Source organism: Dipodomys merriami, unplaced genomic scaffold (genome assembly GCF_024711535.1).
Source record: "Dipodomys merriami isolate MVZ:Mamm:240054 unplaced genomic scaffold, mDipMer1.0.p SCAF_22, whole genome shotgun sequence".
Classification (NCBI taxonomy): Eukaryota; Metazoa; Chordata; class Mammalia; order Rodentia; family Heteromyidae; genus Dipodomys; species Dipodomys merriami.
In genome coordinates this window covers 14,638,392-14,699,339 of record NW_027203604.1, presented here as the reverse complement: position 1 = coordinate 14,699,339, position 60,948 = coordinate 14,638,392, and the positions used below count along the sequence as shown (strand labels likewise).

Below are 60,948 nucleotides of genomic sequence, written 5' to 3'. Positions count from 1 at the left end.
GAACCCTGGCCCATCTCCCAGTAGGTTCCCCCCCACCCCCATACTATGTGCGCCCCTGTCCCACGCACTGGGTTTTTCCCTTCCTCATCAGCTTGGCTAGTTCTGACCATCAGAGTCAGGAACACCTGACTTTGGCTCTATGTTACTGCCGCCTTGCCTCCCGGCAGGCCGTCCTCCCTCAACTCTCCGGACACCTGAGTTCGGGTGCTGATCCCACCTCATGAGGTGCTTCCTGACCAGCATCTCCCTGCTGGCGTGGTGCCTGGGATGACGGGACTCGCTGGCACTGCTGGTCAGCAGGCTGCCCACCCCGGCACTTCCTCAGGCAGCGCCCCCTGTCTCTGCTGCGTGCTTATGCCCTGGGCAGAGATGCTGCCTGGATCCCTGCCAGGGGCCACTACCAGGAAACGTCGTCTTTCCTCAGAAGCTTGCTGGGCAGGCTCAGGGCCTGGCTGCGAAAGGTCAGCTAAGACTTCCGGCGCCTTAGTTGAGTCCAGGTGGCACAGACAGGCTTCCCCCTGGGGCAATGTAATTCCACACATTGCTCCAAGTGGGAAAGGAGAAAGCAGGTGTCCAAGAATCGCAGTTCCTGCACACACTCCCAGGGGGTGGGGGGGGGACACACCCGAAGAAGAGGACGCCCTGGGAGTTTCCCCACTCTGTCCCCCTGTAGCTCACTATTTCCCTCTAGGCCCGCAGCCCAGGCCGCATCCCCGCCTGCCTGGCACCTCCGCACCAGGCTTGCGAAAACCAAGGGCTCCTGCAGGCCCAGGAGGCTGGGTCTGCCCCAGCCTCAGTTTCCTCATTTGTCAGCAAGGCCCTTCCCTTTCTCTTTCCCATGCTTCGAAGAGACAGAAAACCCCGACGCCTCTGCAGGGAACCGCCCTGCGTCCAGGCCCCGCCCCCCCCCCCCCGCTCCTCTTCCCGGGATCCGGACGGCGGGAGGCGGGGCCTCCCAGAGGGCGGGATTTTTTGGTGGGCGTGTCCCGGACAGAGGGGCGGGTCGCAGGAGCAGGAGCCTATGCCGAGCGTCGGTGGCACGGGGCGTGGCCTCCTGGAGGCGTGGCCGGAGGGGAGCGTGTGTGGTGTGGGCGGGGCCTGCGGTCGCTCCGCGGCTTCTGGGTCCCGCGGCCGCAGGCACCGATTGTCCTCCGCGCCGGGCCCTGCGCGCGCGCGCGCGGCGGCGGGTCGTCGCGTCCGTCTTGGCGTCCGTCCGTGGTCGTCCGTCCGGGCAGGCCGAGCCGGGCCGGCGTCGAGGGCCGTCGGGAGCAGCCCGTCCGTCCCGCCGCCCGCATGGCGGCCATCAAAGCCCTGCAGGAGTGGTGCCGGCAGCAGTGCGAGGGCTACCGGGACGTGAGCATCACCAACATGACCACGTCGTTCCGCGACGGCCTGGCCTTCTGCGCCATCCTGCACCGCCACCGGCCCGACCTCATGTGAGTGCCGCCGCGCCCGCCCCCGGGGCCGCAGACCGGGAAACTGAGGCCCGGCCCGCGGGCGGACACGCCCCCCACCCCGCTGGCTGTGCGGAGGGAGCGGGGCCTGCCACGCACGGCCCACCCTGCAGCCTCCAGGCTGCGGCCAGTGACCCCCCCCCCCCTCTGGGCCGTCCCCCTGGGCCCTGCGCCAGGATCCTGGCCGTCCCGGGTCCGCTTAGTCAGGGGTGACTCAAGATGGTGCCTTGAGCCAAGAGCGTTGCTCCCTTGGGCTCCACATTGTCCTAGGGTCTGGTGGAAAAAAGGGTCACTCAAGGCTGCCAGTGTGGGTATGGCCTCCCCCCACACCCCCCCCCCCCCAGCCTGTCCAGGCCCCTCTGAGAATGCAGACTAGAGACACCTCCAAGACAGACAGAGCAGGAACTCCTGAACCGTCACCCTTTCTCTTCTCTCTCTGTACCTTAGGGTGACATGGAGACTGAGTCCTGTCCCTGGGAGGTGGACAAGGGACAGGCCCCAGCTTGACTCAGTTCCAAAACTTAATCACTCAGCAAACACTCTGGGGTTTCAGGAAGAGGCTCACAAAGCCACCTGCAGCCCAGGCCCCTCTGGGAAAAGCATCGTCCTGAGAAATGGCTGGGGCCAGGGCCTGGCTGGGATGGGGAGGGGGTGTCTGCCAGGGACGAAGCCTCGAGGGTGGGTGAAGCCAGAGGCAGTTTAGCTACCACCCTGACTGTGCACACAGGGAGGTGGAGGTCCAGAGCCCACGGGCTCCTGTTGACATCACACAGCGGTGTCAGAGTCAGGCAGGTCTGACACAGCTCTTCCCCAAACCCAGCTCCCTCTGCCTGGGATGCCGGAGTGTTGAGCAAGAGGCTGGGCTCCTGCCCTGGGGTTGTGAAATGCATCTCTTAAGCTGCCCAAGTCTCTCGGTGGCACTTGGGCAGCGATCTCTGCTCCTCACCCAGGCACATGTCACCCCGCACCCCCTCTCCCCCCAATTTTGGTCTTTTTGTGCTGGTACTGAGGCTTGAACTCAGGGTCTGTGCATTGTCCCAGAGGAGTTTCTTCATTCAAGGAAGGTTGGCATTCTACCACGTGAGCCACCACGTGAGACACACCTTCACTTCCAGCTTTTTGCTGGTGAATTGGGGCCAAGAGTCTCATGGACTAGCTAGCTTTGAACTGTAGGTCTCAGCTCTCAGCTTTCTGAGGAACTAGGATATCAGGTGAGCCACCAGCGCCTGGCTCAAGCTGAGCTTTGGTGGTTGCTGGGCTGAGGACATGGTGACAAAGATTAGGACCTAAACATGGAGAGGCCCTTGGCCAGGCTCCATCAGGGGTCAGGGGGAGGCTGGCTGGTGGCCTGGCCCAGGCAGTCCAAAAAGGATGAGCATGACAAGTCTTTAAGTGGACCTGGGCGGGTGACACTGTCTGCTGGCCCCATGGCTGTGGCTGGACATTTGGGGCCTTTCCGGCTCTGGAGGGTTTCCATCTGCTCCCAGCTTGTTAAGGGCAGAGGTCATGGGTTCATGTATGCCTGGCCCACAGGGAGGCAGAAGTGTGTGCACACACACACACGTGTGTGTGTGTGTGTGTGTATGTATGTGTGTATGTGTGTGTGTGTGTGCTAGCACAGTCACTGGGTACTGACTGTACAAGGTCATTTTAGCCTCCAAATATCCTATCCCCTGAGACAGAAGCTGACCCCATAAGAGATTAACTTGTAGAGGGCAGAGAAGCTATGACAGGATCGAGGCTGGAGGCACATGGGGTGGAGTTATCTTGCCAACTTGCTGGAATGTCACCTCCAGAGAGTTGGGACTCTTTTTATTCATGGTGTCTTCCATGTGCCTGGAACTTCACCAGATTGATACCTGCATGCAACTGGCGTTCCACAGATCAGGGCACACAGGTGGAGCTCAGTCGTTGGCCTAGGAGCTCAGTCCTTGCTTGTGTGCTGTAGTGAAGAGGAGGCCCGGGAACCAAGGTGGCAAAGAGGGAGGGATGGGGCCACAAGCCAAGGGATGCCTGAAACTTCCTGGAAGAGGCAGGAAAAAGCTTCTGGAGCTCCTGAGAGAGCCCAGTTCTGAATACCTTGGACTTGTGGCCTACAGGACCGTGGGGGCACAGGTTGCTGTGTGCAAAGTCTGCAACCATGTGGTTATGACAGGCTTCAGAGTCAGGGTATGGAAGGGGCTGGATGAGCTGATGGGATGTCAGACTGAGACCCACGTCCCATGTCCCGTGTCCTGTGTCATGTTCCCCCCCCCCCCCCAGTGTGGAGCTCTGGTGGTGGCTGGCAGGGTTTCCTCATTAAGAAGCCTTGATCTGCTTCTCCTGCCTAAGGCTTGAACTCAGGCCATGGAGGGACTGAAGTCAGACCTTGGCCGGGTGCAACGCAGCCCTTGGCAACCCTGTCCTCTTCTTCCTGTGGTGGAGACCCTTTGGTAGCAGCAGGAAGATGGACTTCCTGTCTCCTATCCCCAGCTTTGCCACCAGGAAGTCCTTCCTTTGGTCTGACCTCAGACTTTCCTGATGCATTTTGAAGGTATTTCCTCTGGCCCTCAAAGGAGAGCAGCTGTGAGTGAGCAGGTCTGGGCTGGGAGCCAGCCAGGTGGGGGCCGGGCTTCATCTGTATCTGTACCCCTGATTTCCCCCAATGGTTGACCTTACTGTCCCCCCTACCCCCCCAGGAGGTTTGTGGGAGTCTCTAACTTGGGGCTTAGGGATCAGCCCCACAGCTACACCTGCCTAGAGGTGGCTAGTCTGCCCACTCAGGGCTGTGGGTTTGCCAGCTGAACTTCTCCCAGGTGCTGCCCCAGGGGTGGTTTCTGTGATGAGGTCATTGGCTGCCAGGTGTGTGGGACCCGCCCAACACAAGCAGCCCTGCCCACAGACCTACCCTTCTCCTCTGGACCTCAGGCAGGCTGGGCTGGACTGGGCTGTGGCAGGGGTGGAGCCGGGCTGGAGGCAGAAGCCCTTCCGGCAGGCAGAGAGGGGGGCCTTGCCCGCCTCCCTCTCTGCAGACCAAAGTAGGGGCCATTTGCAAGACTTGTGGGGGGTCTCCCTCCCCCTCTCCCCATGGGGGAGGCTGTCAAGTGAAGTCGGTGTTGTGTGGATTCTGGTGGGGTCCTTCATCTTGTGAGGCCTGTGCGGGGACTACAGGCAGAAGTGGCAGAAGGCGGTGGTGACTGTGGAGATGATGGGCTTTGATCGCCAGGGCCACCCCCCCCCCCACTCCGGGATGCTCCAGGTCCGTGACTCGGCTTGCTGTTGGACATCACATGGGGAGCCCCTCATCTGGAACCCCAGAAGCAGCAGCCTCGTCTCTCTTCTGACCTCCCATCCTACTCAGGCTGCGGTCAGCAGGAAGCTGCCTGGGGACAGAAGCCTTCTGTTCCCTTGCCCGAGGGCCTGCTGCCCAGACCTCTGCTGTCGCCTTCCAGGATGGCAGGGTGGCCAGTCTGGGCATTAGTTCCCCCACCCCCACCCCGGGAGCCAGCCCTGCCGGGTCTGGTACCCCCCCATCTCCCCCCACCCGCCTGTCCCTCCTCATTACTGTGCCATTTGTCTTGCTGTCTCTGCCCTCTTTTCCTAGCGGGGTTAACTCTCCATGTGCTGGGGATTTCCCTGCCCAGTGCTCCCCCCCCCCCTGCTTCTATATTCCAGGAAATAAGCCAGCCAGCTGGAGGTTTGGCCTGGGCCCAGGGTCACTGCCTCCCTCCCCAGCTGAAGTTCACATTCCATGGTGGATAGTGGGTGGGAGGCAGGCAGAGAGGGGCCTGTGGCGGCCGGGCTGGACATGCATCGCCAGGCAGCTGGCCAGTGAACTATGGCACCGCTCACCTCTAGACCCCACCAATTTATTTATTAAGCTACTATTAAAAGCATAAGCCAGACGGACGTTGGTGACTGATGCCTATAATTCCAGCTATTTAGGAGGCTAAGGTCTGAGGACTGAGGCTCAAGACTAGCCAGGGCAGAAAAGTCTTTGAGATTCCAACTCTTGAGTGTGGCTCAAGCATTCGGGTGCCAACCATGAGCAAAAAAGGGAGGCAAGGCCTAAATTCAGTTCCCAGTCACACACACACACACACACACACACACACACACACACACACACACACACACACACACACACACACACACACACACACACACACACACACACACACACACACACACACACACACACACACACACACACACACACACTGAATGAATGATTTCAACAAGCGTAAATGGAATGCTAACTGTATACCTAGCCATGTTGTGCTGGGAGCCCTGGAGTAGTAGGTAAACACATCTTATTTTATTTTTGTGCCACTACCGGGGCTTGAACTCAAGGCGTGAGCATTGCTTCCTAGCTTTTTTGCTCAAAGTTGGTGCTCTACCACTTCAGCCACAGCTCCACTTCTGTTTTTTTGCTGGTTAATTGGAGATAGGAGTCTCTAAAGCTGGATGCCAATGGCTCATGCCTGTATTCTTAGCTATTCAGGAGGCTGTGGACTGAGGACTGAGGTTCAAAGCTAGCTGTGGCTGGAAAGTCCTTGAGACTCTTATCTGCAATTAATCACACAAAAGGCCAGAATTGGAGCTGTGGCTTAAGTGGTGTGCTAGCCTTGAGCAAAAGGAGCTCAGGGACAGTGCCCAGGGCCAGACTTAAAGCCCCAAGACAGACTTTTCCTGCTTGGGCAGGCTCCCGTGATCCTCAGGTCTCAGAGTTGTTAGGATCACAGATGGGAGCCACTGGTGCCCAGCATCCTCAGCTCTTTTTCCTTTAATTGTTTTCCACATTGAACCACAATCCTTTTCTTTATGATTTCTATGTAGCCTGGATGTCAGGTGCACCCTACAGCACTTAGTTTTTATTGGTTGGAATGAGATCTCATGAACTTTTTGGCTGGACTAGCCTCAAACTTACGAGGGCCTTACTTCTCCCGTTGGAGTGGCTGACACTAAAGACATGTGCTCCTATGCCTGACCACACATGATTTCTTTCCTAATGCTTCACATTCAAATCAAATGGCCCAACTTGAGAGAACACCTTGAGTTCCTGTCCTGAGGGCAGGACGTGGCCAGAGAGTCCGGCTGAGCACGGCTGAGTCCGGCACGGAGTGTGCAGGTCACAGGGGACAGCTTGAGGCCAGGGCCAGGTCCTGAGTCTGGGCCGGGTGCAGGAGTGGTGTGGCTGAGGATGGGCCGGGGTGGTCCTGCCCCGCGGTGGAGGCTCAGAGGCCAGGGGAGCAGCTTGGACTTGTTCTGATGGCTGGTGTGAGCCTGGAACGTTCATCCCCAGCCTGAGTACCAGCGCCCTGCTCAGTGTGCTGCTGTGGGGGAGGGAACTCCAGAAGGTTCTGGGGCACCCCCTCTGGGGTGGGGTGTCTTCCAGGCCCCCCAGGGAGGATGGAGGCAGATGGAACAGGCTCAGGCCCCCTTTTGCTTTGTTTAGATACAAAACAGAACTTGTTTTCCTGCCTGCCCAGCCGGCCACCGAGGCCAGGGAGAGGGCGGGCGGTGGGGAGGGGGAGAGCTGGTGTTTTTGGAGGGGGGGAGGGGGTGTCCCAACACCCCTAGCTGAGCTTAGAGGGACCATGGGGGGGGTATTGGACTCGGGCTGGCCACCGCGGGCCCTTGGCTGTGCTTGGGCCACCCTGCCTCTGGACAGAGGCCATGGGGCTCTCCTACGTGCGGCCGTGCAGACGCCTGGCTCCGGGGTGGTCCGCACATCTGGTACGCGTTACCTGGGAGGTGGTCATGGCGGCCGGAAGTGCTGAGTCCCCTTGGCACGCAGAGCTGATGGATGGCCAGGCCGGATGGCGGCGGACATTCCTAAGGAGGGAGGTGGCCGACTGCCCCACAGATGCCCCCGGCTGCCGGCCTCAGTTTGCTTACCTGGAAAGTGGGCTTCTGGCTCTGCCTCTGGGGGGCCTCGTGGGGCACGGGCCCAGTGAGGCCTAGCCTCTGCTGGTGGTGTGGACTCAGAGCTAGCTCGTGCCAGGCTGCGCGGACGCAGATAGGTAGCACCTTTGCCCTTGTTGGTTGAGACATGCCCAGCCTGGTTCTAGAATGCAGCACTAGGTTGGGGCGTGGCTCAGGGTTACAACACTTGCCTAGCATGCTGGAGGCCCTAGTACCACCAAAGAGAGCGAGACAGAGAGACAGTGTGGAGGAGGGAGGGAGGAAGCAAGGAAGGAAGGAGAGGAAGAGAGAGAGAAAGGACAGAGAAAAGGAGGGGTGGTGGCTCATGCCTGTAACCCTAGCTGCTCAGGATGCTGCGATCTGGAAGATTACAATTTGGAGCCAGCCTGGGCAGAAAAAGTCCAAGACTCCCATCTCCAATCAGCCAGCAAAATGCTGAACTGGAGGCATGGTTCAAACCGTTGAGCACCGACCAGAGCAAGAAAGCTAAGCAAGAGCATGGGGCCCTGAGTTCAAGCCCCAGTACAGAAGGAAGGAATGGAAGGCAGGCAGGCTTGTAGAGAAGGAAACTGAGGCTATCGGGAGGGAAGCGGAGCTTAGTGCCTGCCACACGCTGGAGTTGGGTGAGGAGGACACAGCCCAGGATTGCAACCCCACTCCTCTGTGCCAGGAAGCTTCCAGAACAATCCAGTCCACTGACAGGGCAGAGCTCCCTGGCTGTGGGAGCAGGGCTCTGCTGGAGGCTTTATCACTGTGGGGCCAGGGTGGCACCCATGTGTGCCATGGCTGTGGGTGGCCGGGGTCTGGGGCAGGCCATGCTGGGCCTGTGTCTGGCATGTTCCGTATCCTGGGGCTCAGGGCCCAGCTGGGGAAGAGATACACCCATGGCCTCTCAGGAAGACCCCACTACCCAGGCTGGTTGGGGGTGGGGGGTGGGTAGGGGCGGTGGGGAGGCTTCCTGGACTCCTGTACCCATATATGGGGAGCTCTAATGGATTCAACACTGAGGATCCTGGAAGGGTACCCCCTCCCCCAGTAGGTACTGAGTCGCCCTAGCCCATGGGCAGGAAACAAGGAGGCTGACGGACCTTCACCTCAAGGTAGCTGTGTGCTGGCTGGGCCACCCAGGGCTGGTGGCTCTACCTTTCTGGGCCTGTCTCCTGCCACTTCTGGTGGGAAACAGCTCAGCCTTCCCTGAGCCTGGAGGTAAAGGTTGAGCTACAAAAGCCATGATGGCTGCCTGTCTGTGCCAGGGGAGGCGGTGGGGGCCTGGGCTCTAGACTGCATCACTATTCGGTGCCAATGTGCCCTCTTCAAACTGGCTCAAGATCTCATTCCCAGTACCCCTCCTGGTGGCAGGGGGCAGCGCTGGGGCAAGATGTCCCTGGGGACCCCGAGTCCCTGCCTTCTCTGCTTTGGATACATAGATTTTGCTGTTGATGATTTTGCTGGTACTGGGGCTTGAACTCAGGGCCTGGGCGCCGTCCCTGAGCTTTTGTGCTCAAGGCTGATGCTCTACCACTTGAGCCACAGTTCTACTTCCAGCTTTTTGCTGGTTCATCGGAAATAAGAGTCTCACAGACTTTCCTGCCTAGGTTGGCTTTGAACTGGCGATCTCAGCCTCCTGAGTAGCTGGGATGACAGGTGTGAGCCACCAGCACCTGCTGACTCTCGTGTTTTATCTTCCAGAAATTTCAGTGCCCTCCGGAAGGAAAACATTTATGACAACAACAAGTTGGTGAGTCTCCCTTTCTTGTCACCCACAGTGTCCTGCCCTCCCAGCCCTGCCAACAAAGCTGGCCTGCAGCCACATCCAAGGGGCTGCACCAAGCCCTGTGTGGGTCATCTCAGTCCTGCCCTGGAACCCAGTCCTACCTCCAGGCCTCAGCTGGCTAACTCTAGAAGAATTCTCCTCCTGCTCCTCCTGCTCCTCTTTCCTTCTTCCTTCTTTCTGTACTGGAATTTGAACCCAGGACCTTGTGTTTGGTAGGCAGGTACCTTACTGCTTGAGCCACATCCCAGTCCTTTTTTTTGTTGGTCATGGGGCTTGAACTCTGGGCCTGGGCACTGTCCCTCAGCTCTTCAGCTCAAGGAGAACGCTCTACTGCTTGAGCTACAACACCACCTCCGTTTTTCTGGTGGTTAATTAGAGATAAGAGTCTCACGGACTTTCCTGCCCAGGTTGGCTTTCAACAGCGATCCTCAGATCTCAGCCTACTGAGTAGCTAGGATTACAGGCGTGAGCCACCAGCACCAGGCTATCCCCAGTCCTTTTTGCTTTGTTTTTAGCCTGCCCTTCCCTTCCCTCCCCTCCCCTCCCCTCCCCTCCCCTCCTCTCCCCTCCCCTCTGCTCCCCTCCCCTTCCCTGCTTGCCTTCCTTCCTTCCTTCCTCTCTTTTTCCTTTCTTTTTTTTTTTAAATTTTTTGTTGTTTCTGGAGCTTGAACTCAGGGCCTTGGTGCTGTTCCTGGGCTTTTTCTTTTTTGGGGGGGGTCTGGTCGTGGGGCTTGAACTCTGGGCCTGGGTGCTGTCCCCCAGCTCTTCAGCTCAAGGCTAGTGCTCTACCACTTGAGCCACAGCGCCACTTCTGGCTTTTTTCTTTTCTTTTCTTTTCTTTTTTTTTTTGGGTCCGGTCGTGGGGCCTGAACTCTGGGCCTGGGCGCTGTCCCTCAGCTCTTCAGCTCAAGGCTAGCGCTCTACCACTTGAGCCACAGCGCCACTTCCGGCTTTTTTCTTTTTGCTTATGTGGTGCTGAGGAATCGAACCCAGGGCCTCATGCATGCAAGGCAAGCGCTCTACCACTGAGCCACCTTCCCAGACCCTCCTGGGCTTTTTCACCCAAGGCTACTGCTCTACTACTTTGAGCACCACTTCCATTTTTCTGGTGGTTAATTGGAGTCTCACAGACTTTCCTGCCTGGGCTGACTTTGAACCATGATCCTCAGCTCTCAGCCTCCTGAGTAGCAAGGATTCTAGGCGTGAACCATCCAGCGCCTGGCTAGTGTTTGTTTTTCACACAGGATCTCATCCTTTTGCCCTGGCCAGCCTTGGTCTGTGATCTTTCCATCTTCATCTCCCTTGTAGCTGGAATTGCAGGTGTGAACTGCCATAGTTATTTTTTGAGATTGGGGTCTCACTATTTTTTTTTTTTTGTCCAGACTGGCCTTGAACCATAATCGCTGCCTTCTGAGTAGCTGGTATGGAAGGCATGAGCCACCACACGTGGCAGGCTTGGAGCTCCAGGTCCCCTCTGTCTGTGGGGCAGTGAGGGTTGGGCTGGGGAGCCTCTTGCCCTGAGTGGCCTGGCTAAGCCCATCCTCAGGAGGGGGTAGGACATGCAGCACTGGGCAGGCTGCTGCTCTGCTCCCTGAGGACCAGTACCTCTGGCCCTGTGGATTCCAACTTCTTTCTTTGTGCCCCAGCTGTGAGAACCTCTTCCATGCCCACCTCAGTTTTTCTGGAGCTCCCACCTTCCCTCATGGTCCAAGCACAGGAGGAAAAGCCCGTGTGCTAGTTCACAGGTCGGGGGGCACGCAGACCCTCCCATGGCCTGCCAGGATAGGGCCGAGACAGTGGGTATCTGTCAAACCTCCCTGGCCAGGGCTTGCTCCACAACTTAATAACAGCAAACTCCTATTAAAAATTGAATTCTGAGCCGGGCGCTGGTGGCTCACGCCTGTAATCCTAGCTACTCAGGAGGCTGAGATCTGAGGATCGCGGTTCAAAGCCAACCCGGGCAGGAGAGACCGTGAGACTCCTATCTCCAATAAACCACCAGAAAACCGGAAGTGGCGCTGTAGCTCAAGTGGTAGAGTGCTCGCCTTGAGCTGAAGAGATGAGGGACAGCGCCCAGGCCCAGAGTTCGAGCCCCACGGCCGACCAAAAAAAAAAAAAAAAAAAAAAAATTGAGTTCTGGAAGCTGGGCACCGGTGGCTCATGCCTGTACCTAGCTACTCAGGAGGCTGAGATCTGAGGATAACGGTTCAGAGCTAGCCCTGGCAGGCTGAGAGACTCTTATCTCCAATTAAGCACCAGAAAACCGGAAGTGGCGCTGTGGCTCAAGTGGTAGTGTGCTAGCCTTGAGCTAAAGAGCTGAGGGACAGTGCCCAGGCCCAGAGTTCAGGCCCCATGACCGACCCAAAAAAAAAAAAAAAAAAAATTGCGTTCCAGAGGCTGGGAAGTTGGCTCGGTGGTGGAGCGCTTGCCTTGCATGCATGAGGCCCTGGGTTTGATTCCTCACCACCACATAAGCAAGAAAAAAGCCTGAAGTGGCGCTGTGGCTCAAGTGGTAGGGTGCTAGCCTTGAGCTGAAGAGCTGAGAGACAGTGCCCAGACCCAGAGTTTAGTCTCCACCACCAACAAAAATAAAATTAAATAAAAAATAAAAAAATTGAGTTCCAAGCCACACAATGGTGGTGCATGCCTGTAATCCTAGCTATTTAGGAGGCTGAGATCTGAGGATCCAGGTTCAAAGCCAGCCTGGGCAGGAAAATCCATGAGACTGTTATCTCTCTCTGTCTCTGTCTCTGTCTCTGTCTTTGCCAGTCCTGGGGCTTGAACTCAGGGCCTAGGCACTCTCCTTGAGCTTCTTTTGCTCAAGGCTAGCACTCTACCACTTGAACCACAGCACCACTTCTGGCTTTTTCTGTGTATGTGGTGCTGAGGAATTGAACCCAGGGCATCATGTATGCTAGGCAAGCACTCTACCACTGAGCCACATTCCCAGCCTGAGACTGTTACCTGTAGTTGACCAGAAAAAAGCTGTAAGTGGAGCTGTGGTTCAAGTGGTAGAATGTTAGCTTTGAGGCAAAGGGACAGTGCTTATGCCCTGAGTTCAAGCTGTATTACACACGGACACACACACACACACACACACACACACACACACACACACACACACACACACACACACACACACACACACACACACACACACACACACACACACACACACACACACACACACACACACACACACACACACACACACACACACACACACCAGAGCCAGTTCCACGTGCGCCAGCAGCTACCAATTTCAACCATGCTTGAAGCAGTAGGCTCAAGAGATACACATCAGTAAGACTGGGAAGGGTGGAGGGGAGTGGGGCCAGCCAGGTCTCAGGAGAGCTTTCCCAAGACTCTTGAGCAACCTTAGGCAGGGATGGGCAAAGGCCCTGGGATCAGAAGGAGGCCATGGGTGGGTGGGTTGGGGCAGAGGCGGGGCCCTAGGAGGGCAGGGTGGCGTGTGCCAGCAGCCTCAGGGCTCCCAGAGAGAGGAATCCCGGGGACGAGGAGCATGGAGGCTGAGGGACATCCGGCCTACCATGCTGGCCACAGGAAGGGCCGGCTTCTGGGCCCCTGGGGAGGATCGGTGGCGGTGGGAGGCCTCTGGGTTGGTGTGGCCCTTGGGCCTGCAGGCCGGGGAGCTGCCGCTTGCAGGTATGTAGGGGCTGCACAGGCAGTTGGAGGTGGGACATGGAGTGTAGGGAGGCAGCCTGGGATAGCCACTGAGGGAAGGAGGCAGTGGAGGCCTGAGCCTGGGAGGCCTGGGCGGTTTTCTGTGGCCATATTTGGTGGTTTGGCAACTGTCCCTTGTAGATGAGAACTCTCTGCCAGCCCAGCAGGAGTCTCTTGTGGCTTGGGAGTGGGTGGGGTGGGGGGGCTGGATAGGTCCAGCAAGGAGGGGGCTGGGGGAGGGCCAGGCTGGGCCACAGGTCAATGGCAAGGGGGGGGGATGGAAGAGGGGACGCTAGGCCTGAGCTGCTGTGTGGGTGTGTAGTCGGTGTTGTTTGGGTGTGCAGTCAGTGCTGTGTGGGTATGCAGTTGGTGCTGTATAAATGCAGCTTCCTGACCCTCTGCAGCCCAGGGCATCAGGTCTCATAGCAGCCTCCCAGGCCCTCTCTGCCATGGTGAGGGCTCTCAGGACACAGGAGGCATTTGTGTTCCTTCTGAGCAGATGAGGCTGAATGAACATCCGGGCAGGTGTTGGCTATGTGGGTGGCCAGCTGCCACGGGGCCGTTTGGGGTCAGCAGGGGTGTGGAGTGGCTCATCGTGTCCATGGTAACATGGGCAGGGGCTGGGAACTGTCTCGCCTGCTTGAAATTTTGATTCCCAGTACAGATAGGTATAAAGGGGGAGTGGAAGGAAGCCCCATCCTGTTCCCCCCACCTCTGGCGCCTTCCCAGGCCTTCAGCGTGGCTGAGGAGCAGCTGGGCATCCCGGCCTTGCTGGACGCTGAGGACATGGTGGCTTTGAAGGTGCCCGACAGGCTCAGCATCCTGACCTACGTGTCTCAGTACTACAACTACTTCCACGGTCGCTCCCCCAGTAAGTCCTGCCCTACCCGGCTGGGTCTCCCCAGGGCTCCCTGTGCTGTAGCCTCAGGATCCATGTCCAGCCTCTGTGCCTGGATGGGTGGCCCAGGCAGAGGCGGGCATGGGCAGACAGGCCTGGGCAGGGGCGGGCAGGCCTAGGCCTTTTCCCACCCTGGGCATGATGTGGCTACTCGCCTCCAGCCCCACATTCCTCTTTGGGCCTTAGAAATCTCTGGAATCACCCGGGCAGAGGGCCAGCCCTGCCTGGAACAGAAAAATCCCTTTTCCCTGACCCAGGATGCAGGGGTCTCAGTGAGTTGGAGCCAGAAAAAAATGAGGGGCAGTGCTGGGATATATGTGCCCTTCGGTCCCTCCTGGCCCTGCACCCCCCAGCAAATACCCCAGGAAGCTGGTGACCTCCTTTCTGGGCACCAGGAGCCCAGGGGGGAATCCCAACCCCTTTCAGAGTGGGTATGGACCAGGCAGGGCCCTCCTGACCTCTGGATGCCCTGTGTTAATTAGTTGGGGGCATGGCTGGCGTGAAGAGACCCCCGTCAGACTCCACTGAGGAACCTCGTGGCAAGAAAGCCCCATCTCAGCCCCCCACGCTGCCCTCGCCCGCCCCGGCTCAGCGGCCAGCGCTATCTCCTGCCAGGACAAACTCCGTGGTCCAGAGGAAAGACGGGGGCTCAGAGGACCCGGCCCTGAAGGCTGTAAGCACTCAGCCCACCTGTGTGTGATTTCTTGGTTTCTCAGGAGCCTTTGCTGAATGGGAGTTACAGGGTTGTGCGCAGCCCTAAACTACAGGCCCAGGCTGTAGCCCTGAGGCCACAGTGCGTGCCCTGAGTGCTCTGGGATTGGATAAACAAGGCAGGTACTACAAGGCAGGTAGCTCCCATTACCCAGATGGGTAAACTGAGGTATGGGACAGTCGTGTGGGTGGAACAAAGCCAGACTTTCTGGGGCTCACAGCAGGTCTTGTTTCCCTCCCCAGGACAGGAAGGAGCCTTGGGCTTTGTTCCCAGGCCAGTTCTGCAGTGTGAATGGGACTCCATTCCTTGCATGGGGTTGGCAGGGGGGCCTGGAGGGTCAGCAGCATGTGCTCGGGTGCCCCCTGCTGGTCATGGCTAGTTATTCTAGGCTCCAAGGAACCACTGTGTAGGGCTGGGGGTGGGGCGGGCGGTGGGTCCCCATGGGTGGCTGCGCCTTGGATCTGTCTCTGGCTTCCCATCCTTTCTCCCTAGGACCTCACTAAAGTTGGGGTCCCACTCAGGCTGGAGGCCCTGAGCTTGGATCCCAGCCCACCCACAGGGGCCTCCAAGGGATAGATGGACCTGGAAGGGGTGAGGCCTGAAGAAGGCCAGCAGCCTTCAGAAGCCCCTGGTTCTTCCTCATAGGGTCTGGCAGGGCCGGGCAGCTCGGTCAGCAGCTCGTGTGGCATCTGTGGCAAACACGTGCACCTTGTCCAGCGACACCTTGCCGATGGGCGGCTTTACCACCGGGGCTGCTTCAGGTAGGGCCTGGCCGCTCACCTAGGCCTCCTCAGCCTCCCGTGTCCTCTGGCCCAGCCCCTGTCCTTTCTCTGGACCCTCTGTGTCCTGCTGTCTCCCCCCCAGGCCCTCGGGGACCTTTCGCTGCGTTCCAGTCACACTGGCCAGATAGATCCCCTTTCTGCCTCAGCCTGGTACACCCTACAGCTCCCCAGATAGGGGCTTCTGAAAGAAGCCCAGGGTGCTTGGAGGGTGGATTTGTCCCCTCCGTGGGGGCTTTGGTGTTCTTGGTAGGGCTCAGGGATTATAGCCCTGGGTGGAGTTTGTTGACTCAATCATGGATCACAGGATGGATGCAGGTGGACTTGGATGAATGAATGAGGTGGAATAAATGAGCAAGTGGGTGGACAAATTAGGCCACGAGGGACAGGCGCTGAGCCCCTCTGATGCCCTCCCCAGGTGTAAACAATGCTCCAACACGTTGCACTCAGGGGCCTACCGGGCTACAGCGGAGCCCGGGGTTTTCGTCTGCACCAACCACCACCCAGGAGCCTCCTCTTCCACCCCAAAATTGCCAGGATTGACTTCCAGACCACCAGGGGCCCTCCCTGCCACGTCCCGCTCCCCCAGCACCCCGCGGAAGGCACAAGACCTGAACGGACTGAAGGTCCCAGCACCCAGCACAGGCCCAGCAGTTCACAAGCCCGTAGCCAACAGCACAGAGGCTAAAAGTTTCACCCGGGGTACACCTAACCCTCCAGCCACCCCCTCCTCCCATGCCTCCACGGGGAGCCCCGGGGGGCCCAGGCTGTCCCCCAGCCCTGCGGTCCCCTGTGCGGGTGGCGCAGGCCACTCACGGGTGACCAACAGCTCCCCGATGGGGTGGTCGTCTCCTGCTCAGGGCACGGCAGCTTTTACCTCCCGTCCTGCTGTGTCCCCAAGTGCCCTGGACAGTCGGCCAGCCACACCCCAAGGCCAGGCAGCTCCCCGAGGCATGCCCAGTTCAAGCGCACCATCTCCAGGCACGGCGGTGTGGACGCCCTCAGCCTCCAGGACTCAGCAGGCCCGAGAGAAGTTCCTCCAGACGCCAGCCCCGCCCAGCAGTGGCCCCACCGACAGGGGCCCCACGCCTGCCACGGACAGCAGCAGGGCGCATGCTCTGAGTGTTCTCCGCAAGGCGCTGCCTGGGTTGGGGGGTGCGGGCACCCAGGTGCCCAGCAGGTGGGTAGAAAAGAGGCCAGGGTACAGCCAGATGCACCCATGCCACTGGTGGAGGCCACTGTGGGTGGTCAGGAACAGTGTGTCCTCCAGCTCTGGAGACCATAGTGTGGCCAGCTGGAGCTGCTCCTGGGACTTTAGGGGAGGGTCCCTCCTGCCTCTCCCCGCTGCTGGGAGCTCCAGGTTCTGGTCTCTCCATCCTCATGTGTCTGCCTCCTCTTCTGTCTGTTATCATGATTACGATTATTATATTTTATGCCAGTCTTAGAGCTTGAACTCAGGGCTTGGACACTGTCCCTGAGCTTTTTCACTCTAGGTTGGCATTCTACCCCTTGAGCCACTTGAGCTCCACTTCTGGCTTTTGGGTGGTTAATTGGAGATAAGAGCCTCACAGGCCTTCCTGCGCGAGCTGGCTTCAAACCCCAATCCTCAGATCTCAGCCTTCTGAGTAGGATTATAGGTGTGAGCCTTTAGTTTTTGTGATGATTCTGAGGCTTGGCCTCAGTGCTCCTTCAGCTTTTTTGTACAACCAGCTAGCTTCATGCAGAGGCCCTGGGACTTCTCCCTGCAGGGGGCAGGAGGGGGGCACGTGGACAATGCTGGGAGGGGGCTCCTGGATCATCACATGCCTGAAGCTGGATCTCTTGCCCACAGGCCCTGCTCAGCCAGTTCCTCTACCTCAAATTCCCATCTCAAAACCGAAGGGCCTCAAGCAGTTTCCTCAGCCAAGCAGTCACATTCCGGGACTCCCCAGGCCCCCAGCCCCAAGCTAAGGACAGAGCCGCTTCGGCCCCCCTTGAGTGTGGGCAGCCCTGCCCAGGATCCCACCTCACCCCAGGCCAAGGGGAGGAGGCCGGCTGTGCCTTCAGTGGCCAGCGGTGTCAGTGCAGGTTCCAGGCTGAAGCCAGAGGCCCCCAGGGTGAAGGGTAAGAGCCTGCTGATGTGGGGTAGTGAGGGGGATGGGGCACAGGGTTCCCCGGGACCTGTCACTGGCGGCTCCTGGGCCAGCTCCCCCCCCCGGGGCTGTGTCCCCCGAGATCACTCTTTGGTGGTGGTGGGTAGTTCAGGACCCTGGTAGCTTCTGTCCATAGCTGAGTCCCTGGGCCAGCTCTGCCCTGGGTGTGCAGACAGAAGAGGGCCGGTCCACACTCAACGATGGCCCTGCCCGGGTCTAGAGTCTGTGGCCATTTTGCTGGCTCTTCCTGGAGGATCCCTGGACCCTGCACCCCTATCTTAGGGCATCTCAGGCGTGGGGATGGGGGCTTTTCTCTTGGTGTCTGTGGTGACCCTCAGCTGGGCAGATGGCGCCGTCAGGCTGAGCTCAGGACAGACTGGATGGTCGTCCGTGGGACCAAGGATCAGTCCCCAGGGCATCCTGCCACCCATTTGGCAGAGGCAGAGTTGAGGCGCAGAGATGGGAAGCAGTAGCCCCAGGGACACACAGCTCAGGGCAGGCCCTGCCTGAGCTTCTCAGCATGCTGGGGCCACTCAGTGGGCAGCTGAGGCTGGATGGTTATAGGAGACTAACCTGGACACCTCCATACCCTCTTTCCCCTGCCAAGGCCCAGATGCTGCTCCCCAGGACAGCAAGGAAGGGCCGGAAGGCTGGAGAGCTCTCCTGAAGCCCGTGGACCGGAAGAACCCTGCCGGAAGGTGAGGTGGGGTGGGGTGGGCTCCTCTGCCCCCCTTGCTGACCCCTACCTGCGTCTGAGGGTCTTCCATGTGAGCAGAGACGGCCCGAGGCCTGGCATACAGTTGGCGCTTAGGAAATGCCTGCATGGAGGGAGCAAGTGGGCTTTTTTTTTTTTTTGGTTATTTGGTGCTGTCCCTGTGCTCTTCAGCTCAAGGCTGGTACTCTACCACTTGAGCCACAGCACCACTTCCGGCTTCTGGTGGTTGACTGGAGATGAGTCTCAGCTGTTCCTGCCCAGGCTGGCTTTGAACCGCGATCCTCAGATCTCAGCCTCCTGAGTAGCTAGGATTACAGGCGTGAGCCACTGACACCCAGCTTGGGCTCATTCTTGTTTTTCTTTGGGCCAGTTGTAGGGCTTGAATTCAGGGCCTGGACACCATCCCTGAGCTTTTTCACTCAAGGCTGGCACTCTGCCACCTGAGTCACAGCTCCACTATTGGCGCTTTTTGGTAGTTAAGAGTCTCAAGGACTTTCTTGTCTAGGTTGGCTTTGAACCCCAATCCAGTCCTCTAATGTCAGCCTCCTGAGTAGTGAGCATACTGTGTAGATGTCCGCAGCAGAGCCGAGTCCTCATCTGAGTGTCCTGGGAGGCTGTGCCCAGCAGGTGACACCTGCCAACACCAGTGGGGGCACGGGATGGTGCCCAGAAGCTGAGGGTCCCAGGGCCAGCACTGGACTGTTAGGCAGCAGGCCGTCACCATTCACGGAGCCTGCCATCACCTGAACCCTGGAGGCCTGGGCCGGTCACAGGCCCTGAGCATGCACTTAGGCGCTGCAGGCAGGATCCCGGGTAAGCAGGCCAGCGGTCAGCACGCCTGCGCGCCCTTGAGCTAGGATGCAGGCACCACTGCCTTTCCTCTAGCCGCAGCTTTGTTTTTGTTGGCCATGGGGCTTGAACTCTGGGCCTGGGCGCTGTCCCTCAGCGATTCAGCTCCAGGTGAGCACTCTACCACTTGAACCACAGCACCACTTCTGGTTTTCTGGTGGTTTATTGGAGATAAGAGTGTCATGGACTTTCTTACCTGGGCGAACTTTGAACTGTGATTCTCAGGTCTCGGCTCCTGAGTAGCTAGGATTACAGGTGTGAGCCACCGGCACCTGGCTTCTACAGTTTTTTTTTTTTTAACCATGCTCCAGTGGCCCCTACCCGGGGCCAGGGCTGACCTGACACCTTCTGATCAGGACTCTGGAGCTGCGGGAGCCGAGAGAGCCACAGATCTTGGCAGCGCCCAGGGCAGGGGATACCCCCAGGAAAGCGTCGGGAAGCTCTGACCGGGGAGTCCAAATCACGCTGACCCCTGTGCGGCTTGAGAGGACGCAGGGCCCAGTTAGACCTGGGCCCAGCCTTGCAGGTAATGTGTCACAGAGGGGGAGGAGGGCAGTGTGGGTGCTGTATGCTCCTGGGGGTGGGGGAAGGGCAGAGACCAACACCACACACATATACACAGGTTCTGATCACATGCACATGGTCAGATGGGGGCGCCGTGTGCACGGGATGGCCAGTCATGGGTACATGTCCCAGGCTCTGGGTGGCCCATGCCTATGCACGCGTGTTATGGATGCTGGGTCCCAGCACTCACGATTGTCCTGCCTGTGGGTTCACCTCTCACTTGACTGCCCTTTGACGTGACAGGCCCTGTGCCCTGGCCGGGTAGAATGGCAGTGTGGACACGGTCCCACCTTGGTCCACTGTCAGTGTATGCACAGAATGTGGCTGTGCTAGCCATCCTGGGACAGAGCCTGGGTCCCAATGGGTCCTGATGCTCAGGGCCAGGCTCTGGTCTGACTCATGGCTATGTCTCCCACCTGCTTGCTGGCAGCCGCCTCCCCGTCCCCAGCCCACCGCAGGAAACTGGCCGTCCCTGCCAGCCTCGATGTTTCTGCAGACTGGCTTCAGCCAGAACCTTCAAGGCAGGAAGAGCATGCGCAGAGCTCAAAGGAGAAGCATTCTCAGAGCGTGCCCCAGAGAGGCACGTCTGCTTGGGGTGAGGATGAAGGCTTCCGTGGATGAGGAGGTGTCTCAGGTTTTGGCAGATGATGGGTCTGGAAGAAAAAGGAAAGACTGCAGGACTCCAACTTTTCTCATGAAAAGGGAGAGCCCCCTGGTTCCATTGTCACAGAGGCCTTGTGACAGTGGAGGGTCCTTGCTGGTAGCCTGAGGCAGCCAGAGATGTTGGAGGGAGTGTATTTGTACCTGCTGTCCAGGGGGAAGGCAGGGCCAGGGCAGGCTAGAATCTGCCCATTGCCACCCCCCCCAAACTAATGGGGCTGCCCAAGTGCCTGTGGCTGGGGAAGGCAGCCAGTGGCATGCCAGACATTGGGTGGGCCCAGCATCCTGGGTCCAACCCCTTCCAGGGCACTTGCGGGTCTCCCGGTCCCCCTGAGCCCCAGCAGTTCATCCCTCTCCTCCAGGGAGGCCCTCGGGCCTGGTTAGCGCCCCTGCTCCGCCTGCTGAGACAGTGACTTCCCCCATCAGGGTGAGTAGGTGGGCTGTGGCGGGTGGCTGGACTTCAGCAGTGTGCTGGTCCTCACTGCCCTTTGCCTCCTCCCAGCTGCACCCCGACTACATCCCCCAGGAGGAGATCCAGAGGCAGGTGCAGGACATTGAGAGACAGCTGGATGCACTGGAGCTCAGGGGCGTGGAGCTGGAGAAGCGTCTGAGGGCTGCAGAAGGGGGTGAGTGACAGGTTGGCCACGCCCCCTCCGCAGGCCCACCACACTAGTAGACTGGCCATGCCCCCACCACGGTCCAACCATGCCCACAGTAGGCTGGCTGCCAGCCTGACCACTCCCACAGTAGGTTGGCCACGGCCTACCACACCCATACAGTGTGAAGGCCACACCCACAGCGGACTGGCCACGCCCCTATGGCTCTGCTAGCCATAGGCTGGCTGCTCGTCCTGTTGTGGACTTCAGCCATGGCCTAGGCCTGCACCCCTGCCCTCCAGCTGGGCACTGGAGCAGAAGGACTCCAGCCTCTCCTCTCCTCTCCACAGATGCAGCGGAGGACAGTCTCATGGTGGACTGGTTCCGGCTCATCCATGAGAAGCAGCTGCTTCTGAGGCTGGAGTCTGAGCTGATGTACAAGTAAGGCCCTGCAGGAAGGCCGGGGCAGGAGGGGGGCCCAGTTCCTGGGTGCGGGGAGCAGCCGTTACAGCCAGTCTCACACCTGAGTATCCCACAGGTCCAAGGACCAGAGCCTGGAGGAACGGCAGCTGGACCTGGAGGGCGAGCTGCGCCGGCTGATGGCCAAGCCCGGTACGTCCGGGTCCTTGCTCACCACGAAGCTCAGCCTGAGAGAGGAAAGGCCCGGGCTGGACCGGCGTGGAGGCGGCTCAGCTCCGGGGGTGGCTGGGTGGTGCCAGCTTCCCCGGGCTCTGCCTGGGTAAATCTTGGAGATTTAGCTCTTCCATTCCCTGGCTGAGTGTCCTTAGCCAAGTCTCTTAACCTCTGTGCCCTCTCAGCTAGCTGGCTGGGTCAGGGAAATAGTGCGTGAGAGGAAGTGGAAAGGAGCAGGTGGAAGTCCCACTCTTTTGGCAAGATGGGGTCCCAGCCTCAATTTGGGAGAGGCCCCGATATGCACACTGAGGGGGGCTGGTTGCTCCCCCTGTCCAGGCCACCCTGCCAAGCACAGGTGCCAGCGCCCCACTCTCCCTTGAAGTGGAGGAGCTGGTACTGGGCGGTGGCGACTTGGCGCTCCTGATGGCACGGCTCCCCTGATGGCTGGCTGTCCCTACAGAAGGCCTCAAGTCACCCCAGGACCGGCAGCGGGAGCAGGAGCTGCTGAGCCAGTACGTGAGCACTGTGAATGACCGCAGCGACATTGTGGACTTCCTGGACGAGGACAGACTCAGGTGAGGGTGAGGGCGGGGCTGGCCTGGGGTGGGGGGGTGAGGGGAGGCTGAGCCCAAGGTAACTGTGTCCTGGGCAGGGGTGCAGCCACCGGTCCCTCAGCAGCCGTCCTGGCTCACTCACCAGAGAAGGGTGGGTTCCGGCAGGTCCCCCAAGGCTGAGGACAAATACAAATTATAACTTAAAAATTTTAAAAATTAGCCAGGTGCCAGTGGCTCACAGCCATCATCCTAGCTACTCGCGAGACTGAGATCTGGCAGTTTGAAGCTAGTCCAGAGTGTGTGAGACTTTTATTGTCAGTAAACTACTCAGAGCTGTTGTTCAAATGGTGGAGCTCTAGCTATGAACAAAGCTTAGGGACAGTGCCCAGCCCCTGAGTTCAAGCCCTAGGATTGGCAATAAATAAATAAACACGTAGTAAATAAATACATGTATTTATTTTGTGAAAGCCTGGGCATTGTCCCTGTGCTTCTTTGCTCAAAGCTAGTGCTCTACCACCTGGACCACAGTTCCACTTCTGGTGTTTTGGTGGTTCATCAGATATAAGAGTCTCATGGACTTTCCTGCCTGGGCTGACTTTGAGCCACGACCCTCAGATCTCAGCTTCCTCCTGAGTAGTTGGGATTACAGGTGTGAGCCACTGGGGCCGGATGACATACTCCATTTTGAACAGGAAGGTGTGTGGCAGCCCTGGGGAACCGCTCCGGACAGTCCCTGGCCATTGTGCTGTCAGCCATGTCTGGGCCACTTCGGGTTGGCAGCTGAGGCTGGTTCTCTGGACTGCTCCCCACTGCCTTGGTCCTGACCAGCTTGGGGTCCCAAGTGCCAGGTGTGGCCGGGCCATGTGGTGAGGGGGTTGGAGGGCAGCCATGTCCTAGGCTGGGAGCCCTGGTTGGGGACGTGTGCCTCATGGCTCCTCTCCCCCCACCCCCACAATGTCCATTGCAGGGAGCAAGAAGAGGACCTGGTGCTACAGAACATGATCGAGAACCTAGGTAGTGCTGACGCCAGGCCATGGGGGGCGGGGGGGACACGCTGGCTGAGCTGGGAAGGGACTCCTGTGGGAGTGCGGAGGGGGGGTTAGGACCCAGGACAGGCCTTGTCTTAGGAAGCATTGAGTCGGGGGCCTCTGGCTGCAGTAGGGTGGGGGTGGGGAGGCTGAATTTATTTTCCGCTGGTGCTTGGCTGGGCTGGGGAGCTGCTCTGTGGGTGGGGTGCATGAAGTCAGTGCTTCTCTGGGTCCCTGGCTTCGTGGGGGTCCAGGAGGCTCTTAAAGGTGGTGGGTGCACCCATCAGGGACCTGTGTGGTCCAGTGAAGCCTCATTTTCCTTTCCTCCCCTCAGACCTCCAGCGGAAGAAATCCAAGTTCCGCTTGTCCAAAATCTGGTCTTCCAAGAACAAAGGCACGTGTGCCTAGTGAGCTGCTGGCTTGGGGGGGGGGGCAGGAAGGAGGGCAGGACCCTCACTGGCCCCCTGCCCCGGCCATGGCCCTCAGGCGCATGACAGAGCTGGTGTGTGGCCCTGGAGCGGCCTTGCCTTCCTCTCCAGGCTCCTCGTGGCCTTAATAAAGACGCTGACCATGGCCTCCTGCGCGGGCCTCCTGCTTGCGTCCGTGTTTGCCTGTGTGTGCCAGATGGCTGTGCCTGGCTAGAAGCCCTGCCAGGGTTTCATCTGCCCAGGGGCCTTGGGAAGGCACTGGTCCTCCCTGGGCCAGGCCCGACTCACAGAGGAGGGCCATTTAGTTGCTTCCTGGCTATGGGGATGGGGTGGATGCTCACATCCCTAGGGGAATGGGGTGGATGGGGTGGGCACTGTGTGGGCCCTACAGTTCCTGGGGAGCTTGAGATTCAGATCGTGATGCCTCGGGTACTGGTGGCCAGGGAAGGGTGTGGTTGTCCTGAAGAGGTTACTGGAAGACCATGGCTGCCACATGGGATCCGTGGGCCGGCTGGGCAGTGGCATGGCCTTGTTCCTTAGGCACTGGGTGCATGGGCAGCTCTGAGCAGAGTCCTGGGGCTGCTGTGTGTTAAGAATGCAAAACTGGGCCTGGTGATGGTGGCTCACGCATGTGGTCCTAGCTACTTAGGAGGCTGAGATCTGATGATTGCGGTTCAAAGGCAGCACAGGCAGGAAATGTTTGTGAGCCTCCTATCTCCAATTAACCACCAGAAAATCAGAAATGGCACTGTGGTAGAGTGTTGGCCTCCAGCTGAAGAGCTCAGAGACAGCACCCAGGCCCTGAGTTCAAGACCCAGACCACCACCACCAACAACAACAAAAAAATACAAAACTGGGTTCCAGGGCTGTGACAGACTCGTATCTCTAATTAGCTGGCTAAAAGCTGGACTGGAGGCATGACTCAAACAGTAATGTACCTGTTGAACAAGCACAAAGCCCTGAGTTCATACCCTGGTACTGGCACATACGACCCGCTAAATCCAGGAAGGGGGGCGGGGCTAAGCAGACCTTCCTCTCCCTGCAGCTGAGCTGTGGGTCCCCCCAGACCCTGTGTCTAATGCTGTCACCTGAGAGTTAAGGCACCATGGGGACTTGCAGCAGTGAGGATGCATGGACACTAGGGGGCGGCAGAGTGCCATGCAGCAGCTCCCTGACTCCCCTCCCCCCCATCCCCAGTTCCATTTTATAGATAAGGAAACTGAGGCTCAGAGAGGTAGCCAGACTCCCTGATTTTAGATGAAGGTGGAGGCTGGGAGCTGACTCCCAGGCTCCCGGCCTGGTCTCTGGGGAGCCCCTGGTGGGAGGAGGTTATGGCAGGTCCCAGACTCTCAGTGGGGACAGACAACTGTGACTAATAGGGAGCCCTCCCTGTGTGCCGGGGCCCCGGCCATGCTGCATGGCTGAGGGAGGTGACCAGGAGTGAAGCGCTGGCTGGAGAGCTGGCCAGCTGCTGGACAGGTCTGTGGGGTCACTGGGGTGGCCCACCAGTCCTAGGCCCCACCCATGGGCCACAGGCCTGCGCCCCAGTGGGAGTTGGACCTGGGGGGGTCTTGGGTGTCCACCCTTCTTCCTGTGCTCCAGGAGCGTAGAGCACGCAGGCTGGTGGGCGCTGTGACTTCTGTGTCCCCTTGGGTCAGGTCCTGCCCACACTATACACCTGGCCCCACCTGGGCGCGGCCACACCCAAGAGGGAGGAGCTACCTGGGGCACCTTGGCTGGTGGTTGTGAATTCTGGCAGTCACGGCCAGTCACTCACTGCCAGGGCTGGCTGGCACCTGGGGGCAGGGGTGCGGCCCTCCTCCTCTCACCCCTGCACACCCAGCCCTTCTGGTGTCTGCATCTTTCTGCTGGAGCTTGTGGAGGGTTGGAGCTACATGGGCTCCCATTGTCCTATTCACTGCAGCTTGGTGCCTTTGCCTCTCACCCTGCAGGGCTTCTGTCCCCTACACTCAAATGCAAACCAACCTTCCTTCCTTCCTTCCTTCCTTCCTTCCTTTCTTCCTTCTTTCCTTCCTTCCTTCCTCCCTCCCTCCCCCCCTCTTTCTCTCCTTTCTTTTTCTTTCTTTCTTTCTTTCTTTCTTTCTCTTTCTTTCTTTCTTTCTTTCTTTCTTTCTTTCTTTCTTTCTCTTTCTTTCTTTCTTTCTTTCTTTCTTTCTTTCTTTCTTTCTTTCTTTCGTTCTTTCTTTCTTTTTTTCTTTCTATACTAAAGTTTGAACTCTGGCCCTTTTGCTTGCTAGGCAGGTACTCTACCATTTGAGTCACACCTCCAGACCTTTTTGCTTTTTAAAAAGTTATTTCTGTTTGGGGCTTGAACTCATGGTCTGAGCACTGTTCCTGAGCTTTTGTGCTCAAGGTGAGCACTATACTACTTGCGCCACAGCTCCACTTCTGGCTTTTTGGTAGTTAATTGGAGATAAGAGTCTCATGGACTTTCCTGACCTGGCTGGCTTTGAACCTCCATCCTTACATCTGTCTCCTGAGTAGCTAGGATTACAGATGTGAGCCATCTGTGCCCAGCAGGCTTTTTGTTTTAATTTTTTAACAGGGTCTCACATCTATGCCTGGGCTGGCCTTGAGCAGAACCCTTCTATTTATTTATAGCTGGGATGAAAGGTGTGTGCCACACACTCAGCTTTATCTTACTGGAGATAGGAATCTCACAGACTTGTGGCCTAGCGGGTAAGGAATCGTGATCCTCCTGATCACCTCTGAAGTAGCCGGGATTACAGGTGTGACTCATGGTGCCAGCGTGACTCGCGGAGACCTTTGCAGTGGAGGCTGTGGCAGGTGCCAGGAGCCCATTGATCTGCCTGTCCTTGGTCCATACAGGGGAATCTGAGCCCTGCAGCCCCAGGGTTGGAGTTTGGGGTTCTGTGCTAACGAGGTTTCCCAGATGGGCTGGGAGCTGATGAAAAGGGAGAGATTGAAGGGCACCTCCGCCCACGTAACCCAATTGAAACCGCAATATCCAGAACACCTCACCTCCTCACAAATTGAAATTATATCATATTCCACTTCTCCTAAATTAAAACGCTGAAGCCTTTGCGTTTTGCTCTCACAGGGTTGTGTAAAACTCAATCAGCGATTTTAACAACATTACATCCCCATATGGACCATTTTGAGTCTCATTTATTTACGAGACAGAACTTTCTGGAAAGCGGTTCAGTGGGGGGTTCGGTGGGGCCGAGTGAGATAGATTTGCCTTTGTTGACACTGGAGCGACATTCGTGTGTGTGTGTGTGTGGGATGTCCCCATCAGGAGGCTGAGATGAAGGATGGAGGTTCAAAGCCAGCCTGGGGAAGGAAAATCTATGAGATTCTTATCTCCGGTTTACCACCAAAAAGCTGGAAGTGGAGCTGTGGCTCAAGTGGTAGGGTGACAGCCTTGAACAACAAAAGCACAGAGACAGTGCCCAGGTCCTGAGTTCAAGCCCCATGGCCAGCAACAACAACAAAAATGTTCTTGTGAATGTGGGTATGATAGCTCACACCTGTAATCCCAGCACTCAGCAGGCAGAAGCAGGTCTTGAGGTCAAGGTCAGCTTAGGAGAGAGCGGGGAAGGAGAGAGAGAGAGGAGAGAGGGGAGGGGAGAGAGAGAAGGAGAGAGAGGGATGAAGGGAGAGAGGAGAAAAGCAATAGAGAGAGGTGGGAAAGAGGAGAGAGAGGCTGGGCACAGTGGTATCAGTTATTCTGGGCACTCAGGAGGCAGAGATAGGAGGCTGGATGTCCAGGCATAAAATGCAAGCCCCTACGTGATAAATACCCAAGCACAAAGGTTGTGATGCAGCTAATGTGGTAGAATGCTGGCCTAGCAAGCACAAAGCCCTAAGTTCAACCCCAGTGCTGACCAAAAATGAAACTCAGCAATAGGAAAACCCCACAGAGAGCCCACACATCATGGGAAGCAGACTGTGGGGCAGAGGTCTGTGAAGGCCTTGGGGCCCAGGACTGGAGCAAAACTGGGCAGGGAAAGAGCCAGGGGCCATTTACTACTTGATGGTAAAGATTTTCAGCTTTCTTGCTCAGGGCTGCTGCTCTACCACTTAGCCGCACTGCCAGCCTGGATTTTTCCTGGCCAATTGGAAATGGAGTCTTTTGTCTTTGAACCATGGTCCTCTGCATCTCAGCTGGGATTACAGATGTGAGCTGTGGGTGTTCGATATTACTTAGTAACATTTTATATTGATTCTTAACCAAAATGGTAATATCGTATATATATTGGATTAAGTAAGATGTTATTAAGATGACCTTTGTGTATGTGTGTGTGTTGTGTAGGTACAGGGATTTGAACTCAGGGCCTTGGGTTTGCCAGGCAGGTACTCTATCACTGAAGCCACTCCTAAAGTCCTCTTTATTTTTGTTTTTATTAGATAGGGTCTCAGGCCAACCTAATTCCATCTCCCAAGTAGCTGGGATTACAGGTGTGAGTCACCACTCTATGACCTCACCTGTTTTTAATAGTTTTATTTTTAAGGTGGCTACTAGAAAATTCTAAACATACAGGCACATTGTCCTTGTGTTTGTGTCTGGTGTGCTAGTTCTGTGGGGCGGGAAGGATCTGTTGGGTGTAACTGGCTTACAATGAATCTTGGTCGGAAGCCAGTGGCTCCCGCCTGTCATCCTAGCTACTCAGGAGGCTGAGATCTGAGGATTGTAGTTCAAAGCCAGCCCAGCAGAAAAGTCCATGAGATTCTTATCTCCAATGAAACACCAGAAAACTGGAAGTGGCGCTGTGGCTCACAGTGGTAGAGCTCAAAGAGCACTAGCCTTGAGCAGTGAGCGACAGGACAGCACCCAGGCCCTGAGTTCTGACCGACCGAGACAAACCAAAACAATGAAGGAAGGAAGATCTGCCCCTTCAGGATGTGAGTATCTTAGTTTATTCTCCAGCATAGAAGATTCTAGAGGCCCCCTCCACAGGCACCAGTGGGCCAGGGTGTGGGAGGTGCTCTTCCACTCTCTCCAGCTTCTGGTGGGTATTTCTTGACACTTGTGGCTCCTTAGAGGTCTTTGTGTTCACTGGTGTGTGCGTGTGTGTGTGTGCGTGTGTGTGTGCGTGTGTGTGCGTGTGCGTGTGTGTGCACGCATGTGTGTGTGCGTGTGTGTGTGCGCGCGCGTGTGCGTGCGTGTGTGTGTGTGTGTGTGTGAGCGTGTGTGTGTGCGCGCGCGTGTGCGTGCGTGTGTGTGTGTGTGTGTGTGAGCGTGCGTGTGTGTGTGCTGTCAGTGAACCTCCAGCCTCCTGCCTCTGTCTCCGGCCGAGCTGGGAGGACAGGTCTGCAGCACCGTGCTTGGCTTCTTCGTTGAGAAGAAATCTTGCTAACTCTTTGCCTGGGCTAGCCTTGAACCTCCCTCCTTCTTTTTTTTTTTGGTGGGGGGTCTGGTCCTGGGGCCTGAACTCTGGGCCTGGGCGCTGTCCCTCAGCTCTTCAGCTCAAGGGGAGCACTCTACCACTTGAGCCACAGCGCCACTTCTTGTTTTCTGGTGGCCCATTGGAGATGAGTCTCATGGACTTTCCTGCCGGGGCTGGCTTTGAACCACAATCCTTGGATCTCATCCTCCTGAGTAGCTAGGATGACAGGCATGAGCCATGGGTGCCCCGCTAAGTTCTACTTATCTGACCACTGCAGGAGTTTGGGGTACTGCCAGTCTTTGGCTTGAATGCTGGCTTGGGGAGGGGGTCCCCTCCTCCCTTAGTGATGGCTGAACTTGGTGTGACCCCGAGCCAGAGTGGAGGGGGGACCCTCCCCTGCCCCCCCTCATCTCCCATGTCCACTGGGAGCCGAAGAGGAGGAGCACGGGAGGGACAGGACCAGCCAGCAGCCCTGGCGAAGCTCCAGGCAGCAGCCAGGTAGCCTTCTGTGCGCCTCCCTCCCCTGGATGAGGGGGGGTCCCCCAGGGGATCCCCGAATCACATGACCCGTCAGCTGACAAAACAGGATGACTCAGCCAGCAGCTGTCGACCCCCTGAAATAATGACAAAAACAATTAGCAATCCAAGCAGTAGCCTTTCCTTAATTATCTCCTCCGAGTTTAATTAACTAGCTAAATTATCAGCAGTAATGTAGGCATTAATTATGTCAAATTACAGTGTAAAACTCACAGAGTGTGGAAAATGTCAGTTCAGCAGCCCTCACCTGCCAAGCAGGGTGGCGGCGCATACCTGGGCGCCCACCTGTGCGCTGGGGACAGGGGCCCTGAGGCCGGGGTGGAGGGTGGGCAGGCAGGGGCCGGCATCCTCAGAGCTGGGGGGGGGCGTGGAGAGGGGGTGCCAGGCGGCCGGGTCCTGGGGACCCCGGGGGGATGGCTGAGAAGCTGTGGCTTGGACTGAGGGATGGAGCATGCTCGTTCCCTGACCAGATGGTCAGGACGCGGAATTATTAAATTATGAATATTAATACAAATCAGACACAAAAGAGGTAATAATTTTGCTGCCCTACAGAAATAATTAACATAATTTTGATAAATTACATGATAAGAGGATCTCAAAATTGAGGTAGATTTATCTTAATTAATATCTTGGACCAGGCTCTGAAGGTAAATTGCTCCTGGGGGGCTGGGCAGGGTGCGGCCTAGGTGGTCTGGGCCCAGGCCCAGGTGTCTTTCTGTCACAGAGCCAGTGGGGGGGGGTTGGGTTACCCCCATCAGACCCAGATGTAGTGGAGGATTCTAGCCCCCCAAGCAGGCCCTGTCTCCTGCCAGATTTTCTAGACTTTAAGTGGAAGCCTTTAGCTCTGACTGGTTGAGGATCGCAGGGGTAGGGGGTGGGGGTCCTCTGGTTTTGGTCAAGCTCAGTTCTGTCCCTCTATTCACCTATACACCCTGGCCAGGGAGAGAAAGAGTTCCTAAAGTTGGTCTCTATAAGGCATCACCAAAGGGGCAGTTACTAAGCACAGCAGCTCAGCAACCTCTGGGCCAGCCTTGTGCGGTTTTGACAGTGGGACCCCAGCAGCCTGATATTTAGTGGCCTGGAAGCATGGATGTCCCACTGGGGAGCTGGTCACCATAAAGATAGTCACGTGAAGTCCACATCCCTTGCTTCTCTTCTTGCTCCCTCAATCTGTTCCTGCAGCAATGGCCTAGGCTGCTGTCAAAGAGATCAGCCAGGTTCCTACCCCAGGGCCTTTGCACTTGCTGGTGGTTCTGTTTGGAGCCCTCCCTTGGCCTCTTTTGCAAAGATTTTTTTTTTTAAGTGGATCTGCCTGGCAGTGCCATATTACCTGGTCCCCTTCTTTCCTGTAACTTTCTTCATTTGTGATCACCACCAGGCATTGCATTAGACATTGCTAATGGCTAGCTTTACTCACAGAACATGAGCCCCACAAGGGTAGGAATGCCACCTGTCAGGTGCATTGCTGTGTCCCCAGGGCCTGGCACACAGGAGGCTCAAGCTTGTGAACTTAGCTGCTTGAGATCAGAGGATCATAGGTTCAAGGCTATCCAGGAATAAATACATCTCAAACAATGGCTGCATACACCATCACACACCTGTTATCCCAGTTACAGGGGCCACAATCTGGGCCCGCTGGACCACACGTGGGACATGACACACTCTGTCTGTCACCTATGTGAGCTAGGGTGTTGTTTACTGTGACTCTGAGTAAGAGACACCTTCACACACTTGTGCAGATTATTATTATTATGTGGGCTAGTGCTCTTCCCTTTGAGCTGCAGCTCCACTTTTGGCTTTTTGGTTGTTAATTGGAGCTAAGGGACTCACGGACTTTCCTACCCAGGCTGGCTTCAAACTGCCATCCTCAGATCTCAGCCTCCTGAATAGCTCGGGAATAGGCATGAGCTGTACTATCTTGTTTCGTACTTAAGTCATGGAGTCAGCCCCAAGGCCAGAGTGGCACTGCCACCGGGAAGGGCAGGGATGGAGGTGGCAGGGACCACAACAGTCAATCCGCAAATTTGCACCTTGAAAGGACCCAGCCTTTGAGTGGCATTCCAGCGGCGGGACCACAGGAAGCCAGACCTTAAGGATTGGCCAGATCTTGTGTGACATCACAGGGGGCAGGGAGTATAGAAGGCTAGGTCTTGTGGATCACCTACACTTCTCCCCTCCCCCCCCCTGCTTAAAAGGGGTGGAACCACAGATTCGGAGGCCCTAGGGATTGGTCAAGCCCTATGTGATGTCACAGGGGTGGAGCCATAGGAGTGGATTGTGGGGATTGAATTTTGGCTTGATCCTAAAAACTGAGGTGTTGGAGGGTGTCAGGCGGGGTGAAGTACTGGATCTAGGTTTGCTTTCTTTTCTTTTCTTTTTTCTTTTCTTTTTTTGCCAGTCCAGGGCTTGAATTCAGGGCCTCGGCGCTGTCCCTGAGCTGCTTTTGCTCAACGCTAGCACTCTACCACTTGAGCCAAAGCACCACTTCCAGCTTTTTCTGTGTATGTGGTACTGAGGAATCGAACCCAGTGCTTCATGCATGCTAGACAAGCACTCTACCACTAAGCCGCATTCCCAACCCTTGCTTTCTTTTTAAAATAGATTTCAAACAGAGAAAAGCACAGAAAATAGTGTAGCAGCCCTGACCCCAGCACCTGCATGAAACCTGTAACCCTGCTGTATGTTCATTAGAGCGCCTGCCCTATCACACTCTCGTCTAAATCTCTTTTTAGATGTACAGAAACACTGCGGGAGCTCACGCGGAGAGGCCTTTCCTCACATCACCCACCACACATGGCCAGGGACTGGCCTTGCTACACTTGATTTGCCTTTCCTCAGTTTCCCCCATGCCTCTTTTCTGCTCCTCCCAGGATCTGAACAGACATTTCTTCCTGCATCTCCTGGGTCCCCTCTTCTTGCTGGGGTGAGCCTGATGGTGTTGGGGAAGTCCTGTGTTTGGCTTGTCTAGGATTTTTGCCATGAGGTGGCAGAGACCACAGAAGCAAAGTGACAGGGAATCTGCAGGAGTCTGTCCGCTTTGGGCATAGCAGCCAGGTGGGAGGCTGTGGGGCCAGCCGGGCCCGTCTGATCATGGGAAGGGGGCGGGATGGTTGTGGGAGGGGCGAGGAGAGTGGTCAGGGGTGCTGGCCAGGTGGGTGGTGAGGTGTGGAATGGGGAGGTGGGCTGGAAGCCCGATCCCCCTCGCCTGGCGTGGCCCCCTGCACAGAGGCTCGGCCTACCCCTCCACGCTCCGCGAGGGTGCAGACCTGAGGGTCTGGCAGCCTCATAATTAATTCATCAGGCGCCATGCTGGGGTGTCTGATGATGCTCACGTGTTTAATTACAAACTTCTCCATAACCACACACTTTAATTACCTCGGGCGGCGAGAGCTCAGGGGCAACATCTCATCACCCCGTGCACGCCCCGCTTCTGAGCACCTCCTGGCCAGCCTGAGTCCTAAGGGGGTTCTTCAGGGCCAGGTGGTGAAGCTGGGTCCCCGAGGCTACTGGGAGTACAAAACTGGGGGGGAGGAGGAAGAGGGGGAGGAGGAGGCACTGGCAGACTGCAGGGGTCTGTGTGGCTCCAGTGAGTACACCCTGGTTCTGGCCTCTACTGGAGCTCCATGCCTGACCCTGATCAGTCACTTCCTACCTGGCTGCCTCAGTTTCCCCATCCATAAATGTTGCTCATAGCAGGTATCAGGGTAAGCATCTCCACTGCTGAACCACAGGGAAGGGGACAGGTGGAGGACTGACTCTCTCAGCTTTTATTTCTCCATGCCTAAGGCCCATCTGGTCACCCACCCACCCATCCACCCCCCCACCCCCCCATCCACCACTCTACCATCGCCCACCCATCAGAAAACACCAGTTCACTGGGTGTCAGTGGCTCAGGCCTATAATCCTAGCTAGACCCAGGAACTCTTATCTCCAGTGAACCACCAAAAAATCAGGAAGTAAAGCTGTGGCTTAAGTGGTAGAGTGCTAGCCTTGGCCAAAACTCTGGGAAAGCTCCCAGGCCTTGAGTTCAAGCCCCAAAATGGGTACACATATGCAAACCATAATAGGAAAACACCTGTTCAAGGCAGAACCTGTCAGCAGGTGGGGCCTGACACGCCTGTGTGAGTGTGAGTGTGTGTGTGTGTGTGGAGTGTGTCAAGCAAATGGTTATAGCCTGGAGGGTGGTCACCACCATTTCTGAGCCCTTGCTCTTGGCATCCTTCCCCTGGTTAGAGTAGGTGCTCAATTGTCCCCCTGCCCCCCCTCCCCGCCAATCCACCAATGGAGAAGAGAGCAGGCCTTCTATTCTTTTTATTTTTTGCCAGTCCTGGGGCTTGAACTCAGGGCCTGGGTGCTGTCCCTGAGCTTCTTTTGCTCAAGGCTAGCACTCTACCACTTGAGCCACAACATCACTTCCAGCTTTTTCTGCTTATGTGGTGCTGAGGAATCAAACCCAGGACTTCATGCATGCAAGGCAAGCACCCTACCACTGAGCCACCTTCCCAGCCCAGGCCTTCCACTCTTGCTCCTGCTGTGGCCGGTGCCACGTGGTAGTGGGGAGGAGATGGCTGCTCATGGGGTGTTGGCTTGCTGTGGTCTAAAGTCTCCAGGTCAGCACTGAAAGACAGAAGAGGCCAGCTGTCCCAGCTATGTGAGTGGGGGGCCCCTGGGCCTGAGGATGGGGTGCACTGGCTCCTTCTCCAGCTCTGCCTATACCAAGCAGCAGGTTGGAAGCTTGCACCCCTCCTGTTTCACAGGAGAATCTCATTGCCTATTGAAGCCTCTGTTTTCCTGTCTCTGAAATGGATTGATGAGGGCAATTTGAGCTGTCTTTTAAGCCAGTCATGAGGGTTAAATCAAGTAGCAAGATACCAAGCCAGTGGCTCATGCCTGTACTCCTAGCTCCTCAGGAGGCTGGAGATCTGAGGATCACAGTTTGAAGTCCACTTGGGCAGGGAAATCTGTGATTCGTATCTCTCACAAAAAGCCAGGAGTGAGAGTATGGCTTAAGTAGCACACTAGCCTTGAGCGGTAGGCCCTGAGTTTAAGCCCCACTACACACACACACACACACACACACACACACACACACACACACGAGATGTCCCCAACTTGGTGCCAGCACGCTGTGGATCAAGGCCTTGCTAGGAGCAAGCCAGGTTCTGCACCGCTACCCTCCTCCTCTGCCCCAGGCTCCGTTGTAGCTGGGTGTGTGCAGGAGCCACACCAGGACGTCAACCCATTTCCCAGATGAGGATAATAAAGGTCAGAGAGGTGAACACACTTGTCTAAGGCCCCAAGGCCACGTGTGCTCGCAGCCGCACATCACTGTGACCTGGGGTGACCTGGAAGGTGAGTGAATGGGGGAGCAGTGACAGCAGGGGGGGGAATTGGGGGACAGGGGAGGAGATAGAGCAGAGCCGGTGAGAGTCCTGCCCAAGGTCACACTGGTCACGGATGGTGCTGAGGCAGGCTGTGTGCTCCCCGGGCTCCGGCACGACCTGCCCCGTGTCCTCACCAGGTGCAGCCCGCGTTCAGGCGAGCTGTTGTGGTTGGCAGAGGCTCTGGGCGGCAGCAGGCTCTGCCCGGCTCTGGCTGGGCTGGCACCTAGGCCAGCGCCATCTGTCCCTGGCAACCCCTGACTTTCCACCCTCCGGCCGGCAGCGAGGCTGGGGAGGAGGGGGGCGCGGCTGGAGGTGTGGGCAGCCCGAGGCAGAGGCCCAGCTTCCCCCGGAGTAGCCGCAGGTCCTGGGGGGCTCCGCCCCAGTGGTGAGGTCCGCGCTGAACCCCCAGCTCTCAGGGAGATCTGCCGGGGAAACTGAGGCCCGCTGGGGTCTGCGACTTAGTGAAGGCTCTGGCAGGGAGGCTGCAGCTCGGACCTGGTCTCTGCCCCGGACTCACTGGGCCCTGCCTGAGAAATCCCCCCGACCCTCCGATTCTAGCCCGGGGAAGGGACCGCGCCACCCGGCAGGGGCGTGGCCTCGGATGGGGCGTGGCGGATGCCTTGTGGGCGTGGTTTTGATGGAAGGTGAAGCCTCAGACGTGGGGCGGGGCATGGGAAGAGGGCGGAGCACTTTGTGGGGGTGGAGCTTCGGGGAAGGCGAGGCCTCTGATAGGTAGGACATCGAATGGAGGGTGGGATATGGGGGGGGCAGAAGGCAGGGCATTTGTGAGGTGGGGCCTCTGATAGGGCGGGGTCTCGATTGGAGGGCGGGGCTTTTGAGAAGCCAGACCCGCGCAGAGCGCTGCCAGTAGGTGGCGCTGAGGCGTTTGTCAGCGCGCTGGGCGGGTGGCTGGGGTGGGAGGGGAGAGAGGGGCGGCCCGGGTTCCCACGTGCACACCTGGCTGCGGTGCGCGCGGCTCCTGCCTACCACCGCGCTCCAGCCGCAGGCCCACGCACGCACGACGCACACGGACGCAGAGCCGGGCGGGCCGCTCCGTGTGCACGCCGGGCTCCACGCCAGCCTCTCCCAGGCCCTGCAGCCCGGAGTCCGGGGCCTCCGGCTCTGCTTGGGGCCAGACCCCAGGCCCAGGGCCTCTCGCCGATGGCGCCTGCGTCCCAGCGATCCTCTCCAAGGGAAAAGCTTAGTTCTGCCTCCTTGGGTGGCAAGCAAGCGCTAGCTGTCTCTGGGCCTCAGTTTCCCCACCTGGCAGGCTCCGTTCCTCCCTTCCATCTCAACCAAGAAGAGAAGAGCGTCCTCGCCAGCTATGAGGAGGGCTTAGGTGAAGGGATTCTGGTGCCATGGGAAGAGAATCCTTATTTGAAAAAGAACTAAAGCAAAAACAAGGGGTGTGGCTCAAGTGACCGAGCACAGAATTCAAACCCAAATATAGGAAGGAGTTGCAGAAAGATCGGGTACAAACTCCCACCAGCACACGAAAGACCGGGGCTGTTTCAAAGACCTCCCCAGTGAGGGTGCGCACAGGCTGGCGCGCAGGGCGCAGCCCGAGCCCCCAGCCCCGCACCCGTGGCTCTCCTCCTCAGCCCTGTGGCCTCACAAGGCCGCAGCCGTGTCCTGCACAGTGAAATGGTCAGACACCAGGCAACGTGGAGAACAGCCCTTAATTACACTCTGCAGATCCCCAAGCACAAAAGCATCACTCCGTTACACAGACCAGAGAGCCTCGTGGCCCAAAGAGACTGCACGTGGGACACAGCTTGCTGTTCTGCAAGTTGGGGATGTGGGCCATGTGTGACAGGCCGGGCTGTTGGCAGCTGTTGAGTAAGGAATCCTGGGGTTGGGTTGGGGGGGGGGTACGGCAGGTGGCCAGGACAGGAAGGACATGGGGACAGAACTCCTACACTGGGATCTGTTCCTCCTCCCCCCCCCTTTTTTTTGGTTGGTCCTGGGGTTTGAACTCTGGGCCTGGGCACTGTCCCTGAGCTCTTCAGCTCAAGGTGAGACTCTACCACTTGAGCCACAGCACCATTTCATTTTCTGGTGGTTAATTGGAGATACGAGTCTCACGGCTTTTCCTGTCTGGGCTAGCTTTGAACTGCAGTCCTCAGATCTCAGCCTCCTGAGTAGGAAGGATTACTGTGAGCCATCGGTGCCTGGCTTGTGTGTATTATTGAGTCTAGCTTTTTTTTGGGGGGGGGTCAGTACTAGAATTTGAACTCAAGGCCTCATGCTTGCTAACTGGGCACTCTACTGCTGAGCTACATTTCCAGCCCTGTTTTCCTCTGGTTAATTTAGTATTTTATGTTTAATTATTGTGCTAGTCCTGGGGCTTGAACTCAGGGCCTGGGTGTTGCCCCTGAGCCTTATTTGCTCAAGACTCATACTCTATCACTTGAGCCACAGTGCCACTTCCGGCTCTTTGGAGATAAGAGTCTCACAGATGTTCTTGTTTGGGCTGCCTTTGAACTACAATCCTCAGATCTCAGCCTCCTGAGTAGCTAGGATTACAGATGTGAGCCACCGGTGCCAGGCTTACCTGGCTGTTTTATTTTTTGGCACAGGCTGGCCTTGAAACTGTGGTCTTCCTGTTTCTAGCTCCTGAGAGCCTGATCTAGTTACATCAGCCCTCTGGGACAAGAGGTTGTTAACAGATGAGAAGTGATGCCCAGAGAAGTTTGGCAACTCGTTGGAGGTCACACAGCAGCCCAGTGGGGCACATGCTGAACTGACCTCAAAGTCCCTTTGTTCCCTATTTGTGTGTGGAGTGGCCTGGACACAGCATGGTACTGATCTGGCCACCGGTCGAGGGTGGGCCCATTGTTGGGGAGCTAGGAAAATGTGATTGTTTAAAAGAAACTGCCTCTGATGTATTCAATTATGTGTCATTTATATAATGGTTGCTGGAGTTTCCAGACCAAAACTAATCATCATCATCATCATCATCACCAGCTCATGACTTTCCTTCCAAGGCCCCAGAGACAAATTAAAATAATGCAGAGCGAGTTCCTAATTGGCCTGGGCTTGGGGAGTCAGGGCAGCTCCAGGTGTGGGCGCCCAGCTCCCGGAGGCCTGGCCGCTCCTTGCCCGGCGGCGGAGGCCCTGGCTACCTGGCTAGTGTACCTGTAAGAATATCCAAGATGGCCGCACTGGCATTTGGGGTGCAAGGAGAGAGGACTGAACTGAGCGGTGCCGTTCCCCCACCTTTCCTTGCCCGGCCCACCCCCCCACAGTGGAGCCAGGCTGAGCCTGAGAATTGGGACTCTGGGGGTCAGAGGTGGGCACAGCCCTCCACCCCCACGGGCACAGTGGGACCCCTGTCTGCTGCCTGTGGCTGGGCGGCCTGGAGTGGCGGCAGTGCTCTCTGGAGTGGGAAGCACCCCCCCCTTGACTTTTTCCTTCCTCCCCCAGCCCGGCTTGAGATGACCCACCCACAGCTGTTACACTCCAGGCCTGTGAGACCCATGATCAGCTCTGGTGGTTGGGGAAAGGGACCCCTGGCCCTGGAGCCCATGTCAGACCCAAGCAGAAGCTGCCCTCCCCAACGGGTCTTGTGATCTCAAATGCCTGCACAAGACCCGGTGCCGGGCTGGGGGCATGCCCAGCGGCAGCCCCAGCGCCACCTTCCCACACCCCAGCTTCCCATCCAGCCATGGCCTGTACCCCAGGGATTGGACTCATCCCTCCTTCCCTCACTTGCAGGGGTCCTGGGATCCTTCAGGGTCAGGGGGGCTGTGGGACACGGGGAGCTCCCTTTGGGGACAGGGACACAGCTCGTGGCCTGTGTGTTCACCAGGCAGCTCGCTGAGTGGGTCTGCTGACCAGCGTCCTGGGGTCAGCACTCATGGTCAGCAGGTAGACAAACAAGGAAGGCAGGAAGGCGGTGACAGGTGGGAGAGCCAGTGGACAGGACCCCCCTCCTCACTGATAGAGGCTCCCCAGGCCCCTCAGATCTGCCCTCTTGAAGGGTGGACCCAGCACAGAACTGGGGTCCCCATGCTAGCCTGGGAGGAGGGGCAAAGCCTGCCAGCTCCTTCCTCCTCTCCAGGATCAATAACCAGATCTGCTATTGACAAACACATCCCTCACTTGTCACGTGGCTGATCATGGGGTCCAGGTGGACGCTGGTCCCTGGGGTACCCTGGGTCTCAGCCTGCCCCTGACCCCTGAGCTCCCATTAGGGCTGGGAGATGGGGACCGTGGGGCCCTTTACAAACAGGAGGTGGCAATGGTTTGGGGTGGGGGGGAAGAAGGGGGCCCTGGGCCTGGAGGGATGGGTCCTGGGGGAGGGAGGGAGGGAGGGCAAGCGGGTGGGTGTGGGTCTTGCGTGACCACTGCCCCGGGACGCACCTGGCCCTCTCTAATGGGCACCCCTCCCCCTTGCCTCCCCTCCCCCTCTCTCGGCTGCAATTACAACTAATCAGATACCTGAGCCGCCTGCGAAGCTATTAGCGGCTCCCCCTGCCCGCTGGGAAATCAGCCGGGCTGGACAATTAGCTTTTTAGTTCCAACTGGATTCTGAAGTAAGCAATAAACAACTCTAAGCTGCTGCTGAGCCCTGCCCCCCCACCGTTCCAGCCTCCCCTCCCTCCCAGGCCCTGGCTACCCCATTCGCACACCCTCTCCCTCGGTGCCAGCCTCTGCCCAGATGCCCAGGGGCCTTCCCATGGCCTCCCTTTGGCCTGCCTGGCTTGGTGTCCACAGAGGGTGCAGCCTGCTTTGGGGGGGGGTCTGCAGGCGCCAGTGATATTGGTCTGGGTTTTTATATGGGGTGTCTGTAAATTCTCCTCCCCACCGCCACCCCAGGTGATCAAGATCCTCCCTGCCGGCGCTTCCTGCATATGTGCATGTGTGTATGCATGTGCACGCATGTGCAGGCGTGTGCATGTGCATGCCCGAGTGTGTGCCCGCTTGCACGCGCCTGTTTGTAATTAAGCAGTTAATTGCGCGGGGCTCTTGATTAGCTCGGGGGAGGGGGGAGGCGGGAGGGAGGGAGGGAGGGAGGGGACGGTGATGTTCAAGCCGGATGAGGTGTTGTGTACAGTTCAGAATCATTTAGAGAAATTGGAGCTAATTTTGCTGTCTGCGCTTATTACTGCATTAATTTAATTTGGGTTGCTTTTAGCTCATTAACACATCTAATTAATTCGTTGACATCACTATTAAGATGTCTCTTTGAAATTGGCGTCTCCAGACAATCAGGATGGAGAGGCTGCGGCAGGCGCGGTGCGGTGGGGTGCGGTGCGGTGCGGGCTGTGGGGGGGGGCTGCCTGGGACCTCGCGGGTGGGGATGGAGTGGGGTGGGGAGGGGGAGGGGCGCTAATGAATTTCCCCTGGCGTGGCTGGGTTTGTCAGAGGGGGCTCATGGAGGCGGGCGGGCGGGAGGAGGGAGTGCAGACAAAGGAAGGGGGAGCCCGAGAGCTGGGGAAGCTGGCGGCAGCTCGGCCGGGTCTTAAATATTGAATTGCTTATGAAAACAAACAGACCCAAGCAGGAGCGACATGGAGATGCACAGAGCCCGCAGCCCGGAGCCCAGCCCCCCCATGTAAAACCTGCACAGGCCCCGCCCGGCTCCCAGCATTCGGGGCCCTGGTACTTCGTGGATGACCCTGGACCTGGCTTCAAGGTCAAGAAAAACCAGAAGGACCCCGTGGCACAGGCCTGAAGGAGGTGGAGAGCCAGGGGCAAACATGCCATGGGGGGAGGAGCAGCCATCTCCGTGACCCTCCCCACCCCCTTTCTCTCTCTTTGTCTCTCTGTCTCTCTGTCTCTCTCTCTGTCTCTCTCTCTCTTCCCCTCCCCTCTCTCTCTTGGTCGGTCATGAGGCTTGAGCTCTGGGCCTGGGCACTGTCCCTCAGCTCTTCAGCTCAAGGCGAGTGCTCTATTACTTGAACCACAGCTCCACTTCTAGTTTTCTGGTGGTTCATTGAAGATGAATCTCATGGACTTTTCCTGCCTGGGCTGGCTTTGAACCATGATCCTCAGAGCTCAGCTTCCTGAGTAGCTGGGATGACAGGCGTGAGCTGCCAGTGCCCAGCTCTCTCTCTCTCTCTCTAACAGATGAGGGAAACTGAGGCCCAGAGCTAGGAGTAGTGTCCTAGGTTGTGACTGGGAGTTTCACTGAGACCCAGCCAGAGCCAGGGTGGTGGTGCCTGAGGCCCCCCCAGAGCCTACCCCCACACCCAGCCCAAGAAGGAAGTGACCACTGGCCCTCAGGGCATCAGGGCTAGAGGCTGCCCTGGGGGTGGGGCAGGCAGTATGAGAGCATGGCATATGCCAGGGGGCTTGGCACAGATCCCACTCTTTTGCCTCTGGCCTGTAAGGGCCCCTCTCCTCATCCTGGTGGGACCGGTCTGGCTGTGTGTCAGAGTTGGGAGATGCCCTCTCCTCCAGGAAGACTTCCGGATTTCTTCTCTGTTCTGGGCTGGCTCTGCTTATGGCTGGGTGCTGGTGAAATAAGGATCCACTCATCTCATGAGCAGCAAAGACACAGACATAGCTTGATGACACCGGACCAAACTCACCAGAGTCAGACCTCCACTGACCCACTCGATTCCTGTGTGATAAATCCAGGGTATCTGCCTTCTAGGAAGACTTCTGTTGCTCTCACTTCCTGTTTAGGGGCCTGCTACAATAGGAAGAGATACTGAGGGACTTGTCAGACAGACCCTCTGAGAGGTGAGGCAGGGAAGTCTTCGGGTAGGTGGTGACTCCCGAGTTGGGCTTTGAAGGATGAAGAGAAGTTTGTGTATCCATATGTTCTGAGTGTGTGTGTGGGGCACTCCCACAATCCCCAGCAGTAGGTCAGCTGACCAACCCAGGAGATCTGGTGGACATCTCGGTGTGCTGGGCTGTCTGCTGGGTGGGTAAGGGCTGCACTGGGGCTGTGGGGGAGACAGCTGTGTGCTGGGGGCCAACAGATCACAAGGGAGCCTCCCTGTGTCTGCCCATGCTGCTGACAAGCAGGACAGCTAGGGCCCAAGGAGCCCAGCAGGAGCTTGGGGTCTGGTAGTTTCCTGGTGTGTCTGAAACAGGAAAAGATTGTCTGGGCAGCAAAACTCCTCGAGCATCCTGGGCTAAAACCACAGCAAATACTCACATGCCCTCCGGGTGCAATTTTGGGACTCCACAGGGCTGATGAAGTTGCCCCCCCCCATGGTACCAAATAGTTGCTCAGTAAAATTATATCCTGGGAGGAAAGAAAAATATCACTCTGTGTGTGTGTGTGTGTGTGTGTGTGTGTGTGTGTGTGTGTGTGTGTGTGTGTGTGTGTGTGTCCAGCCATGGGACTTGAACTCTGGGCCTGGGTGCTGTCCCTCAGCTCTTCAGCTCAAGGTGAGTGCTCTACCGCTTGAGCCACAGCATCACTCTCAGTTTTTCTGGTGGTTAATTGGAGATAAGAGTCTCATGGACTTTTCTGCCTGGGCTGGCTTTGAACCGTGATCCTCAGATCTCAGCCTCTTGAGTAGCTAGGAGATAGGCATGAGCCACCAGTGCCCAGCAGAAAGATAACACTGTGAAGCCAGGCCAGTCTCCAGCCCCAGACCCAGGTGCCCAGTCTAGACTGGAGAATCCGTTTCACCTTTGGGCCTCTGGGACACGGTTCTGGATTCCTCCTCTTTACCTCAGTCACTTAGTCATTCAACAAATATGCATGGATTGAGGGCTTACAGGGTTGGCCTCATTCCGCCTCCCCTAAAGGCTGCCAATCCCTCCCATACCTCAGCTCAGGGTCCCCCCCATTCCATCTCCTCCCTCCATCACTGGGTGTCCACGGGGTCCTGGCCAGGAGCTGCAGTGGCGTGGGTCATCAGAGCAGTCGGTGGGCAAAAGAACAGATGGTGCACTGGAACCTGGTGTATATGTACAGCTGGACACCAGTGACTCACACCTGTAATCCCAGCTGCTCAGGAGGCTGAGATCTGAGAATCAAGGTGCAAAGCCAGCCTGGGCAGGAAAATGCATGAGGCTCTTATCTCCAATTAGTTACCAAAAAAGTGGAAGTGGTGCTGTGGCTAAAGTGGTAGAGTGTTAGCCTTGAGTAGAAAAAGCTCAGGGCAGAGCTGGACCCTTAGTTCAAGCCTCAGGACCAGCACCAAAAAACAAAATAAACGAACATAACTCCACTACCTGCAAACAGACCAAACACCAAAACACAGGGAAAACCAATATTTTTAGAAGAAAACCTGGACAGCTTTACTACAGCAAAACCTAGTGATGATATCTTGAATATGGAAATGGATACGTAAACAATAAAAGGAAAGTTGATAAATTGGACTTGGAAAGTTTAAAACTTCAAAAGTTTTGTTCCAGTCCTAGGGCTTCAACTCAAGGCCTGGGTGCTGTTCCTGAGCTTTTCCCCAGCTCCACTTCTGGTTTTCTGGTGGTTCATTAGAGATAAAAAATCTTATGGAGCCGGTGCCAGTGGCTCATGCCTGTAATCCTAGCTACTCAGGAGGCTGAGATCTGAGGATCACGGTTCAAAGCCAGCCCAGGCAGGAAAGTCTGTGAGACTCTTATCTCCAATAAACCACTAGAAATCCAGAAGTGGCACTGTCGCTCAAGCAGTAGAGCATTCGCCTTGAGCTGAAGAGCTCAGGGACAGTGCCCAAGCCCAGAGTTCAAGCCCTACAACCAACCAAAAAAAAAAAAAAAAAAAAAAATCTCATGGACTTTCCTGTCTGGGCTGGCTTTGAGCTGGTCTAGTCAGGGTGCTAGGAGAGTTGATGGGTGCTCTGGGGTTTGTATGTCACTCCCTTCCCCCAAGCTGAGCACCACCTGGGACCTGACCTGGCTGTGCTGGAGGAATGGAAGAAGGGAGCCAGCTCCCAGTTTGGGGTGCAGGTCAGGGGGCACTATGGCTCTGAGTAAAATCCTTGTCCCAAGCATCGGATTCTTTTTTTTTTTTTTTGTCGGTTGTGGAGTTTGAACTCTGTGCCTGGATGCCGTCCCTCAGCTTTTCAGCTCAAAGTGAGCCACAGCGCCACTTCGGGTTTTCTGGTAGCTTATTGGAGATAAGAGTTTCATGAACTTTCCTGCCCGGGCTGGCTTTGAACCGAGATCCTCAGCTCTCAGTCTCCTGAGTAGCTAGGATGACAGGTGTGAGCCACCAGTGCCCGGCTAAGCATGGGATTCGTGCAGCCTTTTCCAGGAGCGGCCTTCCTAGCACACTATTAAAGATGCCAGTTCATTTTTTATATTTTGCCTGCGTGGGGCTTGAACTCAGGGCCTGGACTCTCTGTCTCTGAGCTTCTTCGTGTTCAAGGTAGCACTCTACCACTTTGAGCCAAAGCTCCACTTCTGGCTTTTTCTGAGTAGTTAATTGGATGTAAGTCTCACAGACTTTCCTGCCCAGGCTGGCTTGGAACTGCGCTCCTTAGATCTCAGCCTCCTGAGTAGCTAGGATGACAGGCCTGAGCTGCTGGCAGCTGGCAACATTTCAGTTTAATAACTACCTCCGTCACCCCTGGTCTGCCTCTTTTGGGGTGCGGTACAATTTGGGGGAGTCCCTTGGAAAGCCCAATGATGCTACATTAGGCTCCCCACAGGCTAGCTTGGGAGCTCCATCCATTTGTCCCGCCTGGCATAGGTGGCCATCACCTTGTCCATCTGGTAAATAAGCCAAGCTGTGACAGCATGCTGGGACTTGTGAGAAACCTGGTGCCAGAAATCCACGGGCTGAGAAGGTGGCTGGGCGGTAGAGTGCTTGCCTAGCACGCAAGAGGCCCTGGGCTCCGTTCCTCAGTACCACATAATCAGAAAACAAGAAACAATCCTGAGCCGGGGCAGAGTCGTTCACCCCCACCATGAGCCCAGACTACCTGGGCAGCTGGTCACGTGGCGTCTGGTTCACCGGCGCAGGAAGGAGGCCTCGGGTGGGCAGCTCAGGCTGGACGGCGGCTCCATCCCCGTAGGCAGGTCACCTGAACAGAGTCACTTGTGACAGAAAGCCCTCCTTCTGCGTGTGGTACACGCACAGACAGTGGACAGATCCCCGGATGCACGGCCAGCAATCAGAGCCCTCCCCGGCTGCGCTGGGATGAGCATGCATGAGCTCATGCGGATGAGCATGCAGCCACACCCACCGCTGTCTCAGCATGTGGAGGTTCTGACCCTCCCCTCACCTCCCAGAGGCTGCTTGGGCACGGGCTGGGTGGTAGCGTGGTATCACCCTCTGAGCCCCACTGCTGGCTCTGTCACCTGCAAAGCAGGCTGAGTCAGGTGCTGGTGGCTCACACCTGCCATCCTAGCTACTCAGGAGGCTGAGATCTGAGGATCATGGTTCCAAGCCAGCCTGGATAGGAAAGTCTGTGAGACTCTTATCTCTGATTAACCAGCAAAAAGCTGGAAGTAGAGCTGTGGCTCAAGTGGTAGAATGCCAGCCTTGAGCAAAAAAGCCAAGCAAGAGTGCAAGACCCTGAGTTCAAGTCCCAGCATTCAAACACACACACACACTCACACACACACACTCTCACACACACACACACACACTCTCTCACACACACACACTCACACACACGCACACACACTCACACACATACACTCACACACATACACTCACACACTCACACACACACTCACACACACACTCACACTCACACACACTCACTCACACTCTCACACACACACACACTCACTCACACACACACACATACACACATACAGAGGAATATTTTTCTAATAATGGAGGAAAATCTGAGCTCAGAGAGGTTAGTGCCTTTACCGGAGAAACACAGCAGGGCTAAGATTTGAGCTCAGATCTTCCTGATTCCAAAACTACAGACCACTCCAGCTGCTCTTTCCCAGTGTCTCCAGTGCTGTGGGTTCAGGGGGGTGGGGCTCAGGGCCACTATCTGGGGTCCCATTCTCCCCATAATAGGCTCGAATGGAGGGCAATTTCAATCCAATAATATAAAACTGTAATAACCGTTATAATTAATTTATACAAAAAGACATTATAAAATTCCACTCTGTGCATTGCAACCTCATCCAGAGGACTCACCGGCTTCCCAGTTAAGCTACGGGGCCTCATGAAGACAGACGGAATGCAGGTATTTCAATATTTCTTATAATTTTATATTCTCTCTAATATCTCTCATGCTAATTTCATTATGCAACAGAGTCAGTGCGGTGATGTAATTATTGAAAAGTAATTTTGCAATAAATGCATTTAAGTGTGTTGGCGTTGGTCGTAAATCCAATCTTGAGGTGGGAGGGGCGGGTGCAGACGGGAGGTGGGGAGGGGCCTCGGGCTGGGGTGCAATCTGAGACATGCTGGTGGCCCCAGCCCGGGTTCACCTTACACCCACCAGGAGGCCCTGGGAATTTGATCCTCACTGATCAGGCTCAGTCTTTGGATCCCTGTGACACCTGAAACCCTCTCCGTGGTCCCCCCTCATGTCCCCTCCCAGCCAGTGGGGCCCAGGCCACATTCCCCATCCCCTGCCTAGTACCCCTGACATATCCAATCCTAATGTCAGTGAGATCTTCTGTCCACTCCCATCCCACCCCAGGGCCTTTGCACGGGCTGTTTTCCCTCAGGCTCCCCCTGTCTGGCTCTCCCCAAACACCCTGCTCTGGAGGCAGCTGTGGTACAAGCTGGGTGTTGACAGAAGCAGTCCCCAGCCTGTCCTCCTCCCCCAAGGAGCCCCCTTTGACTGAGGCCCCAACACTCAGGTGCTAGGACAGGAATAAACGAGCAGTCTGAGAGACCCCTATGGTGGGGCCATCATGGAGTTTGGAGGGACAGAGACAGGCCTGAGTTGAAGTGCCCTGGCGAGGCCTACCATCCTCACATGCAAGTGGAGGGGGTGGAAGGTGGGTGGGCGTGCACACAAGAGGTGCTCAGTAGATGTCCACACATCCCACCAGTGACCAAGCAGGGGAACAACAGGTCTCATTTACTGGGTCTGGACACTCATGGCAGGTGTAAGTAACCAGCCAGCCAGCCAGCCAGCCAGTGTGTGTGTGTGCGCATGTGTGTGTGCGCGCCAGTCCTGGGGTCCTGGGGTCCTAGGGCTTGAACTCAGGGCCTGGGTGCTGATCCTGAGCTTTTTCACTTAAGGCTGACGCTCTACCACTTGAGCCACAGCTCCACTTCTGGTTTTTTGCTGATTAATTGGGAGATAACAGTCTCACAGACTTCCCTGTTCTGGCTGGCTTTAAACTGTGATCCTCAGATTTCAGCCTCCTGAGTAGCTAGGGTGACAATTGTGAGCGGCAGGCATCCAGCTGGACGGCCCGCCTTCAGCCAGGCTCACCTCCAGGGTGGCCAGCAGCTGCCACCATCAGAGGGACCTCCACCAAGAGCCACGCTGCCTGGGCCCCTGAGCATTTCACCCCGGCCCAGTGGGGCGGGGCCTCTGCGGTCACCTGGCCCTGGGCAGGTGAGATCTCTTGTGTTCCCAGCTGCCTGCCCCTCCATGCACACCTTCAGTCCCTGCAGCCGCGCCCCCTCCATTCCCACCCCCCCCACTCCATCCTGCCACTTCTGGAACTCTCCCACTCCAGGCTGGCACCCAGGGTCCTCGCCGGCACAGCCAAACCCGTGTGCAATTTGTTCTTGGGCGATGTGTAAATTGGCACTTCATTGATTATTAATGAAGTGCTAATTGCTCTTTGCAACCGATTTCCATGCGAAGGCAGCTGGGCCGATGGTTGGGGCTTGTCAGTGGAGACTGGGGCTGGAGGGTGCGGCGCGGGGCAGGGGAGACAGGAGGCCTTGGGTGAGGGCGACCCTGGGCATTGGGCAGCAGCTGGGAACACGGGGCGTGTGGCAATATTCAAGGCCTCATTATGGCCCCCTGGGCAGGGGTTGAGGGTGGAGCAGGGAGACCACCCACGGTCCCCAGGGAGGGTGACCCAGTGACAGCCTGAGCCCCCTCCGCATAGACGGCTCCTGGGGCCATCTCTGCTCAGGCTACCCCATGGCCAGGATGCCACCCACCCCTGGAGACAGGGAGGCCAGTGTGGCACTGCCAGGGCTGCATTTGGATGTGGCACAGGAAGGACCAACATCCCCTGCCTGTCCCAGGGGTGGCCGACAGCCCCCGGGCCGGAGGCGCCGACAGCAGCTGAAACACCACAGCCCGGGTGAAACTCAAGATGGTGGTTGCCCGGTTACACCAGGCGGTTGCCTGGCAACAGGGCTCAGGGATGTCCCAGAAGGCAGAGCGGCGCTCTGGGGACCGCCCCCCCCAGGGACGGGGCAGGAAGTGCTAGCTGCCTGGTGATTATTGAGAGCCCTGCTTCCCCAGAGCAGATGAGAGCCCGGCCTGCCACAGGACCCACGTCCCATCGCCAAAGCCACGCATCCCCATGCCACGTGGCCCCCAGCGCTGGCAAGCCAAGGAGATGGCACGAGAGTGGCTTCTGGGGGGAAGGAGGGAATCCGGTGTCCCCCACCCCAAGCTCACAATTTGGGGAACCACGATGGTGGCTCAAAAGACATCAGGAGCTGAGTACCAAAGGCTGGCCCCTGCAATCCCAGCTACTCAGGAGGCTGAGTGCTAAGGATGTCACAGATCAAATCCAGTTTGGTAGGACAGATGTGAGACTCTAATCGCCAATGAACCATCAAAAAGCTGAGGTAGAGCCCAGCATGGCTCACACAGTAGAGCTAAAAAAGCTCAGGGTCAGTGTCCAGGTCCTGAGTTCAAGCCCTAGTATTGATACATAAGTCCTAAAAAAGAGTCCATTCAAATATGTGGTCAGTGAGCTGGGGAGTGGGGGGGGGGGAGGGCGCCGTTATTTGTGTTCCCGCTCTTGCTGCCCCCTGCTGGCCGGAGGAGCGCCCTCTGCCCGGGCAGTGTGGTCAGGCCCACTGTGGAGGGCCGGGCAGGAGGCCGGGGTGTGTGTGTGTGTGGGGGGAGCTCTTCAGTGTGGCACACAGTGGCTGTGGGTGATGTGGCACTGCAGAGTGGAGCCAGGGCCTGGCTCACAAGGGTGGGTGGGGGTGGGGGTGGGCAAGAACCAGGGCACCGGCTTGCTCATTTATTTCTTTTGTATTTGTGCGGGTACTGGGACTCGAACTCAGGGCCTCTCCTCTTACTTTTTTCTTTTGCTCAAAGCTGATGCTCTACTACTTGAACCACACTTCTGCCTGTGGCTTTTTAGTGGTTCGTTGAAGATAAGAGTCTCACAGACTTCCCTGCCTGGACTGGCTTTGAACTGTGATCCTCAGATCTCAGCCTCCTTAGTAGCTAGGATTACAGGCGTAGCTTTGCTTGTTGCAATCACTGTGGGGGTTAGGATGTAGGGGAGGGGAAGAAGGGAGGATGGGGTTCCTGCTTGGGAAGGAAGCTGAGAGTGGTGGAGCAGGAGAGGGCCAAGGTCCTGAGTTCAAATCCCTTTCCAAGTTTCTACCCCACAGAACATACACACAACTCCCAAGGCCCTTGCAAACCCCTCACCAGGATCAGGTTCACTTTGGGAGGTGTGGACCTAGAGCCCATGATCCTTGTTGGGCCTGGTGGGGGGGGGGATCAGGGGTCACTTGCAAAGGGACAATTAGAGAAGGAAGATGGGGACTGAATGGAATGATGGAAAATCAAGCAGGAAAAGGGGGGTACAGCTTGAATGTGTGGGAGCTGCGCCTCACCAGGCCCCTGTATCTGTCCCTTTGGGGGTCTTTCCTCATTTCCCCCGGGATTGGGCTGCATGTTCTGAGCAGGAGCCGGGGTGTCCCTGTACTTCAAACCTTGGGGGGCAATGATGGGGGAGGGGCAAGTGAATGATGAACTCATTTTTTTTTTTGGGTCCGGTCGTGGGGCCTGAACTCTGGGCCTGGGTGCTGTCCCTCAGCTCTTCAGCTCAAGGCTAGTGCTCTACCACTTGAGCCACAGTACCACTCCGGCTTTTTTCTTTTTGCTTATGTGGTGTTGAGGAATTGAACCCAGGGCCTCAGGCATGCAAGGCAAGCGCTCTACCACTGAGCCATCTTCCTAGCCCTGATGAACTCATTTTTAAATACAGCTTGGGACCCCCAAATGTAATAAATATTTAATTCAATTAATTAATTAATTGAGCCACAGCACCACTTCCGGATTTTTCTGTGTATGTAGTACTGAGGAATTGAACCCAGGGCTTCATGCATGCTAGGCAAGCACTCTGCCACTGGGCCATATCCCCAGCCCCTTATTTATTTTGCCAGCCCTGGGCTTGAACTCAGGGCCTGGGCACTGTCCCTGAGCATCTTTTGCTCGAAGCTGGCACTCTACCACTTGAGCCACAGCACCACTTCTGTCTCTTTCTGTGGTACTGAGGAATCGAACCCAGGGCTTGATGCATGTTAGGCAAGCACTCTACTATTAAGCCACATTCCCAGCCCCTCAATTTTATTTTATTAAACACTGCCTTTAATAGAGCGGCCTGGGCCACTCTAATGACCTGTTTCGACAAGGTGGGCGGCGGGCTGCGGTGTGTGGGTGCGCCCTGTCCATGAATGAATGCCCAATGAAATAGGGTTGGCAGCTGAAGGCACCTCATTAATGCATCACATTGTGGGCAGACCCTGGGATGCCAGGGAAGAGGCACCCCCCCACCGCCCCTGGTTTCATGGGCGCAGCCCCCACCATCCAGCATAGCCCGTACAATTAACAACGGCGTTTCGTCTAATTGAATTCCTGATAGATGAGGCCGCAGCCAGGGCCGCCGCGGGCAGAGCCCGGACCCCAGGCCCAGGGCGTTGTCCTCCAGCGGGACTGCCCGATGGGGGCTCCATCCTGGACAATTCTCAGGGGTGGCTGGGCCTTTCACACCCCTGTGTGCCCTTCTGCCTTTGGAGAGCTCAGCCGGGCTGCTGTGTCATGTGGACCGAGTCTCTGCCCTCGCGGAGCCTCCTCTGTGAATGCCACCAGCTGACAGCTGGGACAGCCCCACACCTGGAGAGGAGTGGAGCAGGGACAGAGGGGAAGGGAGGGGAGAAGAGATGGGAAAAGGGAGGGGAGAAGGGAAAAGCCCCTCCCACATGAAGACCTGACTCTGCCCAATGACTCTTTGTCCCCCTCCCTTCCTGCCCCTTCCTCTTGCCCCCTTTGGTGTCTCTTTCTGGGTCCAGGTATGTTGACCTCATCCTGTGCCCCACCCCCATGGCTGTCCCTTTGTCCCACAAGGAGCACTGGCTACCTCTTCCTCTCTCATCTCATCGCTATCCCCAGCACGGGACACACAGGGACCTGAAAGACTTGGGGCTAAGGCCATGAGGCCAGCACGACCAAACAGAATCTACTACCATCTGTCCGTCTGTCTTTCTGTCTGTCTGTCTGTTGCTAGCATTTGAAGTCAAGGCCTCTACCATTGAGCCATGCCTCCATCCCATCAATCTGTCTGCCTATCTATCTACCTACCTATTTATCATCTATCTGTCTATCTTTCATCTCTGCTCTACAATCTATGTGTTGATCATCTGTCATTCTTCTATCTACCGATCATGTCAGCATATCTATCACTTTTATCTCCTCTATTATCTATTGATCAATGACCCATCTATATTGTCTATCATCTGCCTGTATCCATCATCAATATCTAGCATCTATGCCCTACCTATCAATCTATCTATTTCTACCAGGTATCAAAGTCGGCACGGATCACTCTTCTTTGTACCTTCATCTGTGAATGTCATTTCTATATGTCATCCGTCTGTGGATCAACCATCCGCCTGTACTACCTGTCACTTATCCATATCTACCATCCACCAATCAGCTATCCTTTCTCTAGCCCTGTCATTACTCTTTCCACTATCTCTCTCACTACCCATCATCCATCTGTTGTAAGAGTCACAAATGCTCCACTGGATGCGTCTGGAGGCTGTGGAAAGTCTGGGTGAGAAAACCAAGTGTCGCCACAGACCATCTCAAGTGTTCCAGAGAGCATCGTTGGACATCAACAGAAAGGTCCTGGAAAGAACAGAGATCCTGAGGTCTAATCCTGGTGTTTGCAACTGCCTCTGTGTCTCCCCGCAGGAGAGCCCCCTGGATATGAGCCACCCCATGGGGCAAAAGGGACTCAGCAGCTGGGGGTTAACACGTGTTGGTAACTGAGCCTGGACTGGGTGAGGGGCGGTGCTGTCGTCACTCCCACTGTCCATAAAGACATTATAAAAGAGGGGCTGGGGGGCTGGGAAGGTGGCTCAGTGGTAGAGTGCTTGCCTTGCATGCCTGAGGCCCTGGGTTTGATTCCTCAGCATCACATAAGCAAAAAGAAAAAAGCTGGAAGTGGTGCTGTGGCTCAAGTGGTAGAGTGCTAGCCTTGTGGCTCAAGTGGTAGAGTGCTAGCCTTGAGCTGAAGAGCTGAGGGACAGCGCCCAGGTCCAGAGTTCAGGCCCCACGACCAGACCCCCCCCCCAAAAAAAAGAGGGGATGGGGGATGGGACAGGCAAGAAGACCCCGGCTTTGCTGATGGATTACAGGTGTGAGCCACCAGCACCTGGCCATCAGAAGTTTCTAAAGTGGGGTTCAGAGGTCTGGTACATATTCACACTGTCCCTGGCCACATTTCTAGTGGTTACGAGAAAATCACCAGTGATCCATCCCCAGGCAGCCTGGGGTCAAATAAGGGGCTCCGCCCTCATCTTCCAAGGCCAATTGTAAACCCCTCTGGGCCTCAGTTTCCCGTCTGTAAAATGGGACACAAATACTTAGAACAGTGGAGAATCTGGAGTGGGCAGGGTTAGTAGTGGGCAGGGGCGGTGCTGGGAAAGGGCTCACAGTAGGCCGCACCGCGAGGGGGCGTGGTCAGCCATGGGTGTGACCATCAAATGGGCACGGTTAGATGGGCGTGCTTATATGTGGGCGGGGACTGTAGTGAGCGTAGTCATTGGTGGAAGGGGTCCTCAGAGGGCGGGACCACTGATAGGTGTGGGCCTTGGTAAATGTGGTCCCCGCGGTGGGCAAGGCTATCACTAAGCATGGTTATTGGTGGAACGGGTCCTTAGGGGGTGGGTCTATCGGTGGGCGGGGTTACTGATGAACGTGGTCATTGGTGGAAGGGGTTCAGAGTGGGCGGGGCCGTTGGTGGGCCGGATCCGTAGAGGCCCTGGCAGGTTCTGCGCTCCCTCCAGCGGCCTGCAGAGGGCGCCAGTAGGCAGCGTCCTCACTGCCCGGCCCTAGTGGCCTAGGAGGCCGGCCACAGCCGTCAAAGTCCTGGGAGGGACCTCATGTGTCCTCGCCGGGCGGCCAGCTAGGCTGGGTTAGGAGCCAGGCTCTGGCTGGGGCCTTTGTGCGGGCCTGGACACTTCCTCCTCCTTCAGCCTCAGTTTCCTCTCCTGTGAAATAGGTTCTGCTGGGAGAGAACAAGCCCCCCACCAGATGGCGGCTCAGCGGGGGGTATCGACCACTCAGGAGCTGTGCTGGGTGAGGGATCCTCATTGCTTCCAGAAGGCCAGTGGCAGATCTGCAGAGCCAGGGTGCACCTGAGCTTTGCTACTCAAGTGCTGTGCATCTTGGCTCAAGCTACATTACTTCTCTGAGCCCCAGCAAGACTGCAAGGGGAGAGAGCCAGAAAACCACACCTTAGGCCAGGGATGGATGGTGGCCAACTTCACACACACACACACACACACACACACACACACGCCCTTCCACCCATCCCTCTGGGATCTCCTCTGGACAGAGCCAATTCAGTGACCCTGAAATGGCCAGCGGTCACTGCTGGATGCTTCTGCCCTTTAGGTGTGGGAGCCATCTCCATGTAGCAGGAAGAGCTAATGCAGGATGGATGGGTAAGGCCTATCAGGCCTCTTCCAAGGAGACCTATGGCACACATAAGCCCAAGCTCATTCCCCGATGGGGAAACTGAGGAAGGGAGTCCCTTCAGGTTGGGGAGCAGTAGTGGGCCTCCAGGGAGATCACTTTCCCTTGATGCTACAGCCAGGCTGTGGCCCCTCCCCCACCGGTGACCCTTGAGTTTCAGCACCCCCCCCCCCCCCCGCCATGATTTACAAGCATTTCAGCAATGTTTGTATCTTCTTGGAAAGCGATTTGGCATGGACACTTTGTGGGTAGAATCCTCCGAGGCTGATCCGAAAACCACACCTCGTCTCCCTCACGGAGATGTGCAGGAGGTGTTTACAAGCGTGGAAAATTGTGGGGCCCCGGGTCACCACTGGGACAGAGCTGATGTCAGCCCTGGGGAATTTCTACCCCTGAGACACAAAGAGAGAGGAGATGGGGACAGCAAACAGAGGCTGCAGGGTGAGTGGGGGGCTGTGGATGGGCTCCCCCCTCCCACTGCGCCCCTTGAGGGGAGCAGGACCAGACCGAGGCCTGAGCAGGGCAGGCGGTGGCTTCCAGGACTCCCACTCCCAGCTCGGCCACAGCATGCTTCTGGAAGAAAGCCTCCTTGCAAACAGCAAATTATTTAAAGCCCCATTTGTATCCTGCAGTATTTATGAGCGGAATGATACGGTGTCTGGGATTTGTTTGAAAAACGGACTCCAGATGTGTTAGTTCATTACTTGTGCAATTTGCAAAGAGGTTTAATACACACGGGCGCTGTGTGTGGGGACGGGGGGCCAGGCCCGGGCTGCATCTGGTGGGGCAGGACCTGCAACTCCAGGCCTGGGCACTGCCCCTGAGCTTTTTGTTTTGCTCAAGGCTGGCACTCTACCACTTGAGCCGCAGCTCTCCTTCTGGCTTTTTGGTGGATTCACTGGAGATTAGACTCTCATAGGCTTTCCTTCCCAGGCTGGCTTTGAACTGTGATCCTCAGATCTCAGCCTCCTGAGTAGTTGGGATTACAGGTGTGAGCCACTGGTGCCGGGCTGCACTCTGGGTATTAATTTCTCTCTACTCTGTAGCTCCTGGGAAGGAGGCTGAGGTCAGTGCTCCACAGCAAGACCCAGTGAGGATGCTCCGTGACTCCACGTGGAGGGGGGTGAGTGGGAGGGGAGCTCAGTGGGCAACAGCCAGAAGAAGAGTTGGGGTTTGTGTCTGAGCTTCAGCCTGGTCCTGTGACAGCCCCTGAGGGAGAGGGGAGGGGGCCAGATGCCCCAGGATGGCCCAGCTCCCCTGGGGCCCTGGGCTTGTTTATCCTCCTCAGGTCTCCAGGGAGCCTCTCCAGGTGAGCACCAAGGGCTGGGCTTGGAGAGGATCCATGGCCCAGAGGGTGCCAGCCCCTCCCCCAAGACTAAGCTTAGAGCCACACGCCTAGATGCACACCCTCTTTCTTTCTTTCTTTCTTTCTTTCTTTCTTTCTTTCTTTCTTTCTTTCTTTCTTTCTTTCTTTCTTTCTTTCTTTCTTTCTTTCATCAATCGTGGGCCTTGAACTCTGGGCCTGGGCGCTGTCCCTAAGTTCTTCAGCTCAAGGTGAGCACTCTACCACTTGAGCCACAGCACCATTTTGGGTTTTCAGGTGGTTAGTTGGAGATAGGAGTCTCATGGACTTTCCTGTTCCGGCTGGCTTTGAACCACGATCCTCAGATCTCAGCCTCCTGAGTAGCTAGGATTATAGATGTGATCCACTTGGCACTCAGCTTCCTTCCTTCCTTCCTTCCTTCCTTCCTTCCTTCCTTCCTTCCTTCTTTCCTTCCTACCTTCCTTCCTTTCTTCCTTCCATGTGCTGGCCTTGAAGCTTGAACTCAGGGCTTGGGTGCTGTCTCTGAGCTTTTGTGTTCAAGTGTTCAAGGCTAATGTCCTACCGTTTGAACCCCAGCTCCACTTCAGCTTTTTTGGTGGTTCCTTGGAGATAGGAGTCTCATAGACTTTCCTGCTTTGAACCAGGATGCTCAGATCTCAGCTTCCTGAGTAGCTAGGATGACATGACAGGTGTGAGCCACCTATGCCCAGTCTGGGCATTCAAGAGCAGTCAAGCCAGGCATAGGACTGGGTGGGAAGGGAGACCTATCTCAAACATAACCAGTAAAAGATAAGGCTGGCATTGTGGCTTAGCAGTATTGAATTAGAGTCGCAACCATGGGGTCCCAAGTTCAAGTCTCAATACCAAAAAACCCCAAAAACAAAAACAAAAGAAACTGTTCAGACTGCTCCCAGAAGAGACTCTGGGGCAAGCGCCGTAGGACACTGGCCGGGGCGGTGGGCACATGGAGGGGTCTCCCAACCTTCCTCCCAGGCTCTGGTCCTATGCTGCGCTCCTGCTGAACCCTGTGCAGCCTGGCCTGGGAAGAGTTAAGTGTTGACTCCCCCCTGCCACAGGATGCCTGATCCCCGAATCCTCTTTTAATTATTTTGTTCTGAGGAGACCATGCTTGGCGCCTGCCCACGGCCTCCCGGATTGGCGCGGGCCGCCTGGCCCCTGTGGACACCTCTCCCAGCCACACAATAAACAAGGCCCACATCCTGCCCAGCGGTGTGACTCGGCCGTGCTGGTGGGCAGCTGGGCCTGGCCAGGATTCCCTGGCAGACAGAAGGTTGGGAAGGAGGCCCGGAGATCGGCCCACACTACCAACACACTGACTGAGGCTTCTTCTGAGATTTTCAGATTTTCCCCTGGGGGCGGGGAGGGGATTGGGAGTCCAACAGCTGGGTTCCAAGACCCCTTTCTTGCTTTTCCCAGCTGGCCATTGAAATTTGTGTGTGTGTGTGTGTGTGTGTGTGTGTGTGTGTGTGTGTGTGTGTGTGTGTGCGTGTGTGCGTGCACGCGCACGCGCGCGCACACATGTTGTATACTAGAACTTGAACTCAGAGCCATGAACTCTCTCTCTCACTCAACTTTTTTGTTCATGGCTGGTGCTCCACTACTTGAGCCCTGTCTCCAGCCTGGTTTTTTGCTGGTTAATTGGAGATGGACTCTTTTGGACTTTTTTGCAGCCCAGGCTGGCTTCATACTCCACTCCTTGGGTCTCAGCCTCTTGAGTAGCGAGGGTGACAGGTGTGAACCACCGTTATTGAAATTGGATTCTTTGAGTAGTTGTGTGTCTGAACTGGGGTTCTAGGCTGGGCACTGTCACTGTCAAACAGTAGCAAGTTCTATAGGGGACAGGTATGGAAATATACTAAAATAGATACATAGGTGGGCATGAGTGGCTCACACCTGTAATCCCAACTACTTAGAGGGGCTGAGATCTGAGGATTGTGGTTTGAAGCCAGCCTGGGAAGGAAAGTCCATGACTCTTACCTCCAAGTCACAATCAGAGAGAGAGAGAGAAAGAGAGAGAGAGAAGGGGGGGAGAGAAAAGAAGTGGAGCTGTGGTTCAAGTGATAAAGCGCTAGCCTTGAACAAAAACTCAGGGTCAGCTCCCAGGTCCTGAGTTCAAGCCCCAGGACCAGCACAAAAATGAATAAATAAAATAGATATAAAATACAATTCAGGGACAGGAATTGGTGTTTAGTGCACCAGGTGGGTGCAGAGTCTGAGTTGCAGAAAGAGAAGGGGTGAAGGATGAAGGGGTGGAGGGGCTGTACTCACAGCTCACCTGAGAATGACCAAGATGGACATTTCTTGTTACACATGGTGCTTCTCTTTTCGGTGGTAGTGGGGTTTGAACTCAAGCTCTCGAGTGCAACTGCAGGCTTACAACCCCTGGTGCCACCCCTTAACTCTTTCAACTGGAGTTATTTTTTATTATAGGGTCTCTTGTTTTTGCCCCCAGGTTGGTCCAGACCTGAATCTTCTTACATTCTTCTCTCTAGCTGGGATTACAGCTATGAACCATCAAGCTCAGCATTTTTTTGGTTGAGATGGGGTCTTGCTAACATTTTTGGGGGGAGGGGGCAGCCGGGCTGGCCTGAAGCTGTGATGCTCCTGCTCTGTCCTAAATATATAATACCCGTCCTTGCAAAGAACTGGGATGGCAGGTATGAGCCACTGTGCCTGGTCATGTTATATAGGATCATTCCCTTTCTATCTCTCTTTCCTCCCTTTCATTCTTACTCCCATTTATGTGCAGATCTGCACACAGAGCCTCTCTATATTCTTTTTTTTTTGTCATTATTGTTGTGGGGCTTGAACTCAGGACCTGGGCGCTGTCCCTGAGGGTTGTTTTTTTTTTTTTTTTCTCCACTCAGGGCTAGTGCTCTACCACTCTGAGCCACAGCACCACTTCTGGTTTTCTGGTGGTTAATTGGAGATAAGAATCTCATGGACTTTCCTGGCTTGGCTGGCTTTGAACCGTGATCCTCAGATCTCAGCCTCCTGAATAGCTAGGATGACCGATGTGAGCCACCAGTGCCTGGCCCTCTCCATATTCTTATGGGGTTGTTTCTAGGACTTCTGAGGACAGCAGTATGCATGGAGGCTCAAATCTCTTACACAAAATGGTATAGCACCCCCCCAATACACTCCCCCACTTCATTCACCTCTTGACAGCATCTAATACCATGTATGTGCTGTGAAAGTAGCTGTCAGCTGGCATTCAGTATTATTTAGAATACCAAGAAAAACAAAGTTTCTCTGTGTGCGAGTAGAGATGCAATTATTATTTAGAATGTTTTTCACCCTGGCATTTTCTTTTCTTTTTCTTTTTGGTACTGAGTTGTGAATTCAAGGGCCTTGTGCTTGCTTGCACATGGCTGATGCTCCACCACCTGAACCATGCCTCCAGCCTGGCTTTTTGCTGGTGATTTTGAAGATGGAATCTCCTGGAGATTTTTTTTTTCCAGAGCTGGCCTTGAACCATAAAATTCTCTCAATTTCAACCTCTTGGGTAGTGCAGATGACAGGTCTGAGCCACTACACTCTGACTTTCTAGGCATTTTCAATGGGTGGTTAGTTGCATCTTCAGCTTGAGACTTTTGGATCTGCAGGGGGAGTGCAGACTTGTTGCTCAGATCCCAAAAGTCAGTGAGGAGGGGGGCGGGGCCAGGAGGAAGCCGCTTGCCCAGCAGGGGGGCGCCCCCATCAATTGAATAATATTTAGAAATCCTACGCATGTCTCCCCGATCCTCATTTATTAATAGGAGGGAGAAGGAGGGACGTGGGCTTGCTTTATTTCCCATTATTATTCAATTGGGATTGGATTTTTTTTAATCTCATAATAAAGTGACAATTTCCATTTTGCCAGGCAATTCATTTTCACAAAACGGTCAGGGTCACCACCCGTTTTGTACAAATCAACCATCCGCGATGACTCAATCAATCCCGCTTCTCAGAGCGGGGGGCCCCTTTCTGAAGGTGGTGGGTATGGTGGGGGAGGGGATGGGCTCCCAGCTTTGGGTTTGAAGTGGACTTTGGAGCTGATGATGGGGCAATGGCAGCTCTGAACCTGGCATGTGGCTTCCTGGGTGGGGGTTGGGGACCGTCGTCCACAAGGGCCTGGAGGACACAGGTCCTCTGAATGGCAGGATCCTGGGTCTCCAAATGGCTCTGTGGAACAGAGCTGAATTTTGGGGCGTGTGTACTGGGTCCCCAGGATGCCCCAGCCGGGAAAGCCAGGACTGCTCCAGCCCCCATGTGGACAAGGAGGGGGAGTCAGGGAGTCAGGCAGGGAGCACCCGTCCCCCAAGGGCAGAAGCCTCCCAGCTCAGCGACCCAAGGCCTTTTTCAGCGTGACCATCAGGCAGGAGCGGAGCCCCAGTCCTTACCCAACCCAGCAGCCCTCATGGCCTTCTGGTGCCAGAGGTAGTGGTGGTGCTGAGAGGGGTCTCACAGAGCTCGGCCTGGGTTGGCAGTGTGGGTCATTGTTTGTCCATTCAGAGACGGAGTCCCCGGAGGTCTCTATTTTCTGCATAGCTCAGAGGAGGAAACTGAGGCATAGTGGGTGACAGGGCCCAAGGCACAAAGGATGCCAGGCTCTTGTGATCTTCCCAGCTGCCTGCTGGGTGTGTGAGGAGTGTCCAGGCCTTTGGCCGGCCAGCGCCCTCTCCCTTCATTAGTATGAGGCCGCCTGGCGTGCCCAGCTACCTGGACGCTGGCAGTCCCAGCAGTAGGTGGAAGGTGAGGAGTGCAGAGGGGGTTTGGGGGCGGTGGGGGTGGCCGGGCACAGGAGCGGAGCCATGGGAGGGCAGGGGAGCTGCCCCTGTCCACGCCTTGAATTTCAGTAACTGTCAGGTGGCAAGCGGCATCTGAGGCAGTGTCCTGGGTTCCTGGACCTTGCAAAAGGCCAGGCCTGGGCAGGAACAGTGGAGGAGCTACAGGCCTGTCCCCCTTCAGGCCAGGAGGAGAGGTACTAGGAGAGGTTGGTCGTGGGGCTTGAACTCTGTCCCTCAGCTCTTCAACTCAAGGCTAGTGCTCTACCACTTGAGCCACAGTGCCACTTCTGGTTTTCTGGTGGCTAATTGGAAATAAGAGTCTCAAGGACTTTCCTGCCCAGGCTGGCTTTGAACCGCAATCCTCAGATCTCAGCCTCCTGAGTACCTAGGATGACAGGTGTGAGCCACAGGCACCTGGCTGCCAGTAGACATTTTGTTTAGGCCCACCTGGATGTAAACCATGGCTCCTTTCTGCCTCCCAAGTAGCTGGGATTCCAGGCAGGAGTCACCATGCCTGGTTCAAGAACCCTGATCCTCAGATCTCAGCCTCCTGAGTAGCTAGGATTATGGGTGTGAGCCACCAGCACCCAGACTTATTCTACACATTTTGAGACCTCAAGTCTTCAGAATTCAGGTGTGTTTTTACATCTCACCTGAGGGCCAAGAGCCTAAACAGAAAGGCAGGTGGGTGCGCAGGCTTACGAGGGAGGGGGTAGGTGCCCTGGCGTGTGTGACTCCCCCGCAGGTGGCCCGTGGTGAGGTGGTGATGGAAGGGAGGTGTTGAGCTAGGTTCCTGGGTGGAAGGCGGTTGGAGGAGGAGAGCAGGCAGGGATTGCTCAGGATGCTGGGTGAGGCAGCTTGGGGGTCCGATCTGGGTGTGAAATGCTGGGGATGGGCTGGGGTGAGGGCACTGGCCTCCAGCACTCATGGATGCTGGTGAAGGACCCGGGATTGGGGGGGGCAGGGGTCACCAGGCTGCAAGGGGGGGGGCTGGGCTGTCAACGGGGGATGTGAAGGGAGGGGTGGACGTGGGAGCCATTCCTGGGCCAGGGGGCCACAGGAGTGTCGGTGGACAACCACGTAATCAGCAGATCTGTCCCGGCCACACGCCCGCTGCAGGCGACATTGTTGACTGATAATTGTCCTGCTCCCTTTAGCCTGCGCTTTAATAAATTATTTATTTGAATTATTCACATGGAAATTTCAACATTATTAAAAATTAACCAACTTAAGTGAGTCCATGGGAAATAGCCGGGTGGCTCTTCCGGAGGGCACAGCGCTGCAGACAGGGCAGGGAGCAGCTCAGGGGAAGTGGGGGGCGGTCAAGGGTGGGGCACAGGACCCCCATGCCTTCCAGGAAGCCAGCAGCTGCAGTCCAGAAGCTGGGTAGCCTCAGGGAAGTGGCTATTC

At 56.5% G+C, this 60,948-nt stretch overlaps 1 protein-coding gene across 1 annotated transcript; it reads left to right on the top strand.

Moving 5' to 3' along the window:
• The first annotated feature begins 1,159 nt into the window (after positions 1-1,159).
• On the top strand, positions 1,160-23,521 carry Micall2 (MICAL like 2). Its single transcript, XM_070033403.1, has 17 exons — positions 1,160-1,436; positions 9,051-9,099; positions 13,549-13,690; positions 14,200-14,390; positions 15,075-15,190; positions 15,627-16,388; positions 17,040-17,311; positions 17,948-18,038; positions 19,261-19,430; positions 19,899-20,063; positions 20,491-20,555; positions 20,631-20,754; positions 21,075-21,165; positions 21,263-21,336; positions 21,818-21,932; positions 22,879-22,925; positions 23,274-23,521. The coding sequence occupies exons 1-17, from the start codon at positions 1,294-1,296 to the stop codon at positions 23,345-23,347; spliced, it is 2,691 nt and encodes an 896-aa protein (XP_069889504.1). The 5' UTR covers positions 1,160-1,293; the 3' UTR covers positions 23,348-23,521.
• The last annotated feature ends 37,427 nt before the right edge of the window (positions 23,522-60,948 follow it).

What these genes read in the sequence shown, in the direction of transcription:
- Micall2 (XM_070033403.1), top strand. Translation starts at nt 1,294, where the DNA reads ATGGCGGCCATCAAAGCCCTGCAGGAGTGGTGCCGGCAGCAGTGCGAG. An exon ending in TACCACCGGGGCTGCTTCAG is followed by an intron (nt 15,191 to 15,626) that starts GTAGGGCCTGGC and finishes TGCCCTCCCCAG; the next exon opens with GTGTAAACAATGCTCCAACA. An exon ending in TCTGAGGGCTGCAGAAGGGG is followed by an intron (nt 20,755 to 21,074) that starts GTGAGTGACAGG and finishes TCCTCTCCACAG; the next exon opens with ATGCAGCGGAGGACAGTCTC.